At 37.7% G+C, this 72,089-nt stretch overlaps 1 protein-coding gene and 1 long non-coding RNA gene across 2 annotated transcripts; both read left to right on the top strand.

The window, feature by feature from the left end:
* Positions 1-17,575: 17,575 nt before the first annotated feature.
* On the top strand, positions 17,576-28,753 carry LOC113100043 (uncharacterized). Its single transcript, XR_003289563.1, has 3 exons — positions 17,576-17,613; positions 24,606-24,700; positions 28,130-28,753. It is a non-coding gene; the product is annotated as an uncharacterized LOC113100043 (long non-coding RNA).
* A 10,659-nt stretch (positions 28,754-39,412) lies between these two features.
* On the top strand, positions 39,413-64,813 carry LOC113100035 (zinc finger protein 239-like). Its single transcript, XM_026264906.1, has 3 exons — positions 39,413-39,449; positions 39,888-39,941; positions 63,613-64,813. Exons 1-3 carry the CDS (start codon positions 39,413-39,415, stop codon positions 64,467-64,469), a joined length of 948 nt encoding a protein of 315 aa, XP_026120691.1. The 3' UTR covers positions 64,470-64,813.
* The last annotated feature ends 7,276 nt before the right edge of the window (positions 64,814-72,089 follow it).

The following is a 72,089-nucleotide window of genomic DNA, read 5'->3' as shown; positions in this document are numbered from 1 at the left end:
TGAGCTCTTGTTACATTACAATCCTCTACGTCCGCTACGTTCTCAAAACTCAGGCTATATGATAATACCTAGAACATTAGAATCAACTGCGGGCGGCAGATCCTTCTCCTATTTGGCGCCTAAACTCTGGAATAACCTACCTAAGATTGTTCGGGAGGCAGACACACTCTTGCAGTTTAAATCTAGATTAAAGACCCATCTCTTTGACCTTGCTTACACATAACATACTAATATGCTTTTGATATCCAAATCTGTTAAAGGATTTTTAGGCTGCATTAATTAGGTAAACTGGAACTGGGAACACTTCCCATAACACCCTATGTACTTGCTACATCATTAGAAGAATAGCATCTACAGTAATAGTAGTCTGTTTCTCTCTTATTCCAAGGTCACCGTAGCCACCAGAATCCAGTCTGTATTCAGATCAAAGGGTCACTGCAGTCACCCGGATCCAGTACGTATCCAGACCAGATGGTGGATCAGCACCTAGAAAGGACCTCTACTGCCCTGAAAGACAGCGGAGACCAGGATAAATAGAGCCCCAGATATAGATCCTCAGTAAAGACCTTGTCTCAGAAGACCACCAGGACAAGACCACAGGAAACAGATGATTCTTCTGCACAATCTGACTTTGCTGCAGCCTGGAATTGAACCACTGGTTTCGTCTGGTCAGAGGAGAACTGGCCCCCCAACTGAGCCTGGTTTCTCCCAAGTTTTTGTCATGGTTGGTAAACCATGATCTCGGGGTGTTTGCACTTTGTGGTGAAATGCGACTTCCGGCGCTCATCGACTATCGGAACTCCGTCAAGGTTCTTCCTCAGTAACCGACTACTCCATCGAGTTCCGCACCCTGGCGGCCGCGTGCCAGTGGAATTAGGTGGTCCAGTGGGATAGATTCCTGCATGGGTTATCCGACCGTGTTCAGCAATAGATCTACCTCCTCGAGCTGCCCCCCACCCTCAACGGACTCATCGAACTGGCTTTACGAGTTTACACACGAATTAATCGCCTGGGCCGCCAACCCAGTCCTTTAAAATCTACCATCTCTCCTGTTAGGGGGCGCTTGAGTCGAGAGAACACGGTTGGTTCTGTCGTCCACCACGAGCCCATGCAGGTGGGTAGAGCTCAGCTGTCCCGGAGGGAGAGGGAACGGCAGAGGTCCCAAGGACTGTGTTTGTACTGTGGAGGCTCTGATCATAACATCGACTCATGCCCGGTCAAAGGAGCCAGCCCGGTAGTAAAGGCTATTATCGGGTGGGATCTCCGCTGAGAAGTCCTCATCTACATCATCGACCCTCCTTCCGGTTAAACTGTGGTGGAAGAATCAACATCACGAATTTCACGCCCTTCTGGACTCCGGAGCTGAAGGTAATTTCCTTGATTCTTCACTTGCACATCACTTGAACATTCCTGTCCTTCCTGTGTCTCTCCCCATCCATGTCACCGCACTCAACGGCCAGGAACTGCCTTACGTCACCCACCATACTGAACCCATCACTCTGCTCACGTCTGAAAACCATCGAGAAACCATATCCTTTTTTCTCATGGACTCCCCTGTTGCTCCCATTGTTTTAGGTCACCCCTGGTTGTCCAAGCATAATCCACGAGTGGAATGGGGTTCTAACACTGTCACATTGTGGAGTGAAAGATGTCATGAATCTTGTCTGGTTTCTGCTTGTTCTGTTGTCCCTGTTTCTGTCTTTCAGAAGGAGGACATGGTTTTGCCAAACGTGCCCGTTGAGTATCTGGACCTGAAGGAAGTGTTCAGTAAGTCCCGTGCTGCTTCTCTCCCTCTGCATCGTCCCTACGACTGTGCCATAGACTTAGTGTCAGGTAAGTCTCCGCCTAAGGGCAAGTTATACTCTCTTTCTATTGCTGAGAGGGAGGCCATGGAGAAATAAATTTCTGATTCCTTAGCCTCTAGGTTCATCCATCCTTCCTCTTCTCCAGTGAGGGCGGGGTTCTTTTTTGTGGGTAAGAAGGATGGTTCTCTGCGACCTTGCATTGATTACCGAGAGCTGAACAACATCACTATTAAGAATACCTATCCTTTACCACTCATGTCTTCAGCTTTCGAGAGGTTGCAGGGAGCATCCATATTCACAAAATTGGATTTACGCAATGCATATCATTTGGTTCGAATCAGGAAGGGGGATGAATGGAAAACCGCCTTTAATACCCCTAGAGGGCACTTTGAGTACTTGGTGATGCCGTTCGGGCTCTCCAACTCGCCCAGAGTTTTCCAAGCACTCGTGAATGACGTGTTGAGAGATATGGTAGATCAGTTTTTATATATGTTTACCTGAATGACATACTGATTTTTTCTTCATCTCTCCAGGAACACGTTCAACACGTCAGACGAGTGCTCCAGAGGTTACTTGAGAATGGACTTTTTGTCAAGGCGGAGAAATGCGTATTCCATGCACAGTTTGTTCCTTTCCTTGGGTATATTGTCTCATCCGAGGGAATACGTATGGACCCTGACAACGTTAAGGCTGTGATAGATTGGCCCTACAGCGGTTTCTGGGGTTCGCCAATTTCTATCTGTGTTTCATACGTAATTTCAGCCAACTAGCCTCACCTCTGACAGCTTTGACCTCTCCCAGTACTCCGTTCAGGTGGTCGGACGCAACTGAGGCTGCGTTTACTAACCTCAAGAACCGCTTCGTTTCGGCCCCCATCCTTGTGGCCCCTGATCCCACACGGCAGTTCGTGGTGGAGGTCGACGTGTCAGAGGTGGGGGTAGGAGCAGTGTTGTCCCAACATGCTGCTTCGGCCGATAAGGTACATCCTTGCACGTTTTTTCTCACATGGACTATCTCCTGCCAAACGTAATTATGACATTGGCAATAGAGAGTTGTTGGCGGTCAAATTAGCATTAGAGGAATGGCGTCACTGGTTGGAGGGTTCAGGGGTTCCCTTTATTGTTTGGACCGATCATAAGAACTTAGAATACATTAGAACTGCCAAAAGACTCAATTCCAGGCAGGCTCGGTGGGCACTTTTTTTTAGGTTGTTTTGAATTTACCCTATCGTACCGCCCGGGTTCCAAAAATGTCAAACCCTACTCTTTATCACGTCTTTTTGATCCCTCGCCCGTCTGAGTGTATTTTGTCTGAGAAATTAATGGTCTCAGCACTCTTATGGGAGGTCGAGTCGAAGGTCAAAACAGCCTTAGAAGGGGTAACGACTCAGTCCGGTTGCCCACCGAACCGTTTATTTGTGCCGGAGGAGTTAAAGTCCGAAGTTGTCCATTGGGGTCATTGTTCTAATGTGGCTTGTCACCCAGGGATAAGTAGAACTAATGGGTTAGTTAGACAACGATTCTGGTGGCCATGTATGGCTCGCGACGTCCGCGATTTTGTTGGCTTGCTCAGTTTGTGCCAGTGGTAAGTCATCTAACCAACCTCCTGATGGGCTTCTTCAACCATTGTCTGTCCCTTCGAGACCCTGGTCCCACATCGCTCTAGATTTTGTTACTGCCCTCCCACCCTCTAATGGCATGACGGTCGTTTTGACCGTAGTGGACTGGTTCTCGAAGGCAGCACATTTCATTCCCTTGCCCAGATTACTGACAGCCAAGGAGACAGCGGTCACTGTTCTAGATCACGTCTTTCGGCTTCATGGCATCCCGGTAGACGTGGTTTCGGACAGGGGATCTCAGTTTATATCCAAATTTTGGAAAGAGTTTTGCAAATTGTTAGGAGCGTCAGTTAGCTTGTCTTCTGGTTATCATCCCCAAAGCAACAGACAATCTGAGCGAGCCAACCAAGATTTAGAGAGGACGTTGCGATATTTGGTCTCCAAGAATCCTTCTTCCTGGAGTCAACAACTCTCTATGGTGGAGTACGCCCACAATTCGTTGGCAGTGTCAGCTACGGGCCTCTCTCCATTTCAGTGTAGTGTAGGGTACCAGCCACCAGCCTTTCCCAGCCTGGAATCTGAAGTCGCGGTCCCCTCCGATCACGCATTTGTCCCGAGGTGTCACCGCACCTGGACCAGAGCCCGTGAGACTAGGGCGAAGGCTAAGGCCGATCGCCACCGGTCAAAGCCTCCCGTTTACGTTGTGGTTCAAAAAGTGTGGCTTTCTACCAGTAACATTCCTCTGCGATCCGTATATAATAAATTAGCTCCCAAATTTATCGGCCCGTTCACTATCACCAAGATCATTAGTCCGGTGACAGTCCGCCTCAAACTACCTCCTGCGTACAAGAGGATACACCCCGCCTTTAATGTGTCTAAAATTAAACCCGTGTTTTATGCACGTATTAATCTGCCTACTCCGGTTCCCCCGCCGCCGCGTCTTGTAGATGGGGAACCAACATATTAGGTTAATCGTATTCTGGACTTGAGACGGAGGGGACGAGGATTCCAGTCTCTGGTGGACTGGGAAGGTTACGGTCCGGAGGAGAGGAGTTGGGTACCTGCTAGGGACATATTGAATCACTCCCTTATTGATGACTACAATCAGCAGGTAGGCCCTTCTGGGAACTCCAGGAGGAGTTCTTAGAGGGGGGGTACTGTCACGGTTGGTAAACCGCGATCTCGGGATGTTTGCACTTTGTGGTGAAATCTGTGTGTTTCACGTCTGCACTGATTAGCTTGAGGGCGTCTCCGTTAATTGTCATCAGCAACAGCTGCCACTCATTATTCATCCACTATTTATTGGCTTGTCTCACGTCTTGTGTTTGTGAGATCATTGTTACATGTTTGATGTGGTTTCCCTGTTCGTCTGGCTTTAGTGTTGTATGTGTTGGATGTCTGTGTTTTCCCCAGAACCTCATCCACTCTCCGCACGTTCAGTCAGCCACGGACACTTACCTTCGGCTCCATTCCCCGCAGTTCCTGTGCCATCCTCTCCTGCTGCCTACACGCCGTCATCATCCGGATTACTCACCTACTCTCCGCCATCATCAGGATTCCTCACCTCCTCACCACCACCACGGAGTGTCGTCGTCTCAGCATCATTGTTTGTATGTGTATTCATGCTCATCTCTTCTCATTAAAATTGTTAACTCGCATCTGCTTCCAGACTTTCCTTAATCCACCGTCACAGTTTTTTTCTCCATTCTTTCACCGATGGAGTTTCGGTTCCTTGCCGCTGTCGCCTCTGGCTTGCTTAGTTGGGGTCACTTCATCTACAGCGATATCGTTGACTTGATTGCAAATAAATGCACAGACACTATTTAACTGAACAGAGATGACATCACTGAATTAAATGATTAACTGCCTTTAACTATCATTTTGCATTATTGACACTGTTTTCCTAATGAATGTTGTTCAGTTGCTTTGAAGCAATGTTTTTTATTAAAAGAGCTATATAAATATAGGTGACTTGACTTATTTTTTATTTACTTTTTGGGAATGAAAAGAAAACAGCCTTTAAAATTATTATTTATTATAATTATTATTATTATATAGCACTTTTAACAATACAGATTGCGCCAAATCAGGCTTACAGTATCAAATAGGAAAATAGTTTGCCAATTAAAAAGGACAGTATTAAACTTTCAGTTAAATGCAGTTCATCATTAAATTCATTGATGTCATCACCCAACTCAGTTCAGTTTAAATAGTACTGTCTTGAGGACAAACAGCCGTGTCTTTAGTGCGCAGAGATTCACAAGTCAATGATATCACTGGAAATTAGGTGTCGCCAACTAAGCAAGAGACTTAAAATGCATTATATATATAACATCAATGAGACATTATTTATTAATAATAATCATATGGTTTCATTGAATAACAGTGTTAAAATACATAATGCAATACAAAATAAACAATTTATGTACATTACATATTATTTTAAATGCCTGCTACCTTTTTGTTAATAATTTCACCACAAACAACGAATCTGCCTTAAAGGGGTCCTATTATGCTCTTTAACACATTCTTGATTTTGCTTTGGGGATGTACTAGAACAGGCTCTCATGCTAGGTTGCTCGAAAAACACATTGGGTCTCATTCACTAATTTTTGCGTACAATTTTCTTATTTATATGCACATTTGAACTTCTCACGAGAACTTTCCGCCTAATTCACAACACGTGCGTATGCACATGAGCTTGTTCTTAAACTCGTTCTTCTGTTAGTGAATTTGGAGTCTTCTAAATGAGCGCCCGATTGCACAAGGTCAGTAATTAGCATAATTCAAGCCCAAACCAGCTCCATATAAGGGCTTTCCACAACGAGGCACTTGTACAAAGAAAGACAATTATGGCACAGAAACAAAAGACAAAGAAAAATAACTTTAACGATAATGAACGTGAAGTTTTGCTGTCGGAGGTGGAAGCCAGGAAAAATTATTTGTTATTTAAAAGTGTATCCACTGGCATAACGGGCACAGGTAAAAAGGAAGCATGGGTTATAACACAGGCTTGGAGATAAGGTGGTGAGAGTGGTTGGTGATGTGGCTTAGGTGTGGTTCCAGTGAGTTGCATAAATCAATGAGGACTTATCTGGGCAACCTAAAGCGACTGAACAGCCATTCGTCACTCTCCGCGAACATATCTGTGCGCTCTCTAAAGACGCGCTCTCTCCTACAGCACGTGCCGTGATGTCTTCAAGCAGTACCAAGTGTGCCATGCCTCTAAACACAAGATGAGACACATTAATCACCATTTATATAAGGATAGATCAGGTGATTATTGTTTGGACCTCTAATATTATATATATATAATATATATATATATATATATATATATATATATATATATATATATATATATATATATATATATATATATATATATATAATTGGAACTGTAATTATAATTTATCAATAACATCTAATTATATAGGGTTCTTAACACATGCTTATAAGGCCCCCGTTTGTACATGATTATTGCGTACGTGTGGTATAAGTTTTTCTTGAATCTTTTCGTACATTTAGAATAAATGTTAGTACGAAAGTTTTTGATGAATCATGATTTATTCGTGAAAACGTCCGTACTCACATTTCACACAAAAATCTGTGCCTACGCATATTTAGTGAATGAGACCCATTATTTTTCACATAGTTTACATTTCTAAAACACCTCTCTCTCCAGTCTGGCATAAATGGTGTTGAAGACCGGCCTTCTGAAATAAGAAATGTGTTGTGACTGGTTAGCTGGGCCGGAGTGTGCTGTTGATTGGTTAGCTGGGCCAGTGTTGTGATGTGATTGGTTAGCTGGGCCAGTGTGTGTTGTGTTTGGTTAGCTGGGCTGGTGTGTGCTGTGATTGTTTTGCTGGGCCGGTGTGTGTTGTGATTGAATAGCTGGACTAGTGTGTGTTGTGATCAGTTAGCTGGGCCAGTGTGTGTTGTGATCAGTTAGCTGGGCCAGTGTGTGCTAAAATTGGCTCCACTCGGCACCTGGTAAAACGTCAGGAAACGTCATGCCCCTTTACAATAACCACCTGGGAGCTTCAGAGTAAATATTGCATCAATATCAAATCAATTTGAGTGTGATATAAACCCAGATGATTCTGAAACTCTAAGTTTGTCTGCCTTGGGAAAGCAAGCGTGTCTTCAACATAATGATATAACACTCGCTGCCTTCTCTAATGCAGCTAAACCAGGTCTCATCCCATTTATCGATATTTGTAATATCACAAATCCCGAGACAATAAATGTTGTAGACCAAACAAGTCATTTGTTGTAGTTTTTGAAAAGCCATTTCTGTTACATGAAATATCTAACAGAAGTGTACTTTAAAGGTAGAATTTGTAAGATATTTACAGTAAAATATCCAAGAACCACTAGGCTAGTCTTATATATTTTGTCCAGCTGAATACTTACAATATCTCTAATGTTTTCAATAGGGTGGGTATTGTTCAAAATATTTTGATCCGGTGCCAATTTCGATACCTCAGTTTCCTAACGATACTTTTTTCGATACCATATGTTTAAAAATCCATTTCAACATCAACACAAATACATTAAACACAAAACTTTTATTTTTCACCTCAATTAAAACAAATTCTGGTAACACTTCACACTCAGGATAACATTATTAAGACAAATGGTTGTGCTATTTGGATAGGGGTGCGCCATTCAAGAGCGGACTGGGACCAATAAGTTGCTATGGACTTTCTGGCCCACAGCAGCCCACCACATCATAACACAAACCCCCAGTTTTTATGTCATTTCATAATTTAATATTTAAGTAAACAGTTTGGGGATTTTAACCAATAGGGCAACTGATCCTCCGTTAAACAAAAAAAAAAAAGAAATGGTAAATGGACTGCATTTATATAGCGCTTTCAACAGACCACATGGCCATCCAAAGCGCATTACAATTTGCCTCACATTCACCCACTCATTCACACACCAATTTCAGTGTCAGCCATTCAAGGCGCCATGCAGCTCGTCGGGAGCAGCTGGGGTTAGATGTCTTGCTCAAGGAAACCTCGACACTTGGTCAGGTGGAGTCGGGGATTGAACCACCAACCTTCCGGTTTGTAGACAACTCACACTTTGCATTCAGTTAGCAGATCCATACAAATCATGCATGAAATAGAATTTATAAATTCAAACGATACCTTTATGTGGTTTGCAGATGAACTTGAAGTCTTTATTCATTCGAGATGTTCAATAGTAGATAATCTTTGGCTCGGTAATACAAATTCATGATCCGATTAGTGAACCGATGATTCTTTTGAGTCAATCTTTTAAAATAATTATTTATTTTGTTTAATGAAACCAGTGTTTCACAAACTGGATAGATCTGAGGTGCAGGGCTCGCAAAATCGTTAGCCCCACGTCCCGGGGCTATTGTGTTTTCCAGTCCGATGGGCTATCGTGAATAATGAATAGTGATGTAATATTCCTAACTTGATTCGCGTTGTTCACTCGCATGAAGGGGTGAAACGGATCATAGCTGATCGTTTGCACTTGTTTCTAAATATTGCTGAGTCAAGCGTTTTAAACAATTCACGCACGTTCGGAGCTTGCGCTCACTCATTCAAAGCACGCGCTGCAAACAGCATTTCAGACAATGCGTGTACAGAGAATTAATTCATCTTTCTCGTATCGTAACTTCTGAATGAACACATACACACACAATTATATCAAAATAATTGTCTCTGCAAGTATTCTCGTAAACACAGTCGGTTATGTTTTAAGTGAATGTATACAGTGGCCTACTGCTCAGAGAAAGTCACTGTACCGGATAAATCTGTCTCTATCTCTCTGTTTTTTAGATGACGTGAAAAGGGGGCATGTTTCAAGATACGCAATGGAGTAGACCAAACTAAACAGGGAGGGAGGGCAAAACACTTATCCAAACAAATGCTTCATTAAATTAGTGGTATTGCCAGCTTTGGTTGCAATACTCTTATCGCATATGTTGCACTTTGCTGACACTTTTATAAAGTGTAGCCACACTTTAGACCTCTTTGGCATTGTAAAACTGAAACGTTTTGAGAAAAAACAACTACACTTGTGTTGTGTGACTGCGAGTATCTTCAGAATCCTCCCCGTCACGTCACGTGGTGGTGGACAGCCAATCACGGTGAATTTAGGTTCTTACATGCACGCATGCTACAAGCTCATACAGACACAGCCGCTTGGCAAAAAAAAAACGTCCGCTTGGCTTTTGAAACCGAAATTCGGCACCGAAAGATAAATAATTATAATAGTAAATAGTAACAGTAATAGTAATAGTAATAGTAAATAATAGTATCAAAGTTTTTCGTTCGATACCATAAAGGCATCAAAGTTCGGTACCCAGCCCTAGTTTTCAACTAGTAAATTGTGAGAAAATTCCCATTGTAAACAGTGACACGGGGCAGTGCATTTGCCTATCAATGACGTTAGTGACCCTTTGTTACCGCCTTTACTGATGTAGAAACCACATGACAATAGTTTTGTGGACAAATGCGGAAGTAGCTTCAACTACAAAGAGATGCCAATCTCGCTTGTGTTTTACTCGACAGGTGAGTTTTTTTTTTTTATTTGTATGCTATTATAACGATCAACAAGATTAGTATTATGGGGCATATACGCCAAACGCAGGGCATCGCTTCTCCAGACCCGCACAGGGACGCGTCTGATCCATCGTCTGATCACGTCTTTGCATTGTATGTAATCTACTCGTGAAAATCGTTGAACTTGCGTTAAATCCATGATTTATCTTTCCGTCTGATTGATGGCCGTCAGCGGTTGGGTAGAAGACAACAGATCCCATCATTCCATGCTCCTTAGCATCATCAAACCACGCGATTGTTATTGTTTTGATAGTGTGACCTCTCGTGGCAGGTCGTACATACTGTACCTTTAACATAGTTTTATCATAGTAAAACTGCTTAATATTTATTTTATGTGGTTTCTAAATTCTTGAGACTTATTTACTTTTATATTGTATTAAAGTTTTATTTTGACCCCTATAGAAGTAGTAGTTTTTTTTTTTTATATATATAATATTTGTATATGAGGCACAAAATTAAAATTGTGCTTAGGACACCCATTTGGCTAGCAGCTGCTATAGGGTCTTATTTATAAAACTCTCTGTAGATTTCATCCTAAAATTTCATACGCACAAAATGCCACAACCTGTGCAAAAATCTCTTTATAAATCCCAGTCAGGGGAAGATAGTGTGGAAGTGCATCTCCACCCCAACTCCTCCCCAAAATCACTGTAAGGTCCAGACACTCGGCCCAAGGAAGGTATCCGGTGCTGGATGAAGGTTTCCTGCGTGTTCTGTCTTTCAGCGCGTAAAGTTATTCAGTTTAGGTTAAACTCAAATCTGACTCCATTTTATTATTTAATCTGACTCCATTTTAGTATGACCTCGAATTTAGGTTGAAATGCAAATTGGTTGTATGCCTTTTTAATTAATATTCTTCTGACATTTGATTATTCTAGTTAACTCTATTTTTATATTAACTCATTCATTCGGGTGCTCATGTTGCTAACAAGGATACAATGTAATCTACTAGTCAATAATTACAGAGTAAGACAGAATAGAATCAAAATGTAACAATTTATTTACAGTCAGGTAGATATGTATTTTGCCAATTACATATCCAATTGAAACACATCAAATCATATCAATACAAAACATCAAGTTTCTCAAAGATGAATCTACAAGTAAAATATGCATACCTGACCTTAGAAAATACATAGTATGAAGTGAAGAGACACACAACACACTACGGGCTTTCTGGCTACAGAAATCGCCCTGATCCTTTTGCTGCAATCCTTTAAATACCTCAGACCAAGACAAACATCCCCCGAGATGAAGACAGAAACTAACAATTGGAATTTGCATTACCTCAGGTCCCAAGCCTGGGTGGTTTTACACCTCAATGGGAATAGCGGGTAATTTACATGGAGGGCCCTAGGAAAGGACACTCCCATCACAGTAATCAAGATATCTCTTGACTCTTCAGATCTGTATTATCTTCTAATCTACTTTTGTGAGAGTGAGACCATTGTACCAGTTGCACTGAGACATTTCCAATGATACTAGACATGAGTGTTAGTTCACTTGCATTGACATTTTCATGTAATCATTTTGAGCAGACTGAGTAGAAGGAAGAATGGGTGAAGGGATTTAAAATGAAACAAATGGCCAGAAGGGGAGGAGGTCTCCTGCTCCTCCACTCTGTGGGGTGTCTCGAAGATGCCCGTGTATGTTTGTATTGTCTGTTTCTCAGGAAATCAAAGTATCTCAGGTTCTTTCGTCCTTACATCACCAAATATGGAGCTTACAACGCCAAGTTTTACTATGCATAACCTCATTTGCATATTAATTCTTTGCATATTCCCATCCATGTGACACCATGTTTAACACCATTCATGGAATACACATTACATTGGAAAAAAATCCACCAGTTAAAACATAATGGTATAAAACTATTCTCAAAAAAAAAAAAAAGATTCAAATCAAATGGAATTTATGCAGTTTTGCTGATAATAATCTTTTAGTAATTTTATGTGGAAACAGATAGGCCTGTATTTCTTGCAGTGTAAATACAACTGTCTAACTCGGGACATCAGTATTTTAAAAATGAATGGTGCAAATCTTTGTTTTCTTCAAGTTGTATCCTTCAGATACAGTGGTACTTTTCATAATGTTGTGGAGATAACTTCATACGACATTAACACCTCAATTAGGCCACATGGTCTAAAATGTTCCTGTGGTGTGTAGATATTTACGCCAAGATAATTTTTTATAAATCCTAATATGTCTGGTTATGCGTATGTTGAATATGCATATTTCTATGCCCATGTTGTGCATAAACAACATTTATAAACGAGAGCACTTGTCACTATGTCCAGTATCAGCAGTATGTTCTGAAGCATGACACAACTCTGAGAACATAGACTGAATGTGTTTAATAAGAAACTGATCATGTTCAGATGAACTCTTTCTCAGATTAATTCACTAACTGTCTTGAAGAGAAAACACAGATGTCTTTACCTGTGAGAAGTGAAGAGAGAAAGATCAGTCCCAGCAGACACAAGTGACACTTATCAGCCATCTTCTCTTTCTGTCAGTCTTCCTCTTCATAATATTCTCTCAACTCTTTCTTTAAATACTCTCAGCTCTTCCTGTGTTTGTTCACTTCCTCTGATCTGATCGACGAGTGTTTAAATGCTCCTTTATAGTGAGACGATGCCAGTGCGTGATGGAGAAGTGTTGCTTGACTTTTCTCTTGGTAATAATGATTAAATATTTTATTTATTCAAGGCAAGTTTTCTAAATGTTCTAAAAGCCAGATGTGTTTTGAAGGCCTCATGGTCACATGGCTGTAACTGTATGGAGGATGAGTGATGTGTATGTTGTACACGAAGATTATTAAACCGTTGACAGTTCGTGTGTAATGTATGTGCCTCTGGAGACCTCTGGGCTCCTTTAACGGTGTAAATAAAAGGTTATTTAAAAAAATAGATCAACAGGTAAAATTCCACAATAAAGGAGAATCAAAGGAGTTAATGAATAATTAGTAACACAAATAAAAAACTGGCCATATGCTGATTGGACAATAAGTGATGATAAAACTATATAAGAATAGTAGCCTCATAAGTGGACGATTTCAGATAAATTGCTGGCATTTCAGGTTTGTTGAAGTGATTTCAGAGGGAAACCCTGAGTGTGAAACTCATGACAACCGCTGTGCATGATTATGAAATATTTTCAATTCATGAAGATGATTTGTGCTATAAATCACTAGTTTGGTCTCTAGGGCCGGAGCCCTGCAGAGTTTTGTTCCAACCCTGCTCTAACACGCTCTAACACACACACACACACACCATGTAGTTTTCAAATAAGCCTGAAGGATTTCATTAGTATCAGGTGTTTAATTAAGGTTAAATCTGAACTCTGCAAGTCTCCGGTCCTCCAGGAATTGTGCACAAGCTGATTTGACTAGCTATGCAAAACTTGTTCAATAGAGGTAGCCTACCACATCCAGTGCACTTTCTGATGTCATAAACGTAACTAAGGCATTAATGTAAATGTCTCACATGGCAAACATGTGAGTTTCAATAGATTATTTCACACAAACAACTTGTTAATCATGTTTTACTGTATGTTATTCTAATCTAATGTATAATGCTGCTTTCACTTGTTGCCACCAAATGCTCTGGAGAGCGATTAAAAAGCACAAGGAGTCGTCTGCTATCTAAGCTCTTGCGGTTCTTTGATGTCACACACCGATCGATTGGTCTGATGGTGATGATCCACTTCAAGTCGAACAAGCCTAATGATTCAATGAACCATTCCTACAGAACCCTTTACTTCACTCCTGAATGAATCAGCCATTTGAATGAATCAAACGAATTAATAAATGACTCGATGACACCTACTGGCAGTTTTAGTTTATTATTTGAGTATCATTTCATTAAAGTAATAATTTCATATTTTCATTGTAGTAATTATAAAATTAAGAAAATAAATTATTAAATTTATAGTTTACCCAACCAAAAATGAAAATTATGTCATCATTTGCATGTTCCAAAAGAGTAAGCTATATATAATACATTTTATCAAACTAAATATTTCTTGCTGAACCTAAATTTTGTAATCCTTGTTTGATGTTTAACACAACAATGATTTTAAATTATATTTAAATCACCATCATGTAATTAATCAGATAAAAATATTGTAATTGCTTACCAGTTTAGTGTGGAAATACCTTCAGACTTCCCAGTTCACCTGCACTTGAGGCTTCCCTGGGTCAAATTCATATAAAAGTTCAATGTCAAAATAATTAATTTAATATCTGATTTATTTCATGTCTTTATGTTACTCTCAACCTAAACAATGTAACTCTAGTGAGCTTCAGCAGGTTCTTCAGCTTGATGAATAAGGAATCAGGAACAAACACAAACCACTTTGTTCTTCAGTGATGATGTTTTATTCTGGATCACTCCTGTTCTCTCTGTCCTCCCCTTCTGCCACAAACAAGCTTAATTTTCTAACAGACATGATGAAATATGAATAAACAATATTTCAGATATCAGACACTGTACAGATGAGTCTTTAATGTGAATTATACATTTGTTGTTAGACCTTAAAGATGAAGAGTTTCATCATGTCACTTGTAACCCTAAGGTTGTGGGTTTGAGTCTCTATACCACGACTGAGGTGCTCTTGAGCAAGGCACTGAACCCCCTAACTGCTCCCCAGGCGCCGAAACATAAATGGCTGTCCTCTACACCGGGTGTGTGTTCACAGTGTGTGTGTGTGTGTTCACTGCTGTGTGTGTGTGCACTTTGGATGGGTTAAATGCAGAGTATGAATTCTGAGTGTGATTCACCATACTTGGCTGAATGTCACTTCACTCTAATGTTTGGTTAGATCAGATTTATCCAGATTATATTTTATTGCATCTCATTTATTGAGGACTCAGCATCAGATCTGAAAGTGCTGGATCTGAAGATGATCTACTTACTGTGAATGTTTTCTGTATGACTGTGTAGAGAAGATGATTGAATGAAACACTTCCCACATGCAGTGCAGTGGATCCTCTCATGTGTTTTCACATTCATCAACTGACTGAATCTCTTGTCACAGTGGGAAAACTTGTAAGGTTTCTCTCCAGTGTGGATGTTGATGTGTTTATTAAGGCTTAATAATCTTGTGAAACTCTTCCCACACTGATCACAATTGTAAGGTTTTTCTCCAGTGTGAATCTTCTGGTGCTGTTTTAAACCGCTCACTGCAGTAAAAGTATCCCCACAACAAAGCACATGTACTCTCTCACAGCAATGTGTATTTTCTGATGTTCTTTTAAATTGTTGTTTACATGAAAATCTCTTTCCACACACAGAACATGAATGAAGCTTCTCTTGTGTATGAAGTCTCAGATGTTTCTTCAGGTCTGAAACTCACAAAAAATGTTTTGTCGCACTGATCACGTGTACGAACGTTTGCTATCCAAACTCTTTCGACACTGAGTGCAGGTGAAATATTTCTTGCCCCTTCTTTTCTTTAAGTCTTTATGTTTGGTTTGAGAGCAACTCAAGGGTTTTTCTCCAGTTTTGACATGATTTTTCTCCTCAACTTAACTCAATTCTTCATTCTCATTGCTTTCTTCAATCAACTCTAAAAATAAAAAATAAAAATATATAAGTTTATTTTCAATAACTCATAAAATAAAAATGAACCCTGATATAAAAAGCTTCAAGTAAATAATTATTATGCAAATTGTTGGACAATTTGATATATTTTAAAAAATGATATGTCCGTTTTCCATGAATGTGGTACATTATTCTTCAATTTATTTTTAAAACATTACAGGCACGAATCCCTGTTTCAGTATGAAGAACTATTAAATATTTTTGATCCACTACAAATTATTTAAGATGTAATAGAACAAAGTACCCAGTTCATAGAAAGTCTCTCTTACAGGGCTCCAGACTAACATTTGTTAGCAATGGCACCAGTGCAAGTTCAACAGATGGTGGTGCCAGAAACAGGTTTGGTAGTGCTGAGTGGTTTACAAAATAAAGATAATTTAATCATAAAATGACTATTAATTTGCAGCAGGATTTTTAAGCTTAAATTTAAAGGTGCTTTATGTAGGATTGACACCGATTTGTTGAACTACGTATTGCAGCCCGCATTCAAAATATTGGAGAGGGTTTTTTTCACCCGGTCCCTCCTCCACAGACTTGACATACAGGTTGAAACACAAACAGGAAAAACAGGAACGAGCACACTTGATGATGAATGAAACTAAATACACTGTGTTTTCCAACAACTGGTAACCCAGAGTGCCGAAATACAATTGGGTAAACTGGCAGTGGATTAATTTTACAAACCAAAACAAAGATTAACATTCTGCCCCTAAACACACATTTTCAAAAGAGAATAACTGACTGTATTCATGTATATATATATATATATATATATATATATATATATATATATATATATATATATATATATATATATATATATATATATATATATTCAAATGCATTGAATAATTAGTGCTCAGGTGTTCACCTTGTGGCCTATGAGCAATGTGATGCAATATTGCTTAGAGAATCAAAACGGCAGGCCAAGTGAGACTAATTTGGTTTATAGGTGATTAAAAATGTAAAAGTGGAGTTTGCATAATAGCCCCCCACCCCACCCAACCCCCCAAAAAAAATTGCTTATAGGAACTATTCAGTGGGGTGGCCCTTAACTATTAGGGAATCTTGTGTGATTTGCAATGAAGTTTTTGACTTGTCTCATTTTTCTCTACCAATCCTCACTCATGAAGAGTGTTGGTGTTGATCGAATACAGTTCGAGTCTATAATTCTCTATAATTTATTTGTGCAGATCGGCTATTTCAAAGGAAAAAAGTCAGCTCACCATCACCTTCACTCTCCAGTCCAGCGGGTGGCGCTAAACACATACGTTTGTTTGACGAACACCATTAAACATCAGAAGAAGAAGATTAGCGTCAGCGAGCTCTCTGTTGTTTTGTTTTGATGCTGGTTTAATACAAACGTTTGGGAATGTTGTTTCTTTAAAAACATACAGTTTTTGAATCAGGTCAGTAGCTGTAATTTTCTCATCCTTACAATCGTGACTAAGTTTTGAATCAAGCAGGAATACCCGGAGGAGTATCATCTGAACTGAGATCTTCTGCTGTGAAGATGATGTTCGTTAAAGAGGAGAGTGAAGATAACACAAGTGAACCAGAAACACTGAGAATAAAACACGAGGATTCAGAAACCTGGAGAATAAAACACGAGGAACCAGAAACCTGGAGAATAAAACACGAGGAACCAGAAACCTGGAGAATAAAACACGAGGAACCAGAAACCTGGAGAATAAAACACGAGGAACCAGAAACCTGGAGAATAAAACACGAGGAACCAGAAACCTGGAGAATAAAACACGAGGAACCAGAAACCTGGAGAATAAAACACGAGGAACCAGAAACATGTAGAATAAAACAAGAGGAACTAGAAACATGGATAATAAAACACGAGGAACCAGAAACCTGCAGAATAACTCACGAGGAACCAGAAACCTGGAAAATAAAACACGAGGAACCAGAAACCTGGAGAATAAAACACGAGGAACCAGAAACCTGCAGAATAACTCACGAGGAACCAGAAACCTGCAGAATAACTCACGAGGAACCAGAAACCTGCAGAATAACTCACGAGGAACAAGGAGGTTGGTGTTTATTCTTCATTCATATTTGAGGTACATTCACAGATCCTTTATGCAAAAATAAGACCTTAACTATCATTAAAATGTCTTAAATCCATGTTTCAAAGTTCTAATATGAGTGAATTGACACTGAGAAGATTTAATTGTTACTTTAATTAGAATTTATTTTCCTTTTTTGAATCATAGAACTGTCTTGAACTCAGAGCGTGTGAGACTGAATTAGTTTTTTACGCTAGTAGGAGCCACATTTTAAGTAAAGTCGCTATAGGACCATCTATTTTAAATCATGTTCATGTATCAGTAGAGCATTATTTGCTTGTTTGTTACATTTCAGTGTAAATCGGTAACAATTTTGCCATAGGCTTTGCAAATGGCAATGCAAACTGACCTTGTAAGATATATGTGACCATGGAGCACAAAAGCAGTCATAAGTAGCACAGGTATGTTTGCCGCAATAGGCAAAAATACATTGTATGGGTCAAAGTTATCAATTTGTCTTTTATGCTTAAAAACCATTAGGATATTAAGTAGTGTTCCATGGAGATATTTTGTAAATTTTCTACCTTAAATATATAAAAACTAAATTTTTGATAAGTAATATGCAGTGCTAAGAACTTAATCTTGACAGCTTTAAAGGGGATTTTCTCAATATCGAATTAAATTTTTTTTTGCACCCTCAGATTCCAGATATGTTCCACATAGCTGTGTCTCGGCCAAACGTAATCCTGTCTTAACAAACTATACATCAATGGAAAGCTTTTTTTATTCAGCTTTCGGATTTTGCACACAACCTAATGCCGATATCTTAGAGCAGGGTGGCCGATGGTTAATATAAGCATATTTTCTATTTCAATTAAAAAAAAAAAATTTAATTTAAATTAATGTTTGAGAAACTTTAAATAATTTGAAAATGAATTATATTAAAAATAAATGTGTAAAATAAACTGGCTTATACTTAAATTAGGGATGCTCGATCTGCCTTTTTTTGCCTTTGAAACCGATTCTGATACCTAGGGTTCAGAATTGGCTGATATAGATACCGATCCGATACCAGTGAATTTTTTTTCCTTGTTTAAATAAATGTACAATTTATATATCTCTGTGTGTGGAACTGATAATCATTCTTTCACAATCTACTAGATACAGACTACTTCATTATAAAGAAAAAAATTAATAATATATATGAAAAAATATGGCCCTATGCATATTTATAATATATGGCCAAAAAAAAGTCATAAACTAGGTTAGTGGATAGTTCGACAGCAAAAGTTATTCTAGAATAATCAGTGCACAGAAGTTTTAGAAATTCAAACATTAAGTGAAAAAAAATATATTTTGTGGTGAAAAAATATAAGGTGTTGCACTAAATATGGTAAAATGTTGCACATTGCTATTTGTATTTTTATAAAATCTATTAATTAAAAACATTCATTAATGTGTTTATACATAAGTATAAACTATAAAAATTTAAATACATTTATTTTAAATGTATAGAATATTTTTTAACAAGGCAACAACATGAAAGGACAAAACAAATCCAGTGCTGCATGAAGCATTCACAATGTGCACATCCAGTGCGCAGAATGATATGGTTGAAGCGTGTTGCTTCAAGCGCATCATTTGCTTCATTGCACACATTGTAAGCTATTTGTGTTAAAAAGTGCAAAGCACAAAGAGAAGAGACATTGATGTATTATATATGTGTAACAGTTATTGAGGCTTTTTTTAAACTATTTACAATTTCAGGTGAGAATGTTGTTGTTTTAAACTCAAATCTTTTTTATAATCACAGCAACTATTTAAAAATGTGTTTCCCCATTTTCGGAGATGGTCAGCTCCCTGCGATCAGCTGAGTACATTTCTGAGGCTATTATTATGTTTAAATGAAAACGAAAGGAGGCATTGGTATTTGAAATCCTATTTCATTTTTATTATTAATATTCAATGATGAAATTTGCAGTAGCCAAGGCGAGCTTATTGATGTTGTCAAGTTCGCTGCTGTTTGCAGAATTACCGGTTTTGCATTGTCGCGGACATCAAACTCCCGAGTTGAACTCACAAAGTCTGAACTACTGAGGATGAAAGTCCGAAATGTGCGTACTTTGTATTAAGAAATGTATGCAGACCTACGTAACCAGACTATTTGCCTAATCTTGCCGTTATTTTAGACCGCAGTGGAAATGCAGAAACAACATGTCTGGGCGGGGGCAGGTTCCTGGAACAATTGTTCGTAGTAATTTCGGTGGAAATGCAGCTTATGACTCAGTATTACGACGAATTTGGGACGTACTGCATTTTGTTTATACATGTTTTGATGTGTACTGCTTACACAAATTTAGCAAATACTAGGGATGCATGATCATGATTTTTCTTGGCCAATTCCGATACCAATTTCAGTGTTTTTTTTTTTTTTAAGCAACAAACAAGAAAGAAGGAAAGTGTGCCTAAACCAGATGTTTATTTGGTATTTAATTGGCCAAACTGGCTTTTAGCTATTGAAAACAATAACCATAACCATCTGAAATTAACAGGAGTAACTGCACAGTAAGTAGCCTACATTCAATACAAACTACGTAGAACTGGCCTTAAATTAAAACATTAACTGTAACCATGTGAAATTAAAGTCAATAACTGCATAGTTCTACAATCCAAACAACACAATCAACACACATTCAATAAGAGGTTTCTTAACCAGCATTCAGTATTTTAGTTTGTGCATTTGGTTTTAAATTAAAAAAAAAAAGGTATTTACCAGTGAGACTAAATAAAAGTATGCTATATAAATGCATTATTTCAAAATGTTAAAATCAAATAATGTTGATCCGAATAAAACAAAAAAGCAAAGTGTTTCAAATTGGTGTGTTTCACCGGGCCACGAAGAAGAGCTGAGTATCATCAGCATAACAGCGAAAGCTAACACCATGTTTCCTGATGAGATCTCCCAAGGGTAACATATAAAGCGTGAAGAGTAGCGGCCCTAGTACTGAGCTTTGAGGTACTCCATACTGCACTTGTGATCGATATGATACATTTTCATTCACTGCTATAGTATGATCAGTGATCATATTATTTACAAAAAGTGTTTACGTAGAAAGGGATCTGATATTCAATAAGCCAAGCTTTATCATTTGTTTATCCATATTGCATCTGTTTTTTATTTGTTAAACCTCAATTAAATTGTTAATCTTAACTTGGTTTGGACGTTTTTTGTATTTTCTAGTTCAGGGAACAGACACAGTCTCTGTTAGGGCTGTGCGATTAATCGAAATCGAAATAAAATCGCGATTTGACTTGGCGCGATTTCTAAATCGCCTTATAGCACGATTTTCTGCCACCCTGACCTCCTGCAGTATGTTATCTGAACCAATCAGGATGCAGCGCACCTGAGTCGAGCGCGAGAGCAGAGCACTGAGAGCAGACTGGACATGTGCCTAACTCCAGGTTCACACACTCTGTCTGGGATGCACAGCCTTTTTTCGAGCCCATGTTAACGGATCAGAACGTTCATACTGCACACAGTAAAAAGACGAGAACAGAAAAGGTTATAAATAAAAATGTGCAAAAAGATTTAATATCTTGCCCATGAGTACAGAGAGAGTTGTGAGTGCACAGGACACAGGTTGAGCGAGAGGAGACACATTGTAAGGCAACATATATCTGATCCTTATACAGTCTATGATCTGAGCACGCGCATCTGGTTTTGTTAACAGAGCAAATGAAATCTCCGTGCAATGTCAGTGATGCGCGGGTTGATCCAAAATGAGCGGGTGCCCGCGGTTATGAGTCATTCAAAAATATTTGTAATGATATTTGGGTCGCGGTCGCATTTTTGAAATACATAGGCCTACACTTTATTGGCTGAATAACTGGCATGAAGATGACGCACGAGCTCAGTCTGCACATAGAGATGGAGGCGGCAAAGAGGACTGCATGGGGAGCAACAGCGCTGTTTTTGATAAAATATGTTTGACGACTTCATTAAGTTTTGTTTTATAGAAAACTCTTTTTAAAAGATTTTCGTTTTGTATAAATTATATCTTAATTTTGATCAATGTTTTATCAATCAGTTGCCCGTATTTAATAAATAAGAAGCCAATATATAGCCTAGCAGACAATGTAATGAGGCGCCGGCAAGATCACTTGCATTGCATGTGAATTAAACTCAGCGTGTGCCTCACAGTTTTGAGAAATATAGGCTATATATTACAGACAGCTTGAAATGTCTACTTTTAAACGAATATATTCAAATGAAAATAAATGCCCTTACGAAAATTAACCATGGTTTTACTACAAATAAAAGCAAAAAACCATGGTTACTATAGTTAATCCATGGTAACCACAAATTAACATATTTTCGAACCAGCAGTTCTTTCTGGCTTGAGCGAGACCCCATGGAATGAGCGAGCGGATCGGGATATTCAGAAATGAGCTCTCAGCTCACGAGCTCTGATCGGAACAAACCCGAGCATCAATGTCTGCTGACCTTGCAGAAACATACAAATAGACATAGCCAGACTATACTTTTTTTTTTATATACAAATTAAGAGCTTACTAACGATTTTTTATAATTCTTGACAAAATAATATATTAAGTTGTTTTTTTTTTGTTTTTTTTTTTTTGTTTTGCCTAGTTAGTTTTGCCTACGCTCCTATGGACCAATGACGATACGATGAGCATTTACTGCTTTTTAAAAATGCGGGTCAGGTACAATATTTAATTGTTATTTTTTTGCGGTCCGAGTTGCGGGCGGGTTAGTTGAAAACATCGGTCGGTGCAGGTTATTAATACATTGACCCACGCATCACTGGTGCGAGTGGATAGATTCGCGCATTATTTTAATGTGCTTTTTGCGTTACAATAATGCACTCTTACTGCTGCTTCTGAACCGCTTACACATAACTTACTGTATACGCACTGCAGATGCGTACAGTGACCCTTGGGCAATAAATATATTGGGCAAAACATACAACACCTGATGCACCGCTACAGTAAGCTAGAGATAAAGCTCTCGTTGGTTTTCTTTTGGAAATATGTTTAAAATTTATACTGAATGCATTTATGACTGTAAAGCATGTCTGTGTTTGTCAAAATCGTGATTAAAATCGAAATCGCAAAATTGATCAAAAATCGTGATAGGTTTTTTTTGTCCATATCGCACAGACCTAGTCTCTATAGTGTGATATCTAGGTGAAAGAGTCTCTATGGGCTGAGAATTAGCTGACCTCTGTGACGTGAGGCAGCTAGCAGACGGCCATTTTATCCAGTCTGTCTGCTTCCTGAACTGGGCCCCAGTTAGTCAAGTATTAACACTAAGACTATTTGCCATATTTCTAGAGAGAAGAGTGGCGCCACCCCAGGAGGGATGAAAACCATCTCTTTTCAACAGGTCAGGTCTGCAACAAAAGCTCATCCAATTGTCTATGAAACCTATGTTATTCTGTGGGCACCACTTAGACATCCAGCCATTGAGTGATGACAATCTGCTATGCATCTTGTCACCACGGTAAGCAGGGAGGGGACCAGAGCATATTACAGTGTCTGACATCGTGCTTGGTGTCTCTATATTCACGTTCTGTACAATAGAATCGCCAATAACTAGAGCACTTTCATCAGGTTTCTCAGTGGGTGCATCACTGAGTGGGGAGAACCTGTTTAATGTTTTGATCGGAACAGAAGAGCGGTGTTTTGACCCACGACTATGCTGCCTCACTGTCACCCAGTTGCCCTGCTGCAGGGGCTCTGTTGCCGGAACCGGACAATGTACAGGAATACCTGAGATAGACGCATCCAAGGCCATATTTAGAGCTCTAACATTCTTACTGTCTTCAATTAAAGTTTGGATGTGTGTCTCTAATTCTGAAATCATTCTGTCAGCCTAACTATTTCCCTGCATTTATCACATGTGAATCCCTCATCTGCGACAGAGATAGATAAACTGTACATGTGGCAAGAGGTGCAAATAACAATAGCAGGAGAAGCCATTACTCACCGTGCTTGATGAAATATTCTTACTGCGGTTGTTTGATGAACTTGTGAAAAACTGGAGCGAGAGAGAGGAGAGGAGAAAAGAAAACGGCGATAGGCTCGAATGAAAATGCTAATGACAAGTTAACGAGTGCTAACGTTTTGCAGGTGTACTGCACTCACGGATATAAAATAAAAGTGAACGATCAAAATTAATCTGATAAGATTGATTGATAATATCAGAAATATGGTGTGATTTAAGTTATATTTTATTACTTTAAAAAACAGAGAGTGATAGTAAGATAAAGATTCTAGAGTAAATAAATAAATAAATAAAAACAGCTACACAGAGCTACGATTAACAACATAAGGCCAACAGGAAGTAGAGAAAACACTGTCCAACCCTTAGACCTTTATAATGATATATAATTTGTAAAGATGACCCCCCCCCCCCCGTTCATTTAATCTATTCGTAAACACTGACATATGCAAAGAAAAACTTATCAGCCGATGGCGATATTTGAATAATGCAAAATATCAGCCGATATATCGGCCATGGCAACATATCGGTCAAACACTACACGTAACTCACCTATTTTTAGATGCATTTTGTCCAAATAAATGTGTAATTCAGTGCTATAATTTGATGTGACCAGCTGAAGTTGTACAGGCACTGTGGGTAGACCCGACAAATCGATAATGAGAATTGTTGCCGATAATTTTCATCATAAAAAAAAAAAACGATTTTATTGATTAGTTGTTGCAGCCCTAGTTAAATTACAGTAATGTATCAAAGAACAATGCCTGTTTGTTGGAGCTGTCAATTTGTAGTGTTTCTTTACAAAATGACATTGCCATCTACTGGCCTGGCAGCATAATTCAGTGTTTTTAGACATTTTCATAAAATTTCATGGATCTTTGTTAAAAAGGGACAGTTTTGAATTTTTTTTTTTGTCTCTAAATACATTTTATTCTGTTAGTTTTCAAACGTACCAACTGATTTTTTTTTTTTTTTAATGATTTAATTTTAGGCCTAATGAAGATTCAAGAAGAAAGACAAGATCTGAATAAGGTGGAGGAGAAATATCAGGATCAGAAAGACCATGCCGTCAATGAAGAAAAATCTGTGAGTTGCAGCATTAAAACAACAGAAGTCAAGAAGCCTTTCATCTGCTCTCAGTGTGGAAACACTTTCACTTGTAAAAGAAATCTTAAGGATCACATGTTACTTCATGCTGGAATAAAACCTTTCAGCTGCTCTCTGTGTGAAAAGAGTTTTACACAGAAAGCAAGCTTAAAGAATCACATGCTAATTCATACTGGGACGAAGCCTTTCAGCTGCTCTCAGTGTGGAAAGAGCTTCATATGTAACAGAAATCTTAGGTATCACATGTTAATTCATGCTGAAATAAAGCCTTTCAGCTGCTCTCAGTGTGAAAAGAGTTTTACACAGAAAGCAAGCTTAAAGAATCACATGTTAATTCATGCTGGGATAAAGCCTTTCAGCTGCTCTCAGTGTGGAAAGAGTTTTACACAGAAATCAAGCCTTAAGGATCACATGTTAATTCATGCTGGGATAAAGCCTTTCAGCTGCTCTGAGTGTGGAAAGAGTTTTACACTGAAAGTTAATCTTGATAAGCACATGTTAATTCATGCTGGGATAAAGATGTTCATCTGCTCTGAGTGTGGAAAGAGTTTTACACATAACGTATGTCTTAAGAGGCACATGTTAATTCATACTGGGATAAAGCCTTTCTCCTGCTCTCAGTGTGGAAATAGTTTTACATATGACTCAAGCCTTAAGAGACACATGTTAACTCATACTGCGAAAAAGTCTTTCCCCTGCTCTCGATGTGGAAAGACTTTTACACAAGAAGGACAACTTAAGACTCATTTGGTAAGTCACTCTTGATAAAGTCTTTCACCTGCTCTCAGTGTGGAAAGTCTTAAAGGGGTCATCGGATGTCCATTTTCCAAGTTTATATGATTATTTAGGGACTTAATAAAAAGAGCTCTGATCACCCCGTCACTCACTAGAGTTTGGAGACAAGCCACACTAATGAGACCATAAACCTTTGCCACATTTAGTTGCAGAACTTGATAACTAGGACATTATTAGGAAAAGCAATTTGCAAAGTTTAATTAAAATAAATTACAAGTAGTCAAACAGACAGTGAACAGTTTTAACTGCAATGATAATATGTTGCGATTAAACTTTGTGATTGCGAATAAACATTGTGATTAAGCAAAAATGTTTAGTTTTATATGTTGTTCCAGGGTTAGCATCATCTGAAGTCTTCTGGAGATTGGCATCATCTCTTCTCATCAGGGATGGGTACAGAGAACCAGTATTTTTTGAACTGGTATGTAATTGGGTTGATATTGGAATATGGATAAGCTTCAGGACGAACAATACTGTTATCGATACTTGCGTTGTTTTATCTCTGTATACTTCAATGTTAATGGTGAATTCGAAGCTGCTGGCTCTCATTTCCCTTCACTAAATGATGTGGCCAATGTTTGCTCAACATGCAAGTGATATCCATGATGCATGTGCTGTTTGTGTTTGCTTGCAATCAGAAAAAAAAACAGCAAAATGTTTAGTTTTCCACATTCTTCAAAATAACTTTTTATGTCCAACAGAAAAAAGAAACTCATTCAGGTTTAAAACAACTTGAGAGTGAGTAAATTATTAAACAATTTTCATTTTTGGGCAACAGTATCTATAACGTGTGAACTATACCCATCCCTACTTCTCAGGTGTTTGGTCATCTTAAATATTCGTAAAGATAGGATCCAGACTGAAGCTTGTCTAATTCCTATTTGCCTCTGCATGCAAGTCTCGTGACAGAGATGGAAGCAAACAGCGACAAAATTAGTGTAGATGCTCTTCCAACCAAGCGAAGATGGTGTGTTCCACCCAAGCAAAAGAATAAAAATGTGCATTTGATCAGATATAGCTAGCTAAAAATATCTCTTTAATCTAGATTTAAATCGAGAGAGTGTGTCTGAACCCTTAACGTTATTGGATCTATTATAACATCCATTAGCTGTACTCCTCAATCGGTTAGGTGACATTTTATCTGTTCCTGCTCTGGCCTCGAAACAATGGCAATGTGTCAGTCAACAGTCGTGGGATAAGCCTGGGTCTGTATGACATCACACAGCCAAGAATTTATAAATGGCTTGATCTGAGAAACTGATTATCATTTACGGTGATTAAAAAAAAACACATTGGGTGGATTGTTATCATTATAGGGTGGTTGTGTACACACACTGCCAAGACACATTTCAGTTCAAACAATATGTAAGAGCATCCGATGACACCTTTAAATTTATTATTCATCGTATCAACAATGTGGTGTATCAGAGCAAATCAGAAAATTTAAGATTCAAACAGAACCGTGTTGAAACACAAGCCCCTTTCACACTGCATGTTGGACCCTGACAATTGTCGGAACATTGCCGGATCACCTTCTGTTTGAAAGCAAACATGTTCCGGGATTGATTGATAAGTTAAAGTTAACAAGCCTAGCGTTATTGACTTGTGCATTACACGTCACATCCTGATGTCCTGCATCATTACGGGACCTCTACGAGTTGTGTGAACACATGCACACATTCCGGGAAATCACAATGTAATGTGTCCCGGAACAACTGCCGGGACACATTACCTGTGTATTTTCCGAAAACGCAGTGTGAAAGAGATTACAAAGAGCTGAATTCCACAAAGAGGCTCAGGACAACAGATGATGATAAATCAGATCCCAGCACAAGTCCGAAGTAAGCCTAACCAACTCTTTCACAGCTTTGAACAGCTTGCAGCATTAAAAAAAGACAACTTATTGATAATTCAACTCAGGAAGGAGATTGTCAAATTCGAGGCAAGTAACAAAGATTAATGGTCAAAGAGACACACAGCATGAACATCACATGTAAATCCATGATAGAAATCAAGAGCTAAAGACTTCCTCAGACTGACTTCTTCCACCTAGAAGACAAGAACCAGGCCGTGATTCTTTCTAGAGCCTTTAGACCTTTTGTTCCTCACAGAACACACTCTCACATTCACAGAACGACTCAGAGACTGTCTTTACATGACTAAATGCATCAGACCAAAATGATGCTAAAAGGACTAATGAACAAATATCATTGTGATGCATAACTCCATATGATGAATGTAATCCAACACATTTGATTATCATGTACTAGTCAATGATTGTGTATGTCATTTTTAATAACTATTGAACAGTTCATAGGTTTCTATTAATGTTTGGTATGTTTATGTTTGAGAATTCAAAGTATCATGTTCTTGTTATAGGAATCATATGTAAATTATACTCTGCAGGAGTGGGGAAATTCAGACTGTGTGACATAACATGTTGATTTGTGTATTGGGAGGTGAAACATTTCAACCCCCCGAAATAAGACAATGTCTGTTTGGTCAAGACACTTTTAGACATATGTTCAACATATAAGTTTTAAAATCACAACCCCAACAAATGTAGCCTGGTTGAATTTTTTTGGCAAGTTTTTTTTTTTCGTTCTCTTTCAGCGTGCTTTGGCCTGCACGCGAGCTGTTACTCAACCACCATGAGAAGACAAGCCATCTAGTATCATCAGCTTATGTTTTTTTCTTCTACATCAGTTTTTCCACAAGGCCATGTTACACGTTGTCTGCGACAGCTTTAAATCTTCAACCAGCGTACAGGACTCCAGACCATCCTTCAGTCAACGCCCAATACATCACTTCCAATGACTACTGAACTTACAGCCAATAAAAAACTTTGGGAAACCCCTTTCTGCAGCCATGCCATACAAAGGGACTTCTCTTAAAAACAAAGGCAACACAAGTACAATCTCTAGCTGAACTGGTGCATTTAATATAAAGTTTAATAGCCTCACTGAGAAACTCAATGTGAGGGTTTATTGATTTAAGGCTATTCAGGTCTAAGCATATATTGCTATAACCATTGGATTTCACATTTTCACTCTCTCAAACTCGTTCTTTCCCCACTTTGTTTCTGCAACTTGTTTATGTGTTGTTTATGTGTGTTCATGTGTTGTGGTAGCTTCTGCCATGTCTATGAAGAATCACTCTCGAAGGTTTTGATGCCAAAACCATTTCTCATGAGACAATAAAACTGAGAAAGCTCTTCAGAAAATTATCTCGAGTCTGTGTACTCTATTTTATACAGTGTTTCCCGAAGGTGTGCCCATGTTCAATACATTTCATACATATGGTTCTTATCAACTCTTTTACCTTCTTTGGTTGTGTCTCCAGCCTGCTTTTAGGATGTAGAATTTAATTTAAGTGCAACGAGGAGGCCTAATCATATATTTTGTCTAATGTCAAAACAGGACATGAAACTTTACCATTTACTGAATTTTTGTAATGTCTGCACCTAGGAGGTCTCATCATATATTTTGTCCAAATAGAGTGTGCAGCTCCACCAAATCTGAACCTCTGCACTGTCTGCACATTCAGGCAGATCCGCGATTATAACAGTAGAATAACTTCATACATAAATGGTTAGATTCACATTCATTATACTAGATTAGTTCATATTTTGAACTAATCATTCCACAGTGTTATATTAGTTTACGTGTAATTTAGATTTCTCCAATAAAGTCTTATGTATATTAAAAAGAGAAGTATCTTTTGTTTTGTGACAATTTAATGTCTTAAAAAGCTGATATTGTTACCATGCTAATGTATTTTGTTGGATTCGTTCGATGAATCCCTGGCCGAATGATCAGCCGTAAAACAGTGATTCTGACCAAATTCCCAATAAATATTTTAAATCATTCCTTTTGAGCTAAATTGACCTGTTACTCTTACAACAACTTGTTTTTTCAATATTGATTTCCTCCTGATTCTGTTTGCATCAAAATTAATGTATTAATTTTACTTGTGAAAGCTGTTTGTTTTCTGAGCTTTTCATGTCTTCATTTTTTAATGCCTTTAAATGCCTAATAAATTAGTAGGCAAGCAGTTCACTGTATTTCTAACTCTAAAAACACTGGGTTAAAAACAACCCAAATTGGGTTATTTTTAACTCAACTACTGGATAAAAATAGGTCAGAACCCATGTGGGGTTAAAATGTTTAAATGTTTAGTTTTAATCCATATGCACAAGACATTAAAATTCTACAGTGCTGTACCTTAAGAACAACTGTTTGTTACAAAGCAGTACTGTTTTTAGTATGCATTATGAACACAAACATAAAACTATGAAATACAATCTTTTGCCAACACAAAAATGTCATTAATAATCATCAGTATGTGCAAATAAAGTAATACTCTTCCTCAAGTAATAAAACAGTTGTCTATACAAAAAACAAAACAACATAAAATCTCCTGTGCAAATAAACTTAAAACTAAAATGCTTCCTCATGCAGTCGAACAACTGTTTGTACAAATAACCTCTTATCGTCTACTTGTAAGAATGTAGTGTCAAGTGTAAAAAATCACTGTTGAGGATTCACTTCCCTGCAACTCAAATATTTTGAATAAACTCTCAGCTATAGAAACACTGTTTTAGGTGTGTACATCAAAATCATAAAACGATTTGAAGCACACATCTACTGCCCCAATGAGAGTGCTTTCCAAAGCTTCTCCTGCGATAATGACAGATGCCTGCGAGTCAATATGTCCATTTTCAAGTGACAGGACATAAGGGTAAGGTCTTGATGTTTCAGCTGGCTGGAGGTCCTCCACCATATTTGCTTCAACCTAAAGAACAGATAATGCAAATGATTAAAAGTGAAAGAATGGGAGTGTTGGGGTTACAGGTGGTGGGTTGGGGAGTCAATCCACAATGTTTATTCAATCAAGCAGTCTTTACACTGTAAAACCTGATGAGTTAGTTCAACTTAAACCATTTGAGGAAACCGATTGCCTTAAATCATTTAAGTTTATTAACTCAAACAATTTAAGCATAAACAAATATTTGATTTGTGTCCAAGTAACTCAGTAACTGATTGTTAAAATAACTTAGGTGAATAAAGTTAATAGTACTAATTCCATTAAGTTAATATAACTTAAATTTATTAAGTTTTTTTGACTCAAGTGTTGCATCTCTCCAAACTTATTAAAAATGTGTTAATCTAGTTTATCTGTTTTAAGTAAGACTAACTTAAATCCCTCTTCTTTACATAAATGTTACCACTTAAGTTTCATTTAAGTTGGTGTGTAATGAATCTAAAATATATGAAAGTTTAATTTTTATCATTACATTATCGAAAATAATGAACTTTTTCACAATATGCTAATGTTTTGAGAAGGACCTGTAAATAGCCACTGGCTTTCTTATTTTAATCTTTCTTATGCTATGATTCTTGTTTATCTATTTTTTAACTATAAATTTGGACATTTTTCTTTTGCTTTGGCAATTCTGCATGTGAAACATTTAAGCCAATAAAGTAGATTTAAGTTCAGTTGACTACATACAGTATATTTTCAGTGTCTGCATCCCATTTTATGCAAGGTGCCTCCAAAAAAAACAACCTGATGACAATGATCATTTTTATTAATTTCAAAGAACAAAACAGAGAATATAATTGTATATACAAATATAGATTAAGACTATAGACATGACACAAGAAAAAAACAATCAGAAATTCACCTTCATCACTGATAAAACAAAAAGTCATTGTCAAATTTCTTTGAATGGATAAAACCCACACAGGACTCTCCTCCTGTGATTCCTCACACAGCCAGGTGGACAGTCTTTAAATATCTCACTGCTCCAGAGACACTGGGAACATGACAGAACATGTCAGAGAACATGACGCCCGGACACTCAGGTTGTATTGCTCAGACAATGCACTCCAGTTCACAACACCTAATTTACATAAAAGAACAAACAATACTAAAGCAATATTAAATCATTTTGAAGAAAGGCAGAAGAGCCCTACAAGGAAAATATTTTAAATGTATTTTTAAATATATTATAGCATGGTGTTAGAAAAAAGCACTATTCGGACGGGACTAGATTTACAGGGGGTCGTTAGAGAAATCTGTGTTTCACAGACGTACTTGCCCTTACGAAAAATAACCATGGTTTTATTATAGTAAAACTGTAGTAACCCATGGTTTTTTGGCGTGTTGACTACCATATGTATAACAACAGATTTACTACAAATACCATGGTTATACTATGGTTAATATAGCAAAACCATGGTTAATTTGTGGTTACCATGGATTAACTATAGTAACCATGGTTTTTTGGTTTTATTTGTAGTAAAACCAAGGTTAATTTTCGTAAGGGTGGTGATTTTAATCCCGTCCGAATCTGCCACGTCTGTATTTTTCTCACACAACCTCTGTGATAATTCCAGAGCAAATTACCTACTGTTTTTCAGCAAACTCGGTGATCCTCCAAGAAAACTAATCCCGTCCGAATGCGAATGTTTGTGTTTGCCGGTGATATTTTATTTCACAACGCATTTCCTCATGTGTTTTGGCCAACGTGAAATACCGTAGATGCTCTTACCGTGTGCATGTTTGATATATTTGCTTACCGGCAAAGAAATAATAATAAAAAAATGATACAAATAATAAAATCAAGAGCAAGATCAGGTAAACTGTTAATATTGTATTGTAATATCAGCAGCAGGTAAGATTACTCACGTTCATTTATGCACTCAGTTACATAATGTTTTAATTACATATGTAGCTTTATGAAAATTAAACATACGGTAGGTTTAGCCTACTACACAAAAAAAAGAAATCAAGTTAAACTAAAGGAACCACACATTAACATGGTTTTGCTATTATAGCCATTTAAGTTAGTATTTATTGTGTAATGAATGCAATGCAAGCATACAGAGCACGTGATCTCTGTGATGCCCAGAAGCTCAAATCAGACCCTCCCACCTCTGTAATAAACACGGAGATGTAGTCCCGTCCGAATTGGTACATGAAAATAGTCCCGTCCGAATAGGGCTAAAGTTTTATTTGCTTTGTCTGTAAGCTACTTAAGAGATTTAATTTATAACTAGCATTAACATCAACTAAATTAATCATGTTTGCCAAGTCAAAATTTAGGTTGGCTTGGCTTGAGAAAGCATGGCCTGAAAGTTTGAAGTTTTTTTCAATTTGAAAATTGTACAGTTGAGGGCTATACAGTCTGTCAGAGAAAGAAAAACAGATAATTACAGTACTCTAGCCACATGAAGTGGGTCTCATCTCTGAATTGCTTCTCATTGACAAAGTCCCTAAAAGGTCATATTAAGACATATGAAGGTCAATTTAAGAGGTAACACTTTACAATAAGGTGTCATTGGTAAACACTAGTTAATGTATTAATTAAGATGAACTAACAATGAACAATACATGTGTTACATTATCTATTAATCTTTGATAATGTTAATGAAAAAGATTACAAATATGATATTTTTTGCAATGCATGTAACCATCAATGGCATTACTTACATTAATAAAGTCTCTCTGCTTTATTTTAAGACATCTTTAATGGTTCATTTTAGGCTAAATAAGACTTTGAAAGACCAGCATTCGAATACTATATCATGAAACATGTCATAAATGTTTGAAATCGCACACATTTGCAATGACACTCTCTATGATTGTGACCAAAGCATTATTACAATTAAAAGCAATTTAAATGCAATTTTTTAAGAAAACAAAAGTAATATCTCATATCCACCATACCTTAAGAACATCCGGAAGTAAATGAACCTGGATATGCACATTAATGACAGTCAGTATGGCGCACAATCGTATTTACGGTAAATACGTATACGTTACTACGCATGTACGGTAAACATATGTCACGTACATACTTGACGTCACCACGCTACAGTCTGCAGCGAGGAGTACTTAGTTTTTTTTGGGGGGGGTCCAAGATGGCATCCTGATAACTTTCGCCGAGCTCTGCTGACAAATTTTAATAACGGCATAAATATCACTCCTTTAAGTTACCTTTATGCAAAATTACCCATATCTATATTTCTGCTTTCTCTAATGTTTGAAATATGAAGTCGACCGCTGACAAAAGGAAAGATAAGATGGATTTTCACAACTATGTGTCTGTGGAAGAAACGCTGCCTGGGGTCAGAACACCACTTTCTGATAGCCCAGCTAAACCTCCCTCCAAGAAGGGCAAAGCAGATGATGACATCTCTTCTGTTGTTTCGACGCTCTCCAACTTGATAAATACTCGCTATGAAGTTGAAGGTTTAAAAAAACTGTGGAATTCGTATGTGCTGAGCTAAACGACATCAAAGGCAAAGTCAGTCACGTTGAGAAAAGATTGAACACTGAAGAGAAGAAGATGGGATTCTGTGAACAACGTCTCTTTGACTTGGAAAAATATTCCCGTCTCTGGAATCTACGTTTACACGGTGTTACTGAGAAGGAAAGAGAGGATGTAAGAGCGGAATCCATCCGTATCTGTGAAGCCACTTTCCCTGGAAGGAGGCTCCAGAATAGTTCACGACCGCAATCGATCATCATTCAATTTTCTTCGCGAGTTACGAGCAGGGCCGGCTTTGCCGACAGCTGGACGGGGCACAAAATTGCAGAATAAAAAAAAAAGTGAATTAAATGTATGTATTGTATTATGAAAGCTGCGCACACGCAGTACACTTTAACTGTGCACTGTCCACACACTTCTTGTATTTGTCCATTTCTTTTACTAGATTTACAATCCTAAAAAAACGACTGAGTCACTCTGACAGGCAGCTGTCAAACTCACGCGCGTTGCTCAGCAACCGGGAGTGGCGCGAAAACAACTAACAGCTTGTTTTAGCGCTTTAAATGATGGGGTATATATATATATAATCTTTTATGATGAAAAGAACACCCAAGCCATCGGGATCAGCTTTCCGAAAGCGAAGGAAGGAGGAGAAAGAAAAACTGGCCCAAAGCAGAGGTAACTTATGTAGACTATATCATCAAGCTCACAGCCTACCCGGACGAGATAAATACGAGGATGACCAACAACTTTTTACACCTTAACAGTAAATAAAATGCATTATTATTATTATTATTATTATTACTATTATTATTATTATTGTATCAATTTACCAAAGGAACTTTTTGCGGTAGGCTATGAGCTAACAGCAACAACATGCTGTGTTACAGCAGTGGAGTAGTCTACGTGATACGAAGGTATATGCCGTATACCCACTCTTGTGTAAATAGCCCACAATCTTTTCTAACTTAGCCAAACCTAAAATGAAAACACTATAACTGCTTGTCCTTGAGGTGAGATCTTAATGCTTCTCTATTGTTTTCTACTGTATCCTTCAGGTTGTTGCTTTTAAAGAGTTGTTGTGTGAACATTTAAAATAAAAAAATGAATAACTATGGAATAACTGTGGAGTTTTTTTCCGGGGGGGCTCTCTCGCCTTGGGCACCAAATAACCTAGAGCCGGCCCTTGTTATGAGAGACGGTGTGTGGAAGGCAGCTAGGATGTCGGAGTTTCTTCGTGCCAATCATCTTCGCTTTACTGAGGATCTCATCGCGACTCATCGAGAAAGAAGATAGCTACTTTGGCCTGCTGTAGACAAGGCTCGAAAGGAGGGAAAGAAAGCTCATTTCATTGGAGGTCGTGCCTTTATTGATGGATCTGAAATTTTCCACCTTAAGCATGGGAAACCAGTTTATTTTTAGTGGGTGCAATAATTCATTTTAAGAAAGCTCACTAAATTGATTGACTAAGGTCATGCCGTAGATTAGTTTTACCTGGCACTGTTAGGCAGCTATCGATGCACTTTTTTTCCCCTTGAGGGTTCTACTACTGGTATTTTTGTTCTATTATCACTTGTTCTGTTCTTTTAAATGTCTATTTCAGTTGTTTCCCTCAATCCCAGGGGGTTGCGTGACAATCTAAAGCGTGAGACATTGTTTTTGTATGCTAAGTCCTTTAAAACTGACTTTAGTTTTTTTCCAGGAGTCTCACTCCATTTCCAATGACATTTCTTTTTGGAAAAACCAATGGGGCAATGAGGTTTGGATGGCTCATGGTTCAGAACATTCTGCCAGTGTTATGATAATGAAAAACCATTACGGAGGTTCAGTGTTACAGAGTTATATAGATCCTATGGGACACTTTCTTATTTTGGTTATTTGTATTAATAATATATTTGTTTTATTGGTAAACATTTATGGGTATAATACTTCTAGAGGAGATAGGAGACTGTCAAGGAGCGAGGCAAGGCCGGTGGAGTGATTGGGAAATGAGCGACACCTGCAACCCACCACCGGTCTCGAGCCCCACAGAGGAGATGGAAGGATATAAAACTGGAGCGATGACAGTGAAGGACGAGAGAGGACCAGGCCTGGGCTTTAGTTTATGTTTGATTTTTATTTGTGCGCATCAGTCGTCCGTTTTGTGTTTATTTTTGTAGTTAAAGTTTCATTTGATTGTCCACCAGTTCCCGCCTCCTTCTTCCCGATGATTAGGAATATTTTTTTAATTATTACAGAGAAATTGTATTATGGTTTTTGATGGATATTTTAATTTCACTCCTGATAATAATCTTGATAGATTTCCTCCTAGGTAGTCTACTTCTCCTAATTTAAAATTGAAAATGTCCATGGAGAAGTTGGATTTAGTTGATGGAGAAGTTTCCAAATACTAAATCTTATACATGGGGTAACAAGAGTAGCTCAAGACTTTCTCGTTTAGATTATTGGCTTATACCATACTCTTTCAAAGATTATAATGTTTCGGTTAGTATTCTTCCCTCTCCCTTAACGGATCACCACACTATTCTTCTTTCTACTCCTCTTTCCACAGGACACTCAAATATAAATTCTAGAACCTCTTATTGGAAAATGAATTAATCTCTACTTAAGTATGATGAACTGAAAAAAAAATATTTCCTTTCTGATTCGATATTACTGGGTGAAAGCTTCTTCTGAATTTTTTTTTAGCTTAAATTTATTTAAATATGAAGTAGGAATGTGAATTAGACATTTTAGCAGCATTTCGGCAAAACAGAGAAGGGATGAAGAGGAGAAAGTCATATCAAAGATCATAACATTTCAAAACAAAATTCAATTAAGCTTATCGGAAACCGATCTAACAAAACGTACAGAGCTCCAATCTAAATTAGACAATATTTATAAATATAAAGCTGAAGGCTTTTACGTTATAAAACGTTACTGTGATAAAACTATAACTATCTCTGAAGTAACTGAGGGGATTGAGGGCCTTAAAAATAACAAATCCCCTGGAACCGATGGCCTAACGGACAGTTTTTATAAAAACTTTGCTGAAGAATTAGCTCCATTCTTGCTAAAGATGTTTTTGGAGAGTATTCAGTTAGAAACTTTGCCTTCTAGCTTAACTCAAGGGCTTTTAACTCTGATACCTAAACCTAAAAAAGATACAACATTGATAGATAATTGGCGACCTATCTGTCTTCTAAACAATGATTATGAAATATTAGCTTGGGTTTTGGCCAAAAGACTTAAGTGTGTTCTGAGTTCAGTTATTGATCGGGATTTATGGCAAAAAGACATATAGCAAACAATATCCGACTTGTTCTAGATTTATTAGACTATAGCGAATTAGATGATGATGATAGTTTTATTCTTTTTGTAGATTTTTACAAAGCTTTTGACTCTCTTGAACACGAGTTTATTTTTCTAGCTCTCCAAAAGCTTGGGTTCGGTGATCCATTCTGCAAGTTTATACAAACTCTTTATAATAATGCAAACTGTTCCATCAACCTTAAATCGGGTACCTCATCTAAATTTCAATTGTCAAGAGGAGTTCGTCAGGGCTGCCCTGTATCCCCTAATTTATTTCTTGTGGCTGCACAACTTCTTTCCTCTTTTCTTCTGAGTACTCATCTGCAAGGTATTACTATTGCCAACAAACATATACTTATTAGTCCGGTTTAAACCTAAATCTTAATAAATGTGAGTTGTTAGCCATTAAAACCTGTCCTTCTCTCTCTCTTTATGGTATTGCAGTTAAGTCACAGGTGACCTATCTGGGTATATCCATATGTAAGGATGATAAAGTCAGATGCAGACTGAACTTTGACCCAGTTGTTGGGAAAGCTAAAACGAAGTTCAATTCATGGTTACAGAGAGATTTATCTCTGAGAGGACGAATTCTTATTGCTAATACTGAGGGTATCTCAAGAATGACTTACCCTGCTCTCTCCTTATATGTGGATAAAGCTGCATGTGAAGATATTGATATAATGCCATTTGATTTCCTGTTGAAGCACAAGAGGCATTATATTAAAAAGTCTGTGATTATTAATAATTATGAATGTGGTGGTCTAAACTTTTTAGATTTTACTTCTTTAAATAATACTTTCGAGATAAATTGGTTAAAGCAGTACTTTATTAATCCTGATTCATTCTGGAATACTTTTCCTAGTCGTGTTTTCTCTAAGGTGGGTGGTCTCCCTTTTCTATTGCTATGCAACTACAACATCGCCAAATTGCCCCTTAAATTGTCTAATTTTCATAAACAAGCGCTTTTGGCCTGGCACCTAATTTATAAACACAGTTTTATTCCTCACCAGTACTTTATTTGGAATAAGTGAAATTATCTTTAAAAATAAGTCGTTGTTAAGTCATTGTTTTTCCCAAACTGGGTTAAGAATAATATATTTTGGTTTCTCAATTAATCAATACTAATGGGTACCTGTATTCATATTCAGAGTTTTTGAACAAGTACAATATACCTGTTACTCCACGAGAGTTTGCTATTTTAATGGATGCCATCCCTTATGGACCAATAACTCTTCTCAGAGATTCAGCTAGATCCCAGATTTCATTATCAGTTGCTCTTCCTTTTGATACAACGATTGGAAATATTAGGTTTTTTTTTTTATCTAGCTCTTGTAGTCGGAACAGGAAAATTAGACTTATTTCCTATTTAAATAGGAATTAGTTATTTCCAAATCAGATTGCTTCTCTCCAATACATTGTGTCGTACTGAAATGGCCAGTTTGTCGATATTCCTTGGAAAAAGTGTGGACTTTGTCATCTAAATACTTAATAACCAATAAGGTTAAGGACGTGTCTTACAAATTACTTCATCTTTTCTATCCTGTGACGCTTTACCTAAAAAAGATGTTTCCTGATATTGACACTTTATGTTCTTTTTGTGGTGCTGAACACAAATCCATTTCTCATCTCTTTTGGGAATGCACATATACAAGTCTGTTCTGGAAGATTTTTTGTATCTTTGTTCACACATTTTCATCGCAGAGTTTTTCTTTGTTATATAAAGATGTTTTATTTGGTCAGCACAACTTTGATAAAAATGTAGAGAACCAATATTTTCTGATAAACCTTTTTATTTTTCTAGCGAATTTTTTTTTACATAAATATAAATTTCAGATGCTAAGCCCTATTTTTTTATTTTGTATAAGGAACTTAAATCCTACTTGAACACTCTCAGTACATCCAGCAATTCCAAAACCCTCAAAACTCAGTCTCATTATGTAATTTGCATAATATTCTTCGAACTATATAATCTGTAGCTGTACTCGCAGTTGTATTTACCCCTGCATTGATTTTGTATGCTCTTAGCACTTCAATAAAAAGTACTTGGTTTTTGCTGCGTCGCTTCTCTCTCCAGTCCAGCGGGTGGCGCTAAACACATTCATTTGTTTGGAAAGACGCCATTAAACTTCAGAGGAAGAAGTTTAGTTTCACCGCGTTCTTTGTTGTAGTTATTTCGGGATGCTGCATACAAACAGTTAGACAGGTTTTTTTTTAAGAGAAAAATACCGTTTTTGAATCAGGTCAGTAAATACCTGTAATATTCGCATCCTCACAGTCGTGACTAAGTTTTGAAACAAGCATCTGAACTGAGATCTGCTGCTATGAAAATGGAGTTTGTTAAAGAAGAGCGTGAAGAAAACAAGAGTGAACCAGAAACCAGGAGAATAAAACAAGAAGAACCAGAAACCTGGAGAATAAAACACGAGGAACCAGAAACCTGGAGAATAAAACACGAAGAACCAGAAACCAGGAGAATAAAACACGAGGAACCAGAAACCAGGAGAATAAAACAAGAGGAACCAGAAACCAGGAGAATAAAACACGAGGAACCAGAAACCTGGAGAATAAAACACGAGGAACCAGAAACCAGGAGAATAAAACAAGAGGAACCAGAAACCTGGAGAATAAAACACGAGGAACCAGAAACCTGGAGAATAAAACACGAGGAACCAGAAACCTGGAGAATAAAACACGAGGAACCAGAAACCAGGAGAATAAAACACGAGGAACCAGAAACCAGGAGAATAAAACACGAGGAACCAGAAACCTGGAGAATAAAACACGAGGAACCAGAAACCAGGCGAATAAAACACGAGGAACCAGAAACCAGGAGAATAAAACATGAGAAACAAGGAGGTTGGTGTTTATTCTTCATTTGCTGATACACATACAGAACATTTGTTTGAGTACTACATATGGTATACTAGAGTTTATGCTACAAAAATGATATGAAAATTATCGTGTTCACTAATTCACAGTGGTGTTATAATATTTTGAATATAACCAAACAGTTGAACAGACTCCCTAAAGGCGGGCGTACACGGTGCGAATTCGGATGATCGAAAGATCGTATGTCAACGCACACGGCACGAGTGAGTTTATCTGAAAATCGTACGGATGACATGATATACCGAATTCCAGAAGCAATCGCACGAAGTTGATAGACGCGTTCGACCTGAAGTAGCGCTGCACGCACGACATTACCGCGAGAGCGATATGAGAGCACACATGCATTCGAATCGCTCTCGCGGTACTTTGATGTCATACAGGTGATCATTCTGTGCGTGCAGCGGTGCCTCAAGTGGAACGCGCCGAATATAACTGCTCTCCCTGTCTCATAACTGCAAAAAAGATATTGATACGAGCCTTGACTGTTTCCTACACGTACAGGTTATTTTTCAGCAATAGGAAACCGGGACGTTTGGTTACCCTGTGTGTGTTCTTGTAGGCCTATATGGTTTATAAATATCTGAAATGAGTATTAAAATGTAAACATGGTTTATGAGGACAATTACTGGGCTCTCGTAAACCAAATGGCTTTAAAATACTATACGGTGTTTAATTGAAATTTTAAACATGCATTTTTCGTGATGGATACAGGTAGTGTACGGGGATATACAGTATAGAATACCATTACGTTTATGGAGAGTCTCTAAACTACATATGCGTGTGTGAGCGAGAGAGAACTAAAAAGGCATTGGAATACATTGCTAGAAACATCATACAGCACTCGCTGTTCCTGTCAGACTTCAGCTGCCGTCTTCGTCTTTCTTCTTCTGTGGTTTTCCTAGTTCTTGATTGGTCAACTTCAGATAAATCAACAAATCGGCTCGTTCAACCGCACAAATGGCACAAATTCAAACCGATAGCTCACGAACTTTTTAGACATGTTTAAAAATGATCGGGAGGTCTGCAAGTGCTCGTAAGCCACTCTGTCCGGCTCGTAATTCATCGCAAATGATACCAGCCGCGACCATACGAGAATACGCGATTTCCACACGATTGAAAAAAATCGCATGCGAACTCGTACGACAGCAAAAATCGCACAGTGTACGCCCGCCTTAAGTATTTATTACTACTATCAAATTTGCACCAGCTTCTGTTTGGTTACCCACATCAGGGGTGGTTCTAGGGTGAGTGGAGATCTGGGGCTTAGCCCAGAAAAATCCATGTATGTGACTTTTTATTTTAATAAATCAGAAAGATTTACCTTATTTAAAATATACAAAAACAATAAAAACAAATGTAAAACATTTTATTTAAAGTATTGAGGAATATACATTTGCTTTTTGCAAACAAAAATTAAGAATTGCAAAACAAATGATACAGTGCGAAAGCAATGATTTTGCAATACATATCTTCCATGGTCATATCTATTAATTTATTTGCAACGCTGCTTTTATTTTGCGTGTCAGTCTAGTTTGAGCTTGCGTTACCATTTTTCCTTTGTGCTTCACTTTTCTGCACGTCACTCTTTGTGGCACCGTTTTTGATGTGGGGGCGGAGTCAATGGACAGGGGCGTGTACAACATGCCTCCATGGAAGTGACGTCATCGGCCCGAGACGCAGCTCACTGATCCAGGTCCTGTCATGATGAGCAGAGACTTTCGATTGGATCGTTTATTTTTATTCAGTAGCATTAAAACATTCATTTTTTTGTTTTATTTACTACTTTATTAACATGTATGTGTATTAGCAGTGTTTGCTCAAGTTAAAGAAGTTGTTAACATGAACATCTGCTGTTTATTTCTCTCGATGTGCACACTTTCATAGCATTATGTGTATTGGGATCGCTAATCATTTGAGTCAGTTCGGCAGTTCGTAGCGGGATCGTGAATCATTTGAGTCAATTTGGGGATCGCGAATCATTTGAATAAGTTCGGGAGGATCGCAAATCATTTGAGTCAGTTTGGGGATCGCAAATTATTTGAAACAGTTCGGGAGTGCGTAGCGGGATCGCGAATCATTTGAGTCAGTTTGGGGATCGCGAATCATTTGAATAAGTTCGGGAGTTCTTAGCGAGATCGCGAATCACTTGAGTCAGTTTGGGGATCACAAATTATTTGAAACAGTTCGGGAGTTCGTAGCGGGATCGCGAATCATTTGAGTCAGTTCGGGAGTTCGTAGCGGGATCGCGAATCATTTGAGTCATCTGACTCCAGTTTGGGAGTTGGAGCGGGATCGCGAATCATTTGAGTCATTTTGATGATCACGAATCATTCGAGTCAGTTCGGGAGTTCGTAGCGGGTTCGCGAATCATTTGAGTCAGTTTGAGGATCGCGAATCATTCGAATCAGTTCGGGAGTTCATAGCGGGATCGCGAATCATTTGAGTCAGTTTGGGTTCGTAAATCATAGCTGTATATGGATAGGCATTTGTAACTAATTTAGTAGCTAGTTATAATTACATTTTCCACGCTTGTTTAGGTGTGAAATGTAAACTCGTATTTTTTGTTTTAATGATGTGCCTTTTAACAGTATCAAGTATATTCAAAAACTAAACAAATCGTGCCTAAAAAGTGCATGCATCTTGGCTAATGTAAAGTTACATGATGAAGTCATACTATTGCGCGTGTGCATTTTGAGTGCGTTCTTTCACTGCATTATTCGGTGTATTCAAATGAATTTATGAATGCATGTGAATGATCACAAAATTCAAGATATGAACCCTTTGTGCCAAAAGGGTTCTTTCTTGTCATTATAGAACCTTTTTAGCATTGAAGGAGTGGATGCCGATTTGCCATATCCTTCATACTGATATTAATTATTTTATTACATGATTTCTTGTTTGACTATTAATCAAGTTATAGCAAGAGTGAAATGTGTAACCTTATGTGTGCTGTATTTCTTTTCCTCAAGATTAATGTCCACATATTATGTGTGTGTATCCAACCGTAATGATAAGACACTCGCCAGTGCTAGAAAGCCTTGAATTTTAGATAAGTTCTCTGTGTACGTGTGTTAGTATCTGTCTGTACAGGGAGAAGCTCAGACAGTCCCAGGACAAACGATCAACTGCCAGTGTCCAGCATATCAGATATACGTCTTTGGAGAGTTTTATCTAGGTTTTGGAACCAATCAGAATTTTGTTGACTCATGTATTGACGCAATTAGTATCCTCTGTCAGGGTATAACTGTGGTTGATTTTGTATTGTACTGGGGGCGGCCTGCGAACTCCTTCGAGAGTGTTGAAGCTGACTTCTGCTGATGAAATTGCAAACCATTTTCTTCAAGTAAAATTATTATTATTAATTGAACTCATCTCTGAGTCCTGGTCTTCATTGCGACATATCTGGTCCTTGGGTTTTAACTGTAAATTCCCCTACAGTTAATGGTGGAGAATGCGGGCAATAGTTCTTTGTTGACATCCCTGATCAATCATCAAACCAAGGTAGGAAAGATTTTAGATTTAATATTATTGGTTAGGAACTGTCTGTAAGTGGAGGGGGTCGAGAGAAGGAGGAAAGATAGACTCACTCAGACGTGAGGGGGTAGACACCAGCTCCAGGGTGGAGTAGGTAAATTGGTGTCACAATATACCTGTAAATAAGTAACCTTGTGAGTATAAGGGGTACAAGTACACATCGGTAGGTCTTGATATAAGATATTTAGAGATGTGTACAGTTACAGAGGGAACAGGTGCACACCTATAGGTCTTAGAGAGAGACGTAAAAATTTGTTTCTAGGTGTGCACAGTCCAGGGGGGGACAAAAACGCATTCTTAACAGGCATGTGAACCCGTAAAGGGCAGTGCTGGGTCAAGCACAGAGAGCCGAAAAGCACGAGAGGCCATAAAGGGCAGTGCATTTACAGCCGGGTAAGCCAAAGTAGGGGTATGGGAAATCCCGAGAAGAATGTAAGACGCTAGACGGGGGTTCTAGTCGTATCTCGCTCTTCCAACTCTCAATCACCCACCATTACAGACAGGGGCGCCCCGAGCTTAGAAATAGGCCAGGTCAGTGGTTAGGGAAAAGAGTATCCAAAATTAGTGTTTAAAAATAAATAGTGATAATTCATATGTGCACCTATAAAAATATAGGGATATATGCAAAGGGAAAGTATTGATTGATCTGGGATGCCTCAGGAACAACCCCAAAAGAGCTAAAATGTAGTTTTCATGACCCTGACTGGATTGGACCAGTATATGGGAATTCTGGAATATACTTTGCAATTTCATCACGCAGAAGTCAAGTGCTGTTGGTAAGATCGCCGCCTCAATATGTTTTTGGTTTATGATAGAAATATGACTGACAAATTAGGTAACCTGGTCAGCCCTGATAGAAATAATGAAACAGAAGAGAGCAAATGCTGTAAACAGTTTGGCTCTGAAGCTCTGACTTTAAAAAAAAATATATATTCTCTGAATTCATTTAAAGAATGATCAGTCTGAGCTTTAATTCTGATTGTAATGTTAAAACAAAAACTTGATTGGCTTTAAACTTAGAAAGAACCTGAGAAATAAACATTTATAAATGTATGTGCCGATTTGTTAAAAATAATCCCAGAAGTAACTGAGTGATGATTTAATCTGATTCTCTGTGCATAGAAGGTTTAAATGACAAAGAATGATATCATAAGACCTGTTCCAGTTCCTATATAATTGTTGAAAGTCCTGACAAGGAATACTGAACAGAATTCTGGGTTAGTGAAAAAAAAAAACTGTAGGCACACAAATTGGCAGTGGCATTTTGGAAAAACTTAGAAGCTTATGTTTTGTTAAAAAAGATAAAATTACTTTGACTACAATGAAGCCGTTGTTTTATCTCATGCTGGCCCCCACCATGACTCTGGCTTAAGCTTTGAAAGTACCAGAGACATGTTCTGAGTAAAAAAAAAAAAAAAAAAAATGTAATTCCTATATTTACTAATGTTTGGCCAAAAGAGTAATTTTATTGTTGGATTGCAAAATTGTAGTCACGCAGCATCATAAAAAAAGAAAAAAGAAGAGAAAAGAAAATTATTTTTTGTTTATGAGATGATAAAGTTGTAAACAAGTAACATAAACGGGGGTTTTAAAGTAACTTTGAAGACAGCATGCTAGCAAGACCCAAAGTAATATACCTGGGTCAGATAACCTCTGACAGATTTAAAAACAATGTTGAAATTCAGAAGCCATGGCCAGAATTAAGTGAATGGATAAATACAAGTTGATGTAAAAGTAATGACAATGACTGCAAAGAACTTTGAGAAACATTTGAGTTGCGAAAATAAAGTAAAAATACAAATATAAAGATGTTTATTTTTAAAATGCATATAATTTCTGACAAGTTTTAAACTGGGCTAGAGTAAAATGATAGTACGATGAAATTATGTTAAAAATGAATGAAAATGCATTGTTACGAGTCCTGAATCCCTCAGAGTTCTCTCTCTCTCATTCAAAGTAAGCTAAAATGCCGTTATCTGAGCTTGTGTTTAAGTGGTAAGATATTTATAGTACAGCACAGTGTTTCAGTCAAATCATAGGCAGAGATGCTAAAGGACATGCTAAAAAGAGTTCAGATTTAATGCATTAAGAGGGCAATTGGTAGTTAAATGTTCAACTGCCCAATGCATGTAAGAAATAAGAGATTATAAAAATAATGAATAACAATTTAGGAGCAATTGTTGAAGAGACATGAGGTCTTTAAAATCATAATACAGACCCTGAGCTATAGATGTAATAATTTTGAATAGTTAAACAGTTGTATTGCTATTTGTTCTATGACCAGTAACTTATCTGTCTTATTTTTAGTCTCCACCATCATACAGGGCCTGATGGCTGCAGCTACAGAAGCAACAGAAAATTACAATGAATGGACGGGTGTGAAAAATAAATTCACTGAGTAATCTCAGCATGATAGTTTGGAGGTATCCAATTGAGTTTAGCGATTAAATATTAGTTTGATTAACCTTTTTCAATGTTTTAACACTAGTAGGTGCTGTCAATGGCTCACATGGTTCTTGAGTGCACCTTTCCTAAGCTGCAGGAAATACTGGATTCTGGAAGAAGACTGTCGAGGATGTTGCAACGGGAAAGAGTGGTTACCAGTGTGCATGAGGTGATTTCTCAATGACGGGTAAGATCCTCTTCTGGCCAATAGGGGACAACCTAAGGCAGGGGGTCACCGCCACTGGGCACCTGCCCTGAAGGGAGGTGTTATATGTGAGATGGTAGTGGAGTTGAGCGGATGCTTGATAGGCCTAGAGCATCATTAAGAGGGGAACTGTATGAAATACAGCAATCTGCCTCAAAATGTGAGCTCCTCCAGACCTGATCACCAGCAACCGCATTCCTTGACTGATTGTTGTGACAAGCGTCCACAACTTGATGCAACTATGCCACTGGATCACACCCTGAGGACAAGGAGCTTATTTATAAAAAGTTAATGGCAATGGGCTTTCAAGAACCATCTGAGACCATGTGATGACAGCCATTATTTTGAGACAAAAATTTCTTATGAGGCTAAAATGATATTGAACTAATATGTCTATATCATAGTCTTTACTCATGCAGGTCATTAGGCATGACACAAGATGATAACAAGATATGGTGGTGGCTAAAAATGAAGACTGCTTCTGCTTAATCAAGAGATGGTTTAGATAACAAAGGTTAAGGGAATTAAGCACGTAAGGTAAAAATAATTTTAAAGAAATGTTCCTAGCATTATGTATTTTAAACAGTTTAAACTGAGATTTTAGATCTAGAAACTTTGACATTTTTAACTTATTTGAATAATTTAGGGTTATATGTTGTAATGAATTTTATATTATAGTCTAAGTTAAAGTTTGGCAAAAATTGTCAAAATAAATAAATAATATTTTGCACAGTAAGAGAGAGAGAGAGAGAGTGCTTGAGTGGAGGCAGGGATAGTGCTCTTCTTCTATTATTGGCCTGCTAAGAAAGAGTAACCAAAACAGAGCAATAATTTTAAGACCAAAACAACCCAGATGATTTTTCTCAAAATAAAAATCATTAATGAACAGGCAAACTTTGAGATTAGATAAGAGATTAGGTACAAACTTGGTAAAATGCACAGACAATGTTTGAGTTTAAATCCTTCCGATTTAATACCAAAAGGAAAACCTTAAATATGAGCTGTTAAAATATAAATGTGTTAAGTATGTGCATGCATGAGGATGGCTATATATATATTATTGAGGGACAATTCTGTTCCTGTTTTGTTTCAATTGAGTCACTAACCTCTGGAATGAGTGTTTTATCATTACAGATGTGTTAAGTGAAATTACTTTACAGAAGTCGATAATTCTGAGTGAAACTAATGAAAAGACAATGCCAAACATGGGACGAGCTTTAAGTGGATTGGTTATCCAGCTCTGTCTGCTACTGGTAATAATGACTTGTTTTGTCTTTTATAATGCTGATTTAAATCACTCTCTGGATTAATATGTTAAAGAGTGTTTATATGATTGGATTTGTGAAATTTAAGTTTGCCGTCCAAAATGGGTTTAAAATCCATGCCTAAATTTAAATGAGGGTCTAAATTTTAACAAGTTAACACTTTGTTGTTTGAATGGTGAAGGTAAATATTTTAGACTTGACGGCAGAAAAACAGTGACAGATTGGCTACGTCACTAACCAAATTATCCAGAGAGCACCCTCACATAAAGAAGCCTGGTGGGAAAACAAAGGAGTGAATCCTGCTTGTGTAATATAGTGCAAAAGCTTTATGTAGTGGTTTATGTAGAACAGAGATAAGTTGAACAAAAACGTGTGGATAGCCCCTATAGGAGCAAATCCATAACAAGAGGTTTGAATTAATTGAAATAGCACAGCAAAAAAAAAAATTTAATAAATAAATTTTGTTTGAACAAAACAATTGTAATAGGCTCTATGGAGCTGCTTATGAACACCTGTCAGGTCAAATCAAATTAATATTGTGAACATTGACAGGGCTTTTTGATAATGTATACTGTTTCAATACAGATTTACAGAAACTGAGGATGTCTCTTTAATAAATATTTGGGCATTTAGAACTAAGTAATAGTATTGTTCATTTAGTAATAGTATTGGGAAATCTGTGTGCTCTTTTTCAGTTTATAATAATTTTGAGTAAATAAATATCACTGCCAAATGACAAACATGAACAAGGGTTTTAAAGACATTGATCACGTAGCTGATGTGTAAGCATTTCTAACTGACAAAACAGTGAGAACTAAATTGACTTAATACGAGGTATTGAGGATTTGCTTCTGAATGTGTCATTAATATAGTCTGAGTACAGTAATATGGTATGATAATTGACAAGACTTACATTAAAAAAAAAAAAAAAAAAAAAAGGGTAATAATAAGGCAATGAGTATGGTTACAGTAATGTCATGGTATAAAATACATGCATGACAATAAGTGGATAGGTTAGTTGTATTTTTGAAGTTAGACACTTCGATACTTAAAATGTAATTTTGATCAAATGTTGTTAACAATGACAAGTTTGGGTTAATGGTTAATGTATGTGTAAGCAGCATGTGAACTATGATGACTGCAAATGGATTCGTGGTGAAAGTAAAACTTAATAAAAGGGCTATTAAGTAATAAACTAGGAACTGCTCTAGGTTTTCGAGGAAATAATGATTATGATTATTTTTATTTTTTTAAGATGGCTCAATATTGATCTTACTTATTTTTGGTTTGTTTATTTTTGTGTTTTTAACACCAAGTTTGGAATGAAAGGGTAAAATAGATAATCAAACTCTATAATTGTACCATTGATGGGGAAAATGATAGATTTTCATAAAATAAGGGTATCTTTACTGGGATTTAGGTTATAAGCAATGTCTGTATTTGGTATCTGTGAGGTGACTGAGGGTCTGACATATGTCAGGAATGCAATAACAGTGGTTATTCATTTAGCCCGGCTTCCAGAGAATAATATATATACGTTTATTGTAATGAGTTTATTTTAAGATATGACCAAATTAACTAAAATTCATCATAGTTGTATAAAACATGCTAAAAGAAAACAAATAAGGCAAATATCCTTCTTAAGGGTTAAAAAAAAAAAAAAAAAATGAATTGGTTATAGTGTATGCGGTTTTCTTTAATGATTTGTTAAATCTGGTTAATGAATATGCAAATTTAGTCTTAAGGCTGTTGGATAAATGTTTTGTTTTAGAGGATAAGTGTGAAGTAGCTGTAGTAGGAAGAGAGGTATTTACAAAGATATGTTGATGAAAGTATATATGGATGGAGGACACTTTTCCAGGTAGAGGGACACACAGAATAATTCACTGGAAAAGACATTATATGAAGAAAGACTAGTGCAAGTGGCGATATTGTGGGATTAAGTAAGTAGATGAATGTATATGGGAAGTAAGAATGATTATGGGAAGTATTTTGTACAAAATAATGTGTTTATTACTAGAAATGTCAGCCAGTACCAGAGATCTTAAGTATATGCACCTGCTTAAGTTGACAAACAGCCTGTATTATTAGCATGCATCACAACTACACCTGACCTCATTTATTAGACCAGATGTGGGGTATTAGACCCCACATTGATCTAAAACGGGGGACTGAAGGAGTGGATGCCGATTTGCCATATCCTTCATACTGATATTAATTATTTTATTACATGATTTCTTGTTTGACTATTAATCAAGTTATAGCAAGAGTGAAATGTGTAACCTTATGTGTGCTGTATTTCTTTTCCTCAAGATTAATGTCCACATATTATGTGTGTGTATCCAACCGTAATGATAAGACAATCGCCAGTGCTAGAAAGCCTTGAATTTTAGATAAGTTCTCTGTGTACGTGTGTTAGTATCTGTCTGTACAGGGAGAAGCTCAGACAGTCCCAGGACAAACGATCAACTGCCAGTGTCCAGCATATCAGATATACGTCTTTGGAGAGTTTTATCTAGGTTTTGGAACCAATCAGAATTTTGTTGACTCATGTATTGACGCAATTAGTATCCTCTGTCAGGGTATAACTGTGGTTGATTTTGTATTGTACTGGGGGCGGCCTGCGAACTCCTTCGAGAGTGTTGAAGCTGACTTCTGCTGATGAAATTGCAAACTATTTTCTTCAAGTAAAATTATTATTATTAATTGAACTCATCTCTGAGTCCTGGTCTTCATTGCGACATATCTGGTCCTTGGGTTTTAACTGTAAATTCCCCTACAGCATGAAAGGTTCTTTGGAGTTGAGTAAAGAACCCTATGGTTCTATATAGAATCCCAATGATCCCTTTCTTCTAACAGTTTGTTGTCATAAGCAGGGTTGGTTCTAGGGTGAGTGGAGATCCATGTATGTGACTTTTTATTTTAATAAATCAGAAAGATTTACCTAGTTTAAAATATACAAAAACAATAAAAACAAATTTGAAACATTTTATTTAAAGTTTATCCCTTGTATCCTGACACATATGCTGATGTTGTGTCTCTATCTCACTTTTTTTTTTTTTGTCTCTATCTCTGTTTTATTTTATTTTCCAATCAAGCCTGACTGGCTACACTCGTCCTGGTAGAACAGGCATAAGAAGCAAAGTATAATTATAAACGCAGGGCTCTATACACTTATATTTTTGAAGGAGGACTTACACAGCACTTACAAATTGCATAAATAATCATAAGGTTAATGTATCAAATATACAATTTGGAATAGTCTACAGAAATGTCAAATTATGAAAATAAAATAAAATGGTACTTTGCCACTAGGTGGCGGCATGCCACTGCCTTAATGAGTGAGTCGGTCAGTCATTTAATCAATGGATTCGTTAGAAACGGATGATTCATTCAGAAAAAAAAGTGTGTGTGTGTCTTCCCTACAGAGTGTGCTGCGCAACCGTTAACTGTTCGATGTTCAAAATGTGACGTTAAAATCAGACACAATTTAAAACCGAAAAATACATATAAAAGTTACAGATATCTGAAGTAAGCTGTTGTATCTTGGCATTCAAGTGTTTTGGCTGGGGGGTTTTACTTCCTTTTTTAAGAAGAAGAAGAAGATTAATTTTGAAATATCCATTTTAATTTTCGAATAAATTGACCTAGTAAAATACTACACGCCAACAAACCGCCTGCCTCCAAAAGATATCACTTCATTGGCTGGATCGTACAGACGCTCATCGATGGTTGGCCAGTTTACATGTCAGTCAGAAGCACTAGACTCAGTGGGCGGTTTTCGTCGGATGTGAATGACAACGCGTACTTACTTGGGTAAATTTACAGACACTGTGGACTTGAGTTGAGAGATATTTATTTATTTATTTAAATTCTAATATAAATTACTTTATTGGCCATGAAAACTCATTGATGGCATGGTGGTAATAAAAACATTCGGGGCTTTACTGAAAACATTCGGGGCTCCAGCCCCCTTAGCCCACCCCTAACGCCGCCCCTGACCCACATTCTTCAAAAAATCTTCTTTTGTGTTCACCGCAAGAAAGATATTAAAGGGTTAGTTCACCCAAAAATGAAAAGCATTTGAATTGGAGTAGGTGGGTGTTTTTGTTCAACAGTCCAAAAGTAGTCAAATAAAGCATGTACATGACTTCACACATGCACCAGTGATTAGTGAAGAAACGTGGATGAGAGACACCTAAACTAAACGCTGGTTATATAAGGTTAAAATATTTTTCTTATATTGCAGTATAATATCGATATTGCCTTGACAGTGTAAAATGTCGTGATATGAATTGTTGCTTATATCGCCGACCACCACTTTAAGAGAAAGTGAAACTAGAGGTTAGGGCTGCATATTGAAATTATCAAAATATATGAACATGGATTGCCTACTGTGTTACACACAAAACACATGGGTTTTTGGCTAGGTTTAAAACTAGAGAAAGAGCACTTTTAGATAAACAAGGCAACATAATATGCACTTTTATTGAGGCAGAAAAACAAAATTCAGTAAGATCTGTGGGATTGATTGTAATAAATATTTAAATTCAAAAACTCTTGCCTATTTCAGGCGAGAGTGTAGTTGTTTAAAACTCAAATCTGTTGTTTATTTATGAAGACAGCGCCTATTTAAAAATGTGTTTCGCCGATCTCTGAGACGGTGAGCTCCACGCAATCAGCGGGAGCTCAGTGATCATCTATCCGCCGAGAAGCAGCCTCACCTGGGATAGACCTTCTGATATGTGCCGCTGGCTCTGATATCTCTTTAGTGGTTAAACATAAAATATAATTCAGCTGCGGGGTAAATCTAGCAGGTTTTCTTTGGTCTGTATTCAATTTATATATATGTTAAAATGAAAATAAAAAAGGCAAGTCTATATAATATTTCGTTTCATTGTAATGGCTGTATATACACATATCCCTGAACTAAGTACATTTCTGCAGCTGTTATTATGTTTAAATGAAAACGAAAGGAGGCAGTGGTATTTTATATCCTATTTCGTGTTATTGTAAATATACTGAGGGGAAAATGGCTGTAGCCAAAGCCATCTGAGTTCACGCAGCATTGGTTGAGTTCAAACACCATTTATTCGGATCATTTTCAAATATTACTGTTATTGTGTCATGAAATGTAATTTTAAAAGTATTTCAGGCTAAAATGTAGTTGTTTAAAACTAAAATCTGTGGTTTATTTATAAAGACAGCGCCTATTTAAAAATGTGTTTCGCCGATCTCGTAGACGGTGAGCTCCACTCGATCAGCGGGAGCTCAGTCCTCATGTATCCGCAGAGAGCAGCCTTTCCTGGGATAGACCTTCTGATATGTGCCGCTGGCTCTGATGTGTCTTTAGTGGTTAAACATAACATATAATTCAGCTGCGGGGTAAATCTAACAGGTTTTCTTTGGTCTGTATTCAATTTATCTATATGTTAAAATGAAAATAAAAAGGGAAATTTATATAATATTTCGTTTCATTGTAATGGCTGCATATACACATATCTCTGAACTAAGTACATTTCTGCAGCTGTTATTATGCTTAAATGAAAACCAAAGGAGGCAGTGGTATTTTATATCCTATTTCGTTTTATTGTAAATATACAGTAAGGAAAATTGTAGTAGCCAAGACGAGCTGCTGTTTATAGATTTACCGGACATCACACTCCCCAGTCGAATGCACAAAGTATGAACTAACAATCCAAGATGATGCACGTCCAAAATCAGCTGTACTTTGTAATGAGAAACGCGCGCGGACCTACGTCACCAGTCTATTTGCCTAATCTTCCCGGTACTTTACACCGCGGTGGAAACGCAGAAAGCAACATGTCTGGGGGTAAAAAAGTTCCTGGTAAAAATGTTCCGGGTAATTTCGGTGGAAACGCGGCAATGGATAGAGATGTTCCGATACCCTTTCTCTCTTCCCGATACCGATACCTTGGCTCAGAGAATCGTCTGATACCGAGTACTGATCCGATACCTGGGTGTGTATCTGTATATACTACTAGCCCTGTGTAAATTGCTAGAATTATTTTATGGTGTGCTTCAGACTGAACCCTTAATAAAACATGAACAAATACATGGTGAACTACTGTATTCATTACAGTATTTTTATTATCTGACATGAATTTGACAGTATTATTTATTTTCTTAAGCGAAAAAGAACTTCAAATGCAGCCAAAAATATAACACCGCAAACTACAAAAGGTATTTTAGTTTTACAATATAACTGTAAAAAAAACTGCAACAAATAAGTCTAGGATAAAAAATATATATTAATCAGATAATCTCTTTACAACAAAACAAGTAAAATACAAACAACCATCTAGGCATAATTATTATTAATAGAGACGTATTATTGTTACTACATAGAGACATGGCTAAATCTACTGTAGGCTACAACAGTAGCTTAATATATTGTCAATTTACTCAATTTAAACCAAACATTTATTTTAATGGGCTGCCATGAAGATCTTTGAGTGTCTGTGTTTATGATATGACAGTTTTTTCAAATGAAAAGCTAAATTGTCATAAAGTTACGGTTTATGCGTTCGTGTCCTCATATAGACGGTTTCAACGGCATCAACATAAACAAACGTTAATGCGCGTGAGCGCTTTTGTGGACCTTACTTAACTTCCGGTAGACTCCAAATAGAATCAATAACAACAGCCAAGTCCCTCTAGAGTAGATATTTTTTGATAACAAACAAAATGTGTTTTCTTTGTGGATCAGGTGGACTTAATGAAAATGCTAATTCATTATTTGCCAGCAGGAGATGTTTTAAAGCATAGACATAAAGCGCGAGAAATAGAGGTTACAGCTGTAAACACAGCAGAGCTGGTACGCTCACACGCTGCTTTATCACGCATATAACATGCAAGTCTTCTTTCAGAAATACAGCGATATAAAAACACCGGTGCCTTAAACATAAATGTAAGGAATTATTATTAAACGTGCAGTACGTTACGTAATGTTACGTTACTCATGTTTATTTAACAAAGCCTTTTTGAAAATTGATCAGTTTTAAAATTGTGGCGAGTCTCCAAAAATAAATAAATGTATGGGAAACACATCCCGCAGCACAACCACCTGAGCCCAACTTCAGTCTACTCATCACCTTGGCTTTAACTGCGTTTGTAGATGGCACCACAGCCAGACCGATATACACAACACATACCGGAAGTTAACTTAGGTCCAGGCGCGTCCGCCCGATGAAACCGTCTATAGTGACACACAGCAGAGACTACAAAACAGCGAGCTCCCGTGCATCTGCACCCGTCACCCACAGAGATGTAGAATTTGCAGGAGTAATATTTAAATAGTATTTTGCAGTTTAATATTCACAGACACTAGTATATATTTGGCTACAGTCTGGAGCCCTGCGCTTTGACTAACACGGAAGCGACTGAACACAGCTGCGTGTACCGAATATACTCGGGAGTCGGTAACTACCGGTACTACAAAGACATACTGCTAACCACTGATCTATAATATAGAAGCGGCTTCACTGTCTGTTGGCAGTTTAGAACGCAATGAGCTATCCAGTCATATATAGATCAGTGCAGCTAACACGTTTTCATTTCTTCCTCGCTGCTTTAAACGGGTTGCTTGTGGCAACACAGCACAACTTCCTGTGTTTGCAATGCATTCTGAGCTGCGAAGAAGAACCGTGCAGCGGTTCGGCAAAGCTAGCGGTCATAACTAGGTCTTGTTTAAGAAAATGGTATTGGATCAGTATATGGGTTCATGTACTCACCGATGCCAGAATTTGTTGTGGTATCGGTGATATTTCCGATACTATTGTTCTTGTAGCTCAACTGGTAGAGCACTGCGCTAGCAAGCAAGCAAGCGCAAGGATGGGGGTTCGATTCCCCGGGAACACATGATATGTAAAAATTGATAGCCTGAATGTTCTACAATAGGAACACATTCCCAAAAATGTAAGCATTTGTTTCTTTGTTACTGGTTTTGGGAATTCTCTTGTAGCTTTAACCCCTTTTTCAGGCAGTGATTTGCTATTTGATGTTATTACATGCCCCAGGAATGTAATCTGTTGTTTTACGAACTGCAGTTTTGTCAGGCTGACTTGGTGGCCCTCCTGAGCCAGATGCTTCTGTCAGGAATCATACGACACCTGCGACTGATCTGATTGCTCGTCAGCGCAGCTGGCGCTGATAGGAAATCAGATCAGTGCAGTAAACACAAAATGAGCAGGCAAACCTTTCTATATATGGGTTTTTCTATAGCCAATGCCGATGTTTAGAAGTCAGGGTCAGCCGATGGCCGATATGTGCTGCCGATTTTTAGGGCCAATATCTTGGAGTTTTCCCCTTGATTTGCATGCTAAAATGTCACACTAATAATAAGTGGATGCACAATAATTTTTTTTTTAAACTTATAATTTATTGAGCACTGACTTGAACCATCTCTTCATTCATCTTAATTTAGTGCACTGCACAGTATTAAAATAAAAAAAATGTATCCAAAGTTAACCAAACAAATCAATAAACTGAACAAGTATTAAACAGGTTTTATATATATATATATATATATATATATATATATATATATATATATATATATATATATATATATATGTATGTCAATCATTTACATAAAAGTTTTAGAGCATTTATCAAGTAGAATTTTTCAAGTTTGTTGGAACATAAATGTAATCTTAAATATACATTTAAATAACATTTTAGAAATAAAAATCAATTAAACTGAAAAAATAAATAAATATATATATATATATAAATAAATAAATAACAGTAGTGCTGCAAACACACTAGCAACCAACAACATTTGTGTTTGGTATAAATGACACAGAACATCTAAAGTGCATTCTAATTTCAAACTTACATTGCAGTCTGTTCATTATTAAAATAAAGTACAGTCAACCAAACATTTAAAAAGTACACTGGTCAGTTTAAATACACCGTATACCGGTCCTCTCTGCTGTTATGACGAGGACGTTTTTGCTCATGCGAAGAGGATGATCTTTTCCGTCTAGTTTACATTAAAAAATTAAAAATATTATAGTTTAACATTCAGATACATTGCGAATATGGGTAAATTTGGATATGTGCATAATGAGACGTGAGCAATAACCTCCAAATACATCTAGTCAAACCCGCGCTCGCTCATCCTCGTCGGTCCTTGTATGGATCAGATCGTTTTTCGGATCAAAAAAAAAAAAGGAGAAAAAAAAGGCCAAGACAAATAAACATACGTTTTGTCTTTTTTTATTAACATTAAATTATTAAATTAAAATATATGAAATAGACTTAAAGTGCACATGGCATAATATCTTCTTTTTAACATAATAGCCGGACTTCTCATCTCCCAGTCTGCAGTGATGTAGTGAGCAGTTTTCGTCACATAGCTCTCCGTGCCCCTGGACGTGCACCCGTCTGTCGTGAGCGCAACAGAGGATGCTCGGGACAGTTCATCCACAACTTTTTTTCTTCTGTTCATAAAGTTCTGGCACAATCTTTTCACTCTAACCTCTTTCTTACATCATTATATCTGACAGGGAAGCCAAAATGCGCGGGGCATTCAAGCTCCTCCTCTCGCCACGACCACTGAGTGTGGACTGAACATGCGCAACTTTTTTTCTTCTTTTTTTTCATAAACATTGCAGTTGCGTACAACAACGAGCACCACAAAACCATTTAAAGAGGCGCATTCAGCGGTCTCCTTGGCGAGAAAAAGTCAACAAAGTAAAATAATCTCCAACGTATGGTGCGCTCTCTTCATTTTATCAAATGATCATAATCACATCTATTCATTTTACAGTCCTGCTACTAGCATTTTATCCCAAGTGCTTTTGCACATAATAATGATACCGCTGCAGACGCATTTTGCAGCATTAATTGATCGTTAATTTAAACGACGATCGATCATGGAAATTATTGAATATTGGCATCCCTAAATACAAATGAGATGTCATTCACAGTTCTGGGCAGCTCCAGGACGGCTGTCTCTCAGAGTGCGGTGCTGTCTGTGAGCGGGGCGGAGTAACGGAGCCCTCAATCACGCTGCAGTGTTTGTAAGAGCTGCCAACTTCTCCACCCCATTTACAGAGTGAAATTCTCTGACTACCTTTATCTCCCAGGACTGTTGTTAAATATTCCAAAATTTTTGTCTTGGGGTGCTTCACATGCAGTGGCAGCAGCAGCACTCTCCACCGCACCAATAACACGGGGCTGCCCGCCGACGTGCCTGATTTTAAATCGGCTCTACAAAACACGGATATCGGCCGATGCTGATATATAAAAAAATTACAAATATCGGCCCGATATATCGAATAAGAATGTTGCATCTTGTGGTATTTGATGTTCATTAACAGAATCAGACATACACAAAGGAAAGCAAGCTTTTTTCTTCATTGCAGAGAGCAGAAAGTAAATCAGTGTATGTGTGTGTGTTGTGGTTAGAAAATTCTCACTTCCCTTGCCCTGGACCCCTCCTCTCTGGTCTCCGTCTCCCTCAATTCAGTTTGCTTGTTGATTTCGCCGGTTCTCCGAGCAATCCTTCGCCCAATGACCATCCTTTTTGCACAGTCTGCATCTGGTACACTTGAATGTCGTATGTTCATCAGTCTCACAGATCCAAATTACCCCATCTTTCAGAGTTTCTTTCAGTTTCGTTCAGATATCTTCCTCCTCTTCTTTTCCATCTTCCCCCTTTCAATTGCTGGTTTTGCTGCGCAGAATAGTTCCCAGACTTCGACACGGCTTGCACAAATGCCAGCTGCCACTCTCTGTTGGTCTTGCCTTTAACTCTTTCCTTCTTCGCCATCTGTATCTCTTCTGCATGCAAAGCGTGTGCTAAAACAGCAGACAGCCGTCCTGCAGTCACTTCTCCACTCACTTTGTTCCAGCTCGTAGACCCCAGTTTCACTGCCAGCAGCCTTCTCAGTTCGTGCACGGTTGGGCTGAATTTTTGGCAGAAGGTGACTAATTCGATGGAAAATTTATCACCAGCTTCATCAGGGCTTGGCAAGTGAGCCTCGCTTCCTTCATTTCATTGTCATAGTCATAGTCCATGGTCTAAAGAGCATAACAGGCCCGTCAGGACCTAAAACTTCAAACAATGGAGCTGTTATGCTCACATTTTCTTCTTTCGCTGTTTGTCTTGTTTGTCTTTTCTTTGTCTGGGGTGCTCTGCGCACTATTTCCTCTTCAATACCTTCGTTGGGGGTTTCAGGAATGATTTCTGGTTCTTCCTCTGTCTCTATTCTCCATTTTGGATCTGGCCACGGTGCTGTTGGTCTTCTCGGCGGAGAGCAGTCGAGGTCAGGGTCCAGTTTCATGGCTTTCATGCTCTGCCACGGAAAGTTTGTATAGAGCGGAGGTACATGTTTAGAAACACAAACATAAAAGCAGTTAGTAGGTCTATGTGAGGCATTTACACTTTCTTCACTTTCTTCAACTTTCTTTTCTTCCTTCCTACTTACTAATTCTTTCTGCATCGTTCTCTTTCCTCTCCTATCTGCTTACGCTATCCAACAATTCACAGTTCGTTCACATTTCTCACACGTGTCTTGCACAACAACCTTTCTGTCTCTCACTTCCCTCTTCTACTGATTCCTTCACAGCTTTTAATTTCTTAACACTCAACGTTCCCTCCCTCTTATTAATTTCCCCATATCTTGCATGCATTTTTGGCCATACACTTTTTTTCATTTGCCTAAACACCGGTGTATCATATTCAGCAAGCTTGTTCTGAGACTTTCCCATATCTGCTGGTTTCCTTCTCTGTGGAGATTCTCTTCGGCGCACCTATAATCTGTCAGACGTCTCCAACAGATCTGACTTCCCCTGCCCGAGTCGGGGAGGCAATACTCGCACAGTTTCACTTTCCCTCTTAGAAATATGTTAACCGCTTGCACGTGATTTCGGATTATCGCTTCGAAATATCTGGATCGCTTTGATCTCAATTTCTAACTCCATTTACGATCACGCCAGTTGCAGCGGTTTCAATTCCCTTTAGAAATGTATTAACTGTGCCGCAGTATTCTCACAATCCGATTCCCATGGAATCACTCCGATTGTGTTTCCCACAGAGAAGGACCCACCGCTATGGTTCGTCCATTTTCTAATTTAAATTCCAATCCTTAAAAAACCAGAAGACACATCCAAGGAATCCCACGTTCTGACACCAAATTGTCGTGGCAAAATTTAATTCAACTCTCGTCAGCATATGAGACATACTCATTCTCAGGTATAATTAAAAAGAAAGCTTTTATTCTTTGCAAAGAAGGTAAGACAGTCATACAGCAACACTGAGTTCCTGCAGAGTGAAACCGACCCAGGAAGAGGGCAGTCCTCTGCCTTATATCCCTTTGCTCGTTACACAGTCTGAACAGCTGTAACTTCCCATGGATAACATAAAACATACCCTATGTAGGTTCTTTCTCACACATTTAGGGCTTAGGTGACCCATCCTCAGGCATTGTACCCCCACTATATGGCCCAATGACCCTCTCAGGTCATGCTCAGACATCTGTTTCCCCCGCCAGGTGTCATCCCTCTGAACCCATTCAGCAATTCAAAGAAAACAAATGCATACAGACCCAATGTTAAATGAATTTTTCCACCACAGCTCACACGCAAGATATTCAATCTTTTCGCACCTTTCTATTTAGGTGGATAGATTTGCGCTCGCACATTATTTTAATGTGCTTTCGCATTACAATAATGTGCTCTCGTTGCTGACCCTTGGGCAATAAATATATTGGGCAAAACATATAACACCTGAGGCAATTTATACTGAATGCATGTATGAATGTAAATCATGTCTGTCAAAATCGTGATTAAAATCGTAATCGCAAAATGTATAAAAAAAAAAAAAACGTGATAGGTTTTTTTTGTCCATATCGCACAGCCTTTATCCTAATCTGGTGGAATACATGGCTCCAGCAAGAACTGTTTCACTCATCACGGCTGGTGCAACAAGGTCACTTTCTGTGATTCTCAATGGCATATTTGAAGTACAGGAGTGCTTCTGCCGAGTGCTTTGGAAAGAAGGAGAAAGCTGCGCACCTAGCATTTTCCACGAGTTTTAGGCGCGATATATGAACGGCCCCTAATTCATTCATTAATTAATTTTTTTTTGCTTTGCATACATCTTCAAATATGCCGTGGAGAATCATCGAAAGTGACCAAATTAGGTTTTATTGTGAACCTTGTTTTGTTTTTTGCAAAATTGGAAATATAATTTTTATTTATCGAATAGAGCAGAACGAATATTCGAATGTTCGACTATCCGTGCACACCCCTAATCGATATCAATTAAAAAATACGTCCGATAAAAAGTTTGATATATTGTTTCTTCGTCAGAGAAACCAGAGGTTGCGAAGTTTGATTGCATAAACAAAGGCACTCACTCTCTGGTAACCTAGCAACGTGTTGTCTCATGTTTGATTCTTCAGTAACAGAACCGGCATGGAGAGATAAGTGGAAAGCCTTATTTGATCAGTGAGTAATGTAGGTAAGATGACTGCCTGCTGCGCCATTTCTGACAGGCGCCTGCGCATGTTACTGAGAAGACGAGCAGAGAGAGAAAGAGAGAGAGAGAGAGAGACAGTGATGAAATGTTCTCTGTGTTGACACAAATCTAACAATTGGGATAATCAAACAAGCTGTCGCTGCGTCATGTTAAGTGCGCCTTATATTTTCCTGATTTTTGTTCTTTTTCAATCACACCTATGAATCAGAGGAAGATTAAAGGATTAGGTTTTTTATATTAGAACTCTGAAAAAGTTGTTTAAAGTTTTGAATAACCAAGATGGCATCCACACGCAGCGGCTTCTCTCTGTCCCGACAGAATGGTGATTCCGTGTTTTTTTTTTTTGTCTTGTGAGTCGCAGTCTGTAAGCAAATTTCTGCTCGATGTCGGCATAACTGCATTTTTACAGTTAAACTCCGCGCACGCGGAACAGCTGCGGGATCTCGGTCTGCTACGGAGGACTTCACTATCACCGACCCCCACTACTGCATCTCGCCCACAAAAGGGGCGCCACAAACGGTGTGAGAGGAAGCAGAAGAGGGGTAAGTGCGGAGGTATCCGGGCTAGGCTAACGGCTAACCCACACAAGACATCTATCCCCACCATCGTACTGGCTAAAGTATGCTTGTTGGACAATAAACTGGACTACATTCGATTACTACGTTCAACTCAGAGGACTGTAAGAGAATGTTGTGTTTTTGTGTTCACGGAAACATGGCCCAGCAACAGCGTTCCAGACTGCGCTATTCAGCTCGACCAGCTGACGTGCTATCGAGCGGACAGAGCTCTCGTCTCGGGAGGAAAAACCCGCAGCGGTTGGCTTTGTGTTTACATCAATGGCAAATGGTGCCGCAATACTGTTGTGATCAGCAAACACTGCTCACCCCTGGTGGAGTTTATGATTATTAAGTCTGGCCGTTCTATCTGCCGAGAGAATATACTGCTCCTTTCGGTGTACATTCCCCCATTCAACATCATCAGCAACAGGAACGACGCACTAAATGAACTGTACCAACACATCAGTGAGCAGCAGACAGCACACCCGGATGCTTTTCTCATCATAGCTGGGGATTTAAACCATGCTGACCTAAAGAGTGTGTTTCCAAAAATACGCAAACACATCAACTTTACAAACACGAGATAATAACATTTTGGAGTTTGTTAACACCACACAGAGAGGAGCTTACAAAGCCCTCCCCCTCCCTCACCTCAGAGCCTCAATCATGCTGTCTTTGACAATATAGGGGACAGTGTAGTAATACAACTCCACATCATCTTCAAGAGATGCACTGAAACCTCACAAACAGCGGATAGTTCGAGTTCATGAAGTTAGACTGCTTGCAAGACAGGTGCAACAGCGTGGACCGCAGCAGGGTGCTAAAAGTGGGCGCCGCTCGTACAAAGATGCCGACACCGGCTGCATGTGAGGCAAAGCCGTGCACCCGCTGCACCCTGCTCTGTCAAAACGTGCCCACTTATCAAAAAATTATACCGTAGAGACCTAGGGCCTCGTGTACAAAGCGTGCGTACGCACAGAAAAGTGCCATAGGCTACAATCATTGTCACGGGCAGTCCACTAACAATTTAGGCCTAACGTTACTTACAAACCCACCTTTTCTTGTGAAATATTGGGTAACATACTGTCGACCCTTTGCCTCTTTCACTTCTTTTATTTATTTTTTCTCTTTCTGTTTTTGACTTCCAGATTTTTGAAGCATTTTCACATTCTATGTCAAGTTGAAACTGCCAGCGCTATTGTGTTGCCTTGGTTACTGGATACAATTTGGGGGGACGGAACCATTTTATGATAATGGAGAGGGGCCCATGGACGTTTGTGTTTCCTAAACAAATAAATTTTTTGACACCAGGAAACAGCAAATACAATAATTTAAAGTTAATAATTTTTACTATCAAATATTTTTTTAGCACCACAATTTTATTGGGGGCTTCTCTGGGCCCCCTCTTAGTCATGGGCCCGAGAATCGTTTACAATCAACAACCTGATCAACTCTATGCGAAAGAGATGTGTTGCACTGCATGAGGCAAATGGTGGTCACACCAGATATTGACTGGTTTTTGGAACCACATTTTAGAGTGGTCTTTTATTGTGGCCAGCCTAAGTCACACCTGAGCAATAATCATGCTGTCTAATCAGCATCTTGATATGCCACACCTGTGAGGTGGATGGATTATCAAAGGAGAAGTGCTCACTAACACAGTTTTAGACAGATTTGTGAACGATATTTGAGAGAAATAGGCCTTTTGTGTACATAGAAGAAGTCTTAGAGGTTTGAGTTCAGCTTATGAAAAATGGAGACAAAAACAAAAATGTTGCATTTATAATTTTGCTCTGTGTATATAATATGTGGCTTATGTAATATAAAAATGTCACTAGTGGTGAACACAGTGGTACATATCTGCCACCATCACAGCCCTAGTGAAATGTTTATATTTCTTGTTTTATACAGCTTAAAGACCATGGGGTCAAATGGATCCCAAACAAACAACAATGCTTCAAAATGTCTAGAGGGCATTGAAAAAACATCATGTTCATTTTCTGTTTACAGTGTTGTCTCCATTAAATCTGAAGGAACATCCAATGGGGTCACTTTTTAGTTAACTTTTCTCAGCTTTTAACAAGTTACCAAAACTAATACATTTTTGCTTATGTTTCAGAGTTTGTTGAAGAAAAAGAGGAGAATGAAGAATCAAGTGAAATTGAGGTGAAAAATCATTTCAAAACTGGAGGAAAACCATCACACTGTGACAGAAGATTTAGTCATCCATCACTCCTAAAACGACATGAAAGGATCCATTCTGGAGAGAAACCTTATAAGTGTTCACACTGTGACAAGAGATTCAGTCATTCATCAAGTCTGAAAAAACATGAGAGGATCCACACTGGAGAGAAGCCTTATAAATGTTCACACTGTGACAAGAGATTCAGTGTTTCATCAAATCTGAAAATGCACGTGAGGATTCACACTGGAGAGAGACCTTTTAAGTGTTCACACTGTGACAAGAGATTCACTCAGTTAGCAAATATGAAAAAACATGAAAGGATCCACACTGGAGAGAAACCTTACAAGTGTTCACACTGTGACAAGAGATTCTGTGACTCATCAAGTCTGAAAAGGCATGAAATGATCCACGATGGAAAAAAAATTCAGTGTTCAAACTGTGAAAAGAGATTTAATAATTCATCAAATCTGAAAACACACAAGATGATTCACACTGGAGATAAACTTTATAAGTGTTCACACTGTGACAAGAGATTCAGTCAGTCAGGAAATATGAAAATACATGAAAGGGTCCACACTGGAGAGAAACCTTATAAGTGTTCACACTGTGACAAGAGATTCTGGAATAAATCAAATCTGAAAACACATGAGAGGATTCACACTGGAGAGAAACCTTACAAGTGTTCACAATGTGACAAGAGATTCTGTGACTCATCAAGTCTGAAAAAACATGAGAGGATCCACACTGGACAGAAACCATATAAGTGTTCACACTGTGATGAGATTCAATGAATCATCAAGTCTGAAAAGACATGAGAGGATTCACACTGGAGAGAAACCTTATACATATTCACACTTTCACAAGATATTCAAAATTTTATATCATGATAATGATATAATGATAGTTATTTTTTCTTTTAATAAGGTTTAACAAGGTTTTTAATGATATTAAGATTTAATACCATCGAATTTTCATAATCCTTGTAACCAGTGTCAATATCAAACTACTACAAGAAAATAATAATAATAAATATAAAAAAAAACTCAAGCTCACTGGAGATACATAAACAGTCAAGTCACCTTTATTTATGTAGCGCTCTAAACAAAAAAAGATTGTGTTAAAGCAACTGAACATCATTCATTAGGAAAACAGTGTGATAGTTAAAGGCAGTTCATCATTGAATTCAGTGATGTCATCATCTTAGTTCAGTTTAAATAGTATCTGTGCAATCATTTGCAATCAAGTCATTGATATCGCTGTAGATGAAGTGACCCCAACTAAGCAAGCCAGAGGCGACAGCGGCAAGGAACCAAAACTTCATCGGTGACAGAATGGAGAAAAAAACCTTGGGAGAAACCAGGCTCAGTTGGGGGGGCAGTTCTCCTCTGACCAGACGAAACCAGTAGTTCAATTCCAGGCTGCAGCAAAGTCAGATTGTGCAGAAGAATCATCTGTTTCCTGTGGTTTTGTCCTGGTGCTCCTCTGAGACAAGGTCTTTACAGGGGATCTGTATCTGGGGCTCTAGTTGTCCTGCTCTCCGCTGTCTTTCAGGGCTGTAGAGGCCCTCCGCACCCTTTCTAGGTGCTGATCCACCATCTGGTCTGGATACGTACTGGATCCGGGTGACTGCAGTGACTCTCTGATCTGGATACAGGCTGGATCTGGTGGCTACGGTGACCTCGGAATAAGAGAGAAACAGACTAATATTAGCGTAGATGCCATTCTTCTAATAATGTAGCAAGTATATCAGGTGTTATGGGAAGTGTTCCTGGTTCCAGTTTACCTAATTAATGCAGCCTAAAAAAATATTTTATGTCAGAAATGTAGAGTTCATCCAGTGATTCTTTGCATTGCAGACCTAATTCCCACTCGCCTCCTCCTACATTGCCTGCCACTCTTCTCCACTGGAATGGAGGGCTTTAGCCCCTTTTTAATTAAGATAGGTTGCTATCCTATCCCAGCGCGCCACACTTTGGAGCTTCCTGGGGAAGGAAAATCGGGTCCATAAAGATACCTTTATAAACCACCCTTAATGCCACCCGTTTGTCACTGAGGAGACGGTTAACACAGTCCTAATTGGAAATCAGGGAATTCAGGATTCCATACCCTCAGGTAACATCTCTTCATATGTAGCCAACCCAGACTCAGTCATCCCCAATTTTCTGATGGGGTGACTAGATCGTGCTCTGCCACAAGTCCTTTACCATGATTCAGTTATACTCAGTCCTCTGTGCTGGAGGGACTGTCAAGACCTTGCTGACTGATTCTGGTCACAGTTCATCAAGAATTACTAACCTGCATTGAAAACCAGAGAAAAATGGCATACGGATACAAACCCAATTCAACCAAATAAGGTATTAGTCATTGTGGACCCCTAACTACCCAGAGCGCTATGGCAAATTGGACGAGTCATCAAGGTGTTCCCCGGGAGTTGATGGGCAAATACATAGAGCAGAGATTCAAGTGAAAGATCGATCTTATGTCAGGCCTGCTAGTCATCTGATAACTTTCCCCACTGTACCAGATGATGGGGACAAAGGGTGGCCCAAGTGACTGCAAATTTATGAGACAAATTTGGCGGCTGCTGTTGAAAAGGACTGTATGAACCAGTCCAGTGGAGGTCGCTAATGGACTGCTTTAATATGACTTCAAAGACTAATGCATTAGAGGACATTTACAGTAGTTTGAGTAAAGTGATGGTTAGTGAAATTTCAGTGTTGCTAATTCTTGTTGTTTTGGTGGATTTGTGCGTGCAACAAACAGTGAGTACATAAATGTTAATATGATATGTATATTTACTGAGAAAAAAAGTGGTTTGTAATATTCACATTATATACTGTTTTTATGTTACTGTTCTGTTATTCTTTTAAATGAATGGATGAACACATTACTTTTTATTTACCGTCAGTTTGATATTTGATGCCATAATTTGTACCTAATATTGCATCTTGAATTGATCGTTTTTGTTGCTTACTGTCATTGTTTTATATTTAATGCAATGTGTGACACAGTTTATGGCCTAAACATATAGCTTTCAGACAGTTTCATCCCTTAAAGCAAATTGCTGTCAGTGTATAAATACAATTATCCATTACATACCAGGTTAAAAAACTATATAACTGGATATAATGCTGGATGATTGATGTAACTGGAATAAGAATAATTATTGTATAGATTAATACATCTATCCAACTGTTGCAATAAAGAAACTTTTGAAACCATGCCTCATGTATTCTAGCCGATGCACCACAGTGATCATCACTTAAACTGGCAAAACATTGAATCCTTCAATACAGTATGAATGTCTTTCTCAAAGCTTCATATTTAAAAACTTCAGATTCCACCAGGGGACAACCTTCTTCATTTCCTTGCCCTTTGTTGTAAGAATTGCTTCCTCTGCTGCTCTAACTATAGCCAAAGTTAACTTATTATTGCATGTATCTATATCCTTTGTAATGTAGAAGTTAATTAGATAAATGTTGCATATTTAATTAAAATTTACCCAATCTGCTTGTCTGGTTTCAAACGTTTACCATCAAATCATAAGGAAGCATACTGAGGTAGCAAAGTTTTTCCACTATTCACATGTGCATCTTTTTCTGTATACCCTTTTCATTTGTCCCCCATAACTGTTGTGAGCTGTATGTTTGTACCAAAATAGGCACATAATTGCATTAAAAAGAAAAGGATAATTCATTACTAGTCTTTATTGCAGATTCACTCGGAAAAGCAGTGTCTTGTCACCATCTTTAGATGAAATAATGTAACTAAAATCACCATCATGGATACACACAGCTTTCATTTATCAATACTAAATACCAAGTATTTTAGTGTTACTTATATAAAACATTTACTGAATAATAATAATTAATAAACAACACAGATAATAAAACCAGAACCAGAAAAGGCAGTTGTGTAAAATATAACTTTGTTTTAACAGCAACAGTGTAGAACAAAATAAAAAATAAACTCATCTCTTGAAAATGTTATAGCTTCCGGAATTAAGAAGCGTTTGTCGAAAGCTTCTGCCTTCCTTCTTGAAAGAGTATTCAAACTACAGGTGAAACATTAATTAGAAGACAACTTAACATTAATAATACCCAGACACTGTATATCCTGTACTTACTGCTTATTGCACTTCTGGTTAGATGGTTTCTGCTTTTCATTGCTTTGGACCTTACATGTGCAAAGACAATAAAGTTTAATGCAATCTAATCTACAAGCCGATTCCAAAAAAAGTTGGGACAGTGTGCAAATTGTGAATAAAAACAGAATGCAATGATGTGGATGTTTCAAATTTCAATATTTTATTCAGAATACAACATAAATTACATATCAAATGTTTAAACTGAGAAAATGTATCTTTTTAAGGGAAAAATAAGTTAATTTTATGGCATCAACACATCTCAAAAAAGTTTTATAACAGTCTGAAAACGTCTGGGGATAGAGGAGAAAATTTGCTTAGAAGTTTAGAAATAGGAATGTTGTCCCATTCTTGTCTAATACAGGCTTCTAGTTGCTCAACTGTCTGAGGTCTTTTATGTCGCATCTTCCTCTTTATGATGTGCCAAATGTTTTCTATGGGTGAAAGATCTGGACTTCAGGCTGGCCATTTCAGTATCCGGATCCTTCTTCTACGCAGCTATGATGTTGTAATTGATGCAGTATGTGGTCTGGCATTGTCATGTTGGAAAATGCAAGGTCTTCCCTAAAAGAGACGACGTCTGGATTGTGATCACCGACAATGTTTTCTGGAAGTATTCCTGAGCCCATGTTGTGATTTCCATTACAGTATCATTCCTGTATGTGATGCAGTGCCGTCTAAGGGCCCGAAGATCATGGGCATCCAGTATGGTTTTCCGGCCTTGACCCTTAAGCACAGAGATTGTTCCAGATTCTCTGAATCTTTGGATGATATTATGAACTGTAAATTATGATAACTTCAAACTCTGCAATTTTTCTTTGAGAAACTCCTTTCTGATATTACTCCACTATTTTTCGCCACAGCATTGGGGGAATCTGTGATCCTCTGCCCATCTTGACTTCTGAGATACATTGCCACTTCTGAGAGGCTCTTTTTATACCCAATCATGTTTCCAATTGACCTAATAAGTTGCATATTGGTCTCCAGCTGTTCCTTATATGTAAATTTAACTTACTACTCAGGGTGAGCACCCCCTGCGGGCCTCACTAGCACCTCTCCCAGCAGCAACCTAGCTTTCTCAGGAGGTCTCCCATCCAGGTACTGACCAGGCTCAGACCTGCTTAGCTTCAGTGGGCAACCAGTCTTGGGCTCCAGGGTGATATGGCTGCCGCCTACTACTACTCATCAAATCTTTGAATGACGCAAATACATGATCATCAAGAATCAAATCATGAAATAGAACAAGGCCCTTCTCTCTGAGCTGTGCAAAAGTTGAATCTACAGTAGAAGGAATATTAGCTGCCCAATAATAGAAAATAAAATTTGGAAGAGCGAGACCCCCATCCTGTTCTAGTTCTTTGAAGAGTTGACTTGTGCACGTGGAGGCTTACCAGCCCAGATATATGAGGATATGATGGATTTGAATGATTTAAAAAATATTTAGGAAGAATAACAGGAATAGTCTGAAATAAAAAAAAACTATTCTTGTTAGAATATTCATTTTGATTGATTAAATCCTGCCCTACTAAAGTAAGACTTGAATGAATTTGAAATATGAACTCCTAGATAACGGAAACCTGTAGAAGACATGTGAAAAGGGAGCATAGCTGGAGGAATTTGTTTCGCCAAATCACCTATGGGAAAACACTCACTTTTAGCATAATTCAATTTATAACCTGAAATTAAACCAAACTCATTCAACAGGTGCATTATACTATCTATGCAGTTAAGAGGGTCTGAGACATATAACAGGAGGTCGTCTGCATACAGTGATACACGATGCTCCCCTTCCTCCTCTATAAATACCTGAAAACACTGAAGACGATTTTAATGCTAAGGAGAGAGGCTCTATAGCTAAGGCAAAGAGGAGAGGCGAAAGTGGGCAGCCCTGACGGGTGTCACGAGAAAGACAGAAATAAGGGGAAGTTTCAGAATAAGTTTTCACAGAAGCTGATGGAGTGGAATATAATAGACAAATCCATGATATTATTTTAGGTCCAAACCCAAAATTTTTTTTAAAACCATGAATAAATAATCCCACTTATTATCTCTAAAGGTGTGCCTCAAGGCCCATCCTGGGCCCAAGCCTTTTATCTATCTACATCAATGATAAAGCCAGAGTTGCTGGCACCTCCCAGATTCATCTTTATGCAGATTATACCATTTTGTACTCAGGTGGATCCTCTCCAAATTCTGCGGCTTCCAGTCTTAAACTCAGCTTCACCTCTATAGAGCAGTTTTTTGACAATCTCCACCTCCGTATTAACACCAGTAAGACAAAAGATATCATTTTTAGTCGAAAACCGGTTCCCCAGACTCCACTTTCAATCCCTTTATTGTTTTTCTATTTCTGTTTTTTTTTTCTTTATTGTCTATCTTTTTAAATTAAATTGCTTGTTCTATGTGTCATGTGTTTGACTATGTACAGTTGCACAGTATGTTCCCATTTATTCCCGTAGCCTCTTGGCCAGGTCATGTTTGTAAATGAGAAGTTCTCAAACAGTTTACCTGGATAAATAAAGGTAAAATTAATAAAATTAATTAATTAATAAAAATTAAGTTTTCAGGTACTGCGTAATATCATTCCACCTGTTGCATCATCCATTATTACACAGGAATGAGAGTATAGTTCCTAGCCATACCGGCCTAGAAATCACAACATTTAATTTTCCGTCAGTCTAAGTAGACAATGTAACTACAGAAGAATCAAGGTTTAAATAGGAAAAGTATCAAAACTTTTTTGGTCATTTGTTTTTGAGAGAGATGCTAATGGTATAGTCTGATTCAATGAATCTATGCTAAGCTATGCTAAAATTGTTACCGCCAGACCAGAACTGGTGAACTCTGGGGGAGTTGTAAAATGAGCCTATTTCCAAAAAAAGTGGCGTGTTTCTTTAAATCTAAATTGTTTAATGTTTAAAATCAATAGTGGTGTGGAATATTGTAAATGTTTTGTGTTCAGAATGTTTAGATAATTTCACTTTAATCACTTAAAAAATATATATTTGAGAATTTGATAACTGTTCTACTGATAATTACTAGTAGTTAAAATGTTGTATTTAATTTAAGATATATACTGTAATTTAATTAACTGAATCATTCCTATTTTATTTAGATTAAATGTTATCGAGATGATTTTAATCCGTTTTATACAGTTTATTTTTTTTTTTTCAAATTTATTTTTGTCCTCCAAAATTAATTTACAATCTTGAGCACGTCTTGACAATTTATTGAATGTGTTTTATTATTAAACTTTAGCAAAGGTTGTTAAATAACAGTGTTTGTCATTAGAACCTTTAATGCTGTCACTTTTTTCAATATTTAAGGTGTTTGGTCATTATAATCTAGGAAATTCCTGTAAAATAACAATTTCTCCATAAAACTATTAGTGCCATCACTTTTTTACAACCATTTTACACTGTAAAAAAATTTTATACAAAAAAAAAAAACTGTAAAATGACTGGCAGCTACGGCTGGCAAACAAAACCGTTGAAGTAAAATATCTTAATTCAAAGAAAAACCTGTAAAATAAGTTTTTATTTATTTATTTTATTCTTTATGAAAAATGCCGTAAGAATTAGTTTATGCACTTTATTGAATTTAAAATATTTTATTTTACCTTTTTTTGTCATTTGACTTATTTATTTCATTTTTTACAGTTTTAAGATATAGAGAATTAATTATGGAAGATGAAAATATACTTCATTTGCTATTAAGTATAGTATAATTAAATATAGTGCATTAAGAAGTACTAGGTTATCAGTACTGTGTAAAGATCAGATATGCTATATAATGTTATTAAATGTAAGTGAATCATCAAAAGGTATTCTTTTATAGTTATATAATAAGGTATGGGAAAAGGGTCAATTAGGTGCTGAAAAGACGCTGTAGTAGTTCCATTATGTAAAGCTGGAAAGAAGCTAATAGTCCAAGTGAAAACAGGCCAATTTCTCTTACTTTGCAATTAAGTTATGCATTATATGATTCTACACAATCATGCAACATTTTATGGAGATTGGACCGAAACAAAATACAACAGCTTCCATGGAGAACTGAGAAGACAGAAGGTAAATGAAATATTGGTGGATCTGAGGAAACAGCAATCTGTTTTCAGCCCGAGCCAAGAGGCCAGCGATGATGCAGTGAAAGCCAGCTACCTAATTGCTAGCGAAATAGCATTAGCATCAAAAGCTGTACTGTGAGGGGGAGTTCGTCAAAAAAATTTATTTTGAAGGCTGCCGAAATTGTGTATCCTGAGAAGCGACAA

This window comes from Carassius auratus, unplaced genomic scaffold (assembly GCF_003368295.1).
Source record: "Carassius auratus strain Wakin unplaced genomic scaffold, ASM336829v1 scaf_tig00217128, whole genome shotgun sequence".
In the NCBI taxonomy this organism is placed as follows: Eukaryota; Metazoa; Chordata; class Actinopteri; order Cypriniformes; family Cyprinidae; genus Carassius; species Carassius auratus.
This window is presented reverse-complemented; position numbering and strand designations above follow the sequence as displayed.

Bases quoted from the DNA above. Each gene is read 5' to 3' on its own strand.
- LOC113100035 (XM_026264906.1), top strand. From the start codon at position 39,413: ATGGAGTTTGTTAAAGAAGAGCGTGAAGAAAACAAGA. The intron at 39,450-39,887 runs GTGAACCAGAAA...CAGAAACCAGGC, and splicing joins AGAGCGTGAAGAAAACAAGA to GAATAAAACACGAGGAACCA. The intron at 39,942-63,612 runs GTTGGTGTTTAT...CTTATGTTTCAG, and splicing joins AAAACATGAGAAACAAGGAG to AGTTTGTTGAAGAAAAAGAG.